General features: G+C 38.6%; 3 protein-coding genes and 1 non-coding gene across 4 annotated transcripts; 1 reads left to right on the top strand and 3 right to left on the bottom strand.

Moving 5' to 3' along the window:
- Positions 1 to 14,875: 14,875 nt before the first annotated feature.
- LOC112633302 (putative olfactory receptor 14L1) lies at positions 14,876 to 16,354 on the bottom strand. The gene is made up of 2 exons (XM_025399852.1): positions 16,327 to 16,354; positions 14,876 to 15,774 (listed from the first exon to the last, which is right to left on the bottom strand). The coding sequence occupies exons 1-2, from the start codon at positions 16,352 to 16,354 to the stop codon at positions 14,876 to 14,878; spliced, it is 927 nt and encodes a 308-aa protein (XP_025255637.1).
- Positions 16,355 to 24,928: 8,574 nt separating this feature from the next.
- On the top strand, positions 24,929 to 25,039 carry LOC112615692. The gene has a single exon (XR_003117444.1). It is a non-coding gene; the product is annotated as a U6 spliceosomal RNA (small nuclear RNA).
- A 548-nt stretch (positions 25,040 to 25,587) lies between these two features.
- On the bottom strand, positions 25,588 to 26,564 carry LOC112633310 (olfactory receptor 2G3). The gene has a single exon (XM_025399864.1). The coding sequence runs from the start codon at positions 26,536 to 26,538 to the stop codon at positions 25,612 to 25,614; it is 927 nt and encodes a 308-aa protein (XP_025255649.1). The 5' UTR covers positions 26,539 to 26,564; the 3' UTR covers positions 25,588 to 25,611.
- Positions 26,565 to 42,652: 16,088 nt separating this feature from the next.
- LOC112633297 (olfactory receptor 2G2) lies at positions 42,653 to 43,606 on the bottom strand. Its single transcript, XM_025399839.1, has one exon. The coding sequence runs from the start codon at positions 43,604 to 43,606 to the stop codon at positions 42,653 to 42,655; it is 954 nt and encodes a 317-aa protein (XP_025255624.1).
- Between the last annotated feature and the right edge of the window lie 28,483 nt (positions 43,607 to 72,089).

Below are 72,089 nucleotides of genomic sequence, written 5' to 3'. Positions count from 1 at the left end.
GTGTTACTGTGATCCACAGGAGCAGTGCAATCAAGTGCCTTTTTTGCAAACTATGGTCAATAAGCAAGACCAACCTGCTACCCATCAGGGTCCATTCCTGTGTGTTCCTATGGACTGACCTCTTAAGGGTTAACTGTCTACAGAACATGACTCAAAATCTCACCTGAAGGACCACCTTTCTAATCTACACTTCCTTGACAGGATGTAAAGGACATCCTTTACCATTCCAAAAATGCAGTATTTCCAACTACCACCCAACTCACACTAATCCCCTCCAAGGTTGGCTTCCCTTCCAATACTTATCTCTCATCTCTATTCTCTACCTTATTTAATAGTATCACCATCTACCTAGGCACTTCAGCTGGAAAGCATGGGGAAAATGTCTGTTTCTCTCTCTCTGTCAGCCACAAGTGCCATTAACTTCTAGGCCCCAGCATGTCCATCCTCCAATCTCCCTCAAATCTAACTTGCTCTTCTCCATTTCCAATCATACTAACTTTCAACATTTCCTGGCTTTATAACAATCTCCCGTCTGGCCTCCTTGCTTTCTCTACATCATCTTCATTCTAGCTTCACTTCTGAATCACACATCTGGGCACGCTGCTACAGTGCTACAGTTCTCACTTTTTCTTTTTTTTTTTTTTTTTTGAGACAGAGTCTTGCTCTATTGCCAGGCTGGAGTGCAGTGGCACAATCTTAGCTCACTGCAACCTCCGTCTCCCGGGTTCAAGCAATTCTCCTGCCTCAGCCTCCCGAGTAGCTGAGATTACAGGCATCTGCCACCACGCCCAGTTAATTTTCATATTTTTAGTAGAGACAGGGTTTCATCAGGATTGTCTCGATCTCCTGACCTCAGCAAACATGGATAAGAAGATTCATATGAGGACTGTTGCTCACAACAAAAATTTACAAACTACCCAAATTATGTGACATAATCAAGTGGAATAATAGGCAGCAAGGAAAAACAAACTAAACTGTACACACAGTTGGATATAAATAACATACTATTGAGTGAAATAAGCTAACTCCAAGTCGCTCCATACAGAATAATAAGATTCATTATTAAGTTCATAAATGAATACAAGTAAATAGAATATTGTTTAGGTGCTATATTTAGGCTACACATACATGTGAACATGTATACACAAACAACACATATACATACATACATAAACATATATAAATACATGCACACTGACAAAATTATGAAAACTACAAAAAAGGCAACAGAACAATCAGCACAAAGAGGTAAGAGAGACAGGCATACAGGTTGCAGAGAAAAAGTACAGAGATAAATACGGACAATGTTGTTATTCTCTGGTTGTTAATCATGATCATATATGATCATGCCATTGTTTAGCTATTTAATTATTAAAAGAAAGCCGTACATAAGCTAAGAATTATATGTCCAATTCAGTATAGCTAATGTATAGTGAAAGGAAGGGAGGCAGGAAGAGAGTGAGAAAAGACTGTGCAATGCAGGAAGAAGTTTCCATATTTAAAAGAGGACTTGAGGCCGGGGGCGGAGGCTCATGCCTGTAATCCCAGCACTTTGGGAGGCCAAGGCAGGTGGATCACCTGTGGTCAGGAGTTCAAGACCAGTCTGGCCAACATGGTGAAACCGCATCTGTACTAAAAATACAAAATTAGCCAGGCATGGTGGCAGGCGCCTGTAATCCCAGGTACTTGGGAGGCTGAGGCAGGAGAATCGCTTGAACCCTGGAGGCAGAGGTTGCAGTGAGCCAAGATCACGCCATTGCACTCCAGCCTGAGCAACAAGAGCGAAACTCCATCTCAAAAAAAACAAAAAATAAAATAAAACAAAAAAAGAAAAAACAAACGAACATACAAACAAAAAAAGAGGACTTGGAAGAAGACCCAGAGCAAAACCATGTTAGTGAAAACCAGCTACGTGGGTCTGACAGTCAATGCTTTTGGTAAACTGTAATCTGTGGCCTATCTACAGGGAAGAGATTCTCCAAAAGAGCATTCAAGCAGCACAGACCACCCCGGCAGTGCTATCTGCTCCCTCCTCCTGAGCTTGCCAAGATTTGGTGGTTTTAATTAGGCCTCCCCATTTCTGGATCCCAAAGCACTCCAAGCAAAGTAATATTGGTACTGTTTATCCCTACGTGCAATGTGCCATCTGAAATCTTCAGTTTCCCACGTCAGTCTGTTTTGTTTTTTAAAAAGGATGATTATAAAATAAAGTGAACATCTGGATCTCTGGCCAAGTAAACCTCAACCTCCCTTATAAACCTCAAGATGCTCATCTTCATTTACTAAGAAGCAATAACTCTCTTCAAATCCTTAAGCAAACAATACAATATTAATTGCAATCTGGATCTCCCAACATGTCTTCCTTTGATCAACTGTCAAGGACATTAAGGAGATGCTCAAGACTCCTCAAAAGTTGGGGGCATGTGTGTAAGGGGAGAGATTTGTGACCAATTAAAATGCAGAAAAGTTAAATAACATTTCCAACTTCCTGGTTTGAGGCGCAAACACATTTGATGTGGAAGGAAACAGATTAGGAAGGAACAAAGCTATAATTTATAGCTTCAGTACGGTCATGGGACGGGAGATAATGTGTGGCACTTACAAATTCCATGTCCAGGCCAGGAAAAGCAAAACAGAAACAAGGACCAAGAGGGTGGTAGTTAACCTAGAAAGACTGAGGACTAAGTAAGTCCCTACTGCTGAGCAAGTCCATGCAAAGCAAAACCAGCAAGTGACAAGCAGCTGTCAATAACTTTGGCTTCCTGCCTACCCTGAGATACTTTTTCCAATAATTCAAATCTAAAAGGTTTTGAGCAGCATGGGAATTAAAAAAGAAAAGAAAAACCCACCTCTGTGAAAGAGTGGCTTATACACAGGTGACCATTTTGGATGGCACATCTTAGCATTACTAACTTAATGCATCAGAAAGGTCACAAACCCATCCTCTGTAAATCGGGACAGAACCGTGCCCTCTACTTGCTTTCTGCCCGAGCTTCATCCTTGACTTCTGAAGTTAATTTTAATGGTTTAAGCCCTTCCTCTCCATTTCCAATAGTTTTGTTTAACTTTCATCGCCCATTCACATCCTGACAGATTATGGTATAAAATAACAAAAAGTCCATAGACTTTGAAATCAGATAGACCTGGGTTTAAATCAGATAGACCTGACGCTTCATCTCTGAATCTTAACTGTAAGCTTCTGCAAAATGGACTAGTAATAACTACTCCTGAAGTTCTTCTGAGTGTTAAATGAGACAATGTATGGAAACATATCATGTCTGTTGTAGTAGATATGCTACAGTGACACTGCACACCTACTCCAGGACAAATCATTCACGCCTTGGATAGTATTTGGAACAGTTAGGCCTCGGATAGTATCTGGAGCAGTTAGCTGCTCAACTGCAATCATCTTCTCAACACATTTACCAAAATACAGAAACGTGCTATGCATCAGTTGCTTGCAAAAATTCTATCTCCAGCCCTGATCTCTCTTCCTTGAGTTAGAGCCCTGGATTTGTAGCTACTTAGTGAATATGACTGTCTACTAGAGACGTTAGAATTGACTAGAATTCATTTTATGCCATTGCTATTAGAAATAGGAAAGCAGATCTCAACACATGAATTCATTTGGCCTCTGTTATACATACACAGACAGGATAGGAAGTAGGACTTAGGTCACCCACCTCTCTATTTCCTGTATTTTCCTAAGTGCTTCTTGATGTCTCTCCAGCAGCCCAACCGTATAGAAAAGCAAACTTATCACCACATTTCCTCCAAAATTAGTTCTCCCTCTGGACTTATTTCTGTTAATTGAACCTTAATTTTCCTGGTCTGATTCAGCACTTGCAGTGTCCTTGGCAATATTTTCTGCCTTCTTCTACATCCATCCACCAGTCCCTGCATCCATTTGTTACTAAACTACCATAATTTTGTCTTTTACAGTCTCCTGTCTATCCTTTCCTTTTAGTTTCACCTTGACAGCACATTCTAGAACCTCATTACCTCACACCAGGACAAAGGGGTCCTACCCAGACGCCCTTCCACTTGCCCATCTAATCCCAAACACTCTACACACACTATCACTTTCACCATCCCATATCCACGCTTCACAAAGACATCTGCAAAAACACTTCTAATGCAAGACTCAGCCACAACTGAGCCTCAGAGTGTGACATCTAGGGGACACGTTGACAAAGAATCACAGGAGAAACCAAAGAGGTGGGTAAAGAACCAGGAGAGGAGACTCCAGAAAAAGGTCAAGACCCGGGGGCAGACACCAAAGAAGAGATGAGAACGGCAAACATTGCTCTTTCGCAGCCTGAAGTCCTCCAAGTAAATGTCAGAAGCCAGCAAATGCCTTGGGGAGCTGATAGGGAGCCCTGACCCATCTCCAGAGATTAATCAAAAACCTGTGCAAGTAGAACAAGGGGCTGGAAGACTGATCTAGCTACACGGGAGGCCAAGGTGACGCTGAGGGACTCACTCACAGATGCTGAAGGCTCAGCAGGGTCTGCACCGGGTCTAAGGAACCCAGCACTGAAACGCCATTCCGCGTTGCTCAGGCACTCCGTGGACATGCGCTGGACTCCCACATCCTGAAGATGTTCGTTATCCCAGGAAGACGTTTATCAGAAGAGAATTTCAAAAAGAATAAGTAACTTTTCAGTAAATGTCTTCAATTAGACTCCTGCTTTAAGGCAACTGTTGAACTTTCCCCAGTGTTGGAGGATACAAGTTGACGACATGAAATGTTCCTATTTTTCAAAGTTTTCACTACCAAGTCGTTTCATGTGCGGTTTAGCACTGTTAAGTTCACTCCTCAAAGTAATAGGTCCTATATTATGGCAGAAGATTCTTCGTCCTAAATTTCTGATTCAAAACTGGGAAAAACTTCCAAGTCATAAAAGATAAAGATATTTACCAGTATTCCAGTTAAATGTATAACATAAATGGAAAAATACGAGTAATCATTGAGTCACCTTTTCCAGATGTCTCAGAGAAAACCTCTGACTATAATGCCCATGGAAAATCATCTTAATTCCAGAAAGCGGGGGCTGAGGGGACACAGTGTTGAGAGCGTGAGTCATGGAAAATCACGAGTGGTGGCCGGCGCCCCGCCTCAGTTCCCCTCAGGAGAGGGCGCCCGCCGGTGCGGACCGCGAAGCGGCGTCCAGAACAAGGGCGGTTGGGCTCCGCGGCCCCAGCGTCCGCCCAGCGCGTCCTCCCGCGCTGCCTCGTCCCAGTTCGGCCCAGGTTCCCCGTCTCCAGTCGCCGGCGTCGTGAGGCTCGCGTGAATCCCCAACGCCCGCGCCGCGGTATTGCCGCCAGGTCGCTCAGAGAGGTTTCAGGCAGCCCAAGGGCGGGATCCTCACGGCGCAGGCGCGCGCCTCTGCCACAGTCAGGAGAGGAGCGCGGCGGCAGCAGCTACAGGAAACCGTTAGTGGAGGAGACCCGCCCCCACGGCCGCCAGGCCCGCTCCTCCCACTCCGCCTCCTAAGCTGGAAGCTGAGAGAACCCAGGGTTCGGGCTCCATCTCCCAAGCCTGTCGCAGAGCGTGGCAAGTCCGCTTTCGGGAAGACTAGATCCTCACACCGACATGCCTGTGGCCCAGGTGGGATTTCCAGGACAGGCCACTCACCAAGAAGCCAGACGACCAACTTCCCTTCTCTTCGGGCTAAGGTAGACACAATTGCTTCACTTTTAGTTTTAGTGACATTAAACATGCTCTGGGAAAGGACGTCCCGTTTCTGAGTCAGCAGTCCCGCCTTTTCCACTTCTAAAGAGGGAATCGTGAATTCCCTAGAGTGCTGTAAAAGTTAGGCCTAAATAAGATGATAGAACTTCGCATCAGACTTTTGAATCTTTTGGTAACTTTAGTAAGGGTTTGCTGCTTGGTGGCGAGAATTCCTGGCTCATTCAAAGAAAGCTTTACCAAAGGAGAATTAACCTGGAGAAGGGTTAAACACCATCACACATCAAGTGACAAATCTGAGGGGACTTTGCATTAGTAAAGAAAAACGAGGCGCAGGCCCTTAGATGCTGTAAAGGTGACACACCGTCAGCTGTACTGGCCACTCCAGGAAATATCAAAAACACATGTGGTTTCTGATTTCTTCTTACATTTTTGACCACCTTTGATTAAACATCCTGGCTTGCAACATTTTATGTAATATCTGGAAATGGAGTGAGCTGGCTATAGCAGTATGTGCATTAAAATATATCTAATGCATGCTAATAGGGTATTTTTATGAAATGTCAGCCCTAGAGACAATAGTAGGAAACTTAAGATGTAAACTCATGAAGCATTCCATCATAAAACTGATTAAGTTGAAAAAGGGAAGTAGTATAAAAAGGAAATAGAGTAATAAGTGCCAAAATACACTCTGATGCACTTGTGCCTTTTTCGTGTGTCTTCCAACTGTTGTTATTTTTCCAGTCAGTTAATTTCTCCTCTGCTTTTCCTTCATTTTCCTAAGTTGTTCTTCACTTTCTACCCCTCTCCCTGCTCCACTTTTCCCCTGTGGCAGTGAATCAACTGTGTGATCCCAGCTCTCACAACTGCTGCTGGGAGGGTGTGGATAAGTTACAGCTCCTAGCTCACTTTCTCACCTGTACAGCGGGACTGACCACACCCTCCTCCCAGGGTTATTATGGGGTGGAGCAAGTCACCGATCTGAGAAGTGCTCATTTATTCTTATCAGAAGATGGGAAGCCCCTACTATGAACTGGACACTGGTATCAGGACCCAGGAGCACAGTTCCTGTGCTCAGGGATCGCATAACCTCATGGGAACAGCAACCAGAGAAGAATTTCATGAGGATGAGTTCCATGCACTATCCTCACTCCGGGCCTCTTCCTTTTCCTTCTCTTTTACTTTGCATCTTAATGCTCAAAGCTAATGCCAAAAAAAAAAAAAAAAGTGAAGTAGGGAAAGGGTTTCTAGAGCATCTCAGACTTCTTTATGTCAACTTTACCTCCCTCTCCTGATGGACTCTGCTCTTTTCTCCACCCCATCCTCAATTCTGTGGAGTTCAGCAAATGTTAACTGCACAGTCCTTGTGCAGGCACTCTACCGGGTGCTGAGAAATCAAATAACCTAATTTCAGTGTAAAAGTGAGAGTACTGAAATCAAGGGAACCTATCTAAGTCATCTGTTGCTGCCAAAAGCCCAGATACTGTTTTCCATCAACAGGACTTTCCTGGGCCTCCACCATGGCTTTATGCCCCAGCAGGACAGAGCTGCCCTCCTGGTTGATTTTACATTTCTAATGAAATCTGGTTTTTTTTCTTTTTCTTTTATGTCCCCATTATTTATATTCCCAAGCATACTGCAGAGCTCAGCTCCCAGCCAGATTGAGCTGCCATGTGACCTTGTTGGTTCTTCTTCCCGCCTGGGCCCTGCTCTAGTTCCTCAGCATCCTTCCTGCTCATGGAAAAGGTCTCACCCCAAAGTGGCCCTGGGATTCCCTCTTGCACATTTTCGTGTGTGTGTGTGTGTGTGTGTGTGTGTGTGTGTGTGTGTGTGTGTGTTTACAAACTGAACTGATTTACTCCCACCTCTTTAGATCTCCTTTAGAAAGGAGAACGCAGACTGGGTGGCTGTGAGTAGCAATCACCATTCTCCATGGCCTTGGTAGGGCCCCTTGAGCCTTGCTTGCTTCTTCACACAGGAAGGAAACTAAAGAACTTTCTTGACAACCAGTACCTCTCCCAAGCATATTTGTGTTTTCACACAGGATTTTAATTTCTACCACTGTGGGAGGCACTAGGTTCATAATTTGAAAAAGTTAGTCCCCATGCTGTCTCTGAAATTATATCCACAAAGACAGTTGTTCATTTTAAGTGGCAATTAAGATGGTGAGAAATTCAAAACCGTGCCTAACAATAAGAACAGTAATAATAGCAACACCATCTATTAACTGAGTTTTAGTAGGGATCAAACATTCTTATTTAATCTTCAGTGCTTTATAAACACTATCTTACTGAATCTTCACTGACATCCTATGAGACATTTGTATTCCTATTTCACAGGGGTCTGTTGGGTGCACAGGAATCATGTCTTTCAAAGACCACCAGATGAAGAGGCCATGGCGAGGCCCCTGGACTCAAGTGGAAAGAAGAGGAGCAAACGTGTTCCCAAGCCCATGTTGAGACATCACCATTCCAAGGACACCCAGAAATAGCTGGGGAGGAATTTAAGGAGACAAGAGAAACATGGGGTTGAGATCTTGTCAAGCAAGTGAAGATTTGAAGACATGGAGCTATGCATGTGAATATGCATTGACATTCATGAACTTACTTACACTCATGAACTCCTGAAACCTAGGAGGGGTTGAAAAATTGAAAATCCTCTTGCTCCTTCTCCACACCCAGGCTCCACTTCTAAGTTATTGCCAACTGCTCATGGCTGAAAGCCCGCATCCGCTTCCATCCTTCATCAGCCATGTCAGGCTCTAGTTTTCTTGGCATTCCAACTGCCCACCTACTCTTCCCTGCCTGGGTTGGTTTTCAGACACTTGGACTTCACTGATCTGCCTGTTCTTCTGAACACTGGACTCTGCTCTCCCATCTGAATTTTTGATACTCCCATTGTGTTATCATCAAAAACATATATTTGGGCCAGATGCAGTGGCTCGCACCTGTAATTGTAACAGTTTGGGAAGCTGATGCGGGAGGAATCCCTGATGCCAGGAATGTAAGACCAGCCTGGACAACAAAGGGAGACCCCATCTCTACAAAAAATGAAAAAAATTACCCAGGTATGAATGCATGCACCTTAGTCCCAGCTACTTGGGAGGCTGAAGCAGGAGGATCACTTGAGCTCTGGCATGACCCTGTCTCAAAAGTTAAGGTCAACATGTTTATCTATTTGGTCTTTGCCCTTGATTCCTGGTAAAAAGGCACCTGACATTCTTGGAATTTCCTGAGTGATAGGAGTTTCTTTCATTATTCATAAAGAGCCCCTTTTGACCTTACCTGAGTTAATGCTAAGAGGTGACTCTAGATGGCCCCTACATCGCTTCTAGATGGGAGCTGGTGGCCAGGGCAACCAACCACATGAATAGAGGACTGAACTCTCAGCCCTACCCCCTGATCTGCAGGGAGGGGGACAAGGGCTGAAGATTGAGTCCAATCACCAGTTGCCATCAATCGTGCCTATGTAATGAAGCTTCAGTAAAACCCCTGAAACAATGAGACTGAGCTTTCAGGATGGTGAACACATTGAGGTGCTGGTGTCCCCAGAGAAGGCAGGGAATCTCCATCCCCACCCCACCCCTTACCCTGTACATCTCTTGCATTTGACTGCTCTTAAACTGTATCCTTTAAGATGTATCCTTTAAGATAAACTGTGACTGTAAGTAAAGCGCTTTCCTGAGGAATGAGCCATTCTAGAAAATTCTCAAACCTGGGGACAGGAGTGGTGGAGTTATAGTTTGAAACAAACTACCAACCCTCACATTTTTAATGAGCTAAGCAGAAGTGTAAATACCCTGAGAGTGAGCTAGGCAGAGTGTAAATAGCCCATTTCTGGCCTGCATCTGAAGTGGAGGTGGTCTTGGGGAACTGAGCCCTTAACCCCTGGGATCAGCGCTAACTCCGGCTAGTGTCAGAACTGGACAGAATTGTTGGACACTGAGCTGGAATAAGAGAATTAGGGGACTGGTTATTGTTGGAATAATAACATAACACCTATAATCAGGCTGTTAATATTTATCTTAAATAGATCCAATATTCTGCTGCTGCCAGGTATTGAGGAAATGCATACACCCTCATGAGAGAGACATAAACCATCACAGAGCATGAGGTAAGCCCCTCCCAAACCCTTCCATCCTGGCTGGAGCCACCATTGTCTTTTGCCAGGATTGTTCCAACAGCCCACAGTGGTGCTTCCCAGTTCTTTCTTTGATCTCCTACAGGGCAACTAGAGGGGCACTGTAAAATAATCAGTTAGATCACGTCACTCCTCAAAGCCCTGCAGTGGGCCCCCATTTCCTCCATGGTGATCTGCTACTCAGCTGCCTCTTCACCTGCGTGTTCCACTTCCCTGACCCTCACTCACTCCCCTCCAGCCATGCCAATCTCTTCCTCATTCTTGGAATATGCCAGGCAGCTTTTACCTAGGGACTTTGCACATGTTTCTCTGTCTGGAACATTCTTCCCCTAAATAACTTAGGACCAATTCCCTTACCTCCTTTAATCTTTTGCCTAAATTTCACCTACTGCACAATGTCAACCCTGAAAATGCTATTTAAGACAGTGGCATTCTCTAGATTCCTCCTCTTTGGGCAGGGCATCTCTGAAAAAAAGGCAGTAGCCCAGTCAGGGACTTATAGATAAAACCCCCATCTCCTTGGGACAGACACTTGGGGGAAGGGGTGGCTGTGGGCACAGCTTCAGCAGACTTAAACATCCCTGCCTGACAGCACTGAAGAGAGCAGCGTATCTCCCAGCACAGCCAGCGCTCAAGCTCTGATAAGGGACAGACTGCCTCCTCAAGTGGGTCCCTGACCCCCATGCATTCTAACTGGGAGACACCTCCCTGTAGGGGCCGACAGACACCTCATACAGGAGAGCTCTGGCTGCCATCTGGCAGGTGCCCCTCTCGGACAAAGCTTCCAGAGGAAGGAACAGGCAGCAATCTTTGCTGTTCTTCAGCCTCCGCTGGTGATACCCAGGCAAACAGGGTCTGCAGTGGACCTCCAGCAAGCTCCAATAGACCTGCAGCCGAGGGGTCTGACTGTTAGAAGGAGAACTAACAAACAGAAAGGAATAGTATCAACATCAACAAAAAGGGCATCCACTCAGAGACCCCATCTGAAGGTTACCAACATCAAAGACCAAAGATAGATAAATCCACTATCTATTTAGATGGGGAGAAACTAGCACAAAAAGGCTGAAAATTCTGAAAACCATAAAACCTCTTCTCCTCCAAAGGATCACAACTCCTTGCCAGCAAGGAAACAAAACTGGATCGAGAATGAGTGATGAATTGACAGAAGTAGGCTTCAGAAGTGGGTAATAACAAACTCCTTTAAGCTAAAGGAGCATGTTCTAACCCAATTCAAGGAACCAAAGAATCTTGAAAAAAGGTTAAATTAATTGCTACCTGTAATAACCAGTTTAGAGAACATAAATGACCTGAAGGAGCTGAAAAACACAGCACAAGACCTTCGTGAAGCAAACACAAGTATCAATAGCCAAATCGATCAAGCAGAAGAAAGGATATCAGAGATTGAAGATGAACTCAATGAAATAAAGCAAGAAGACAAGATTAGAGAAAAAAGAGTGAAAAGAAATATATAAAGCCTCCAAGAAATATGGGACTATGTGAAAAGACCAAATCCATGTTTCACTGGTGTACCTGAAAGTGATGAGGAGCATGGAACCCAGTTGGAAAACACTCTTCAGGATATTATCCAGGAGAACTTCCCCAACTTAGCAAGACAGGCAAACATTCAAATTCAGGAAATACAGAGAACACCACAAAGATACTCCTCAAGTAGAGCAACCCCAAGACACATAATCATTAGATTCACCAAGTTGAAATGAAGGGAAACATGTTAAGAGCAGCCAGAGAGAAAGGTCAAGTTACCCACAAAGGGAAGCCCATCAGACTAACAACAGATCTCTCTGCAGAAACCCTACAAGCCAAAAGAGAGTAGGGGCCAATATTCAACATTCTTAAAGAAAAGAATTTTCAACCCAGAATTTCATACCCAGCCAAACTAGGCTTCATAAGCGAAGGAGAAGTAAAATCCTTTACAGACAAGCAAATGCTGAGAGATTTTGTCACCACCAGGCCTGCCTTACAAGAGATCCTGAAGGAAGCACTAAACATGGAAAGGAACAACTGGTACCAGCCACTGGAAAAATATACCAAATTGTAAAGACCATTGACACTATGAAAAAATTGCATCAACTAACAGGCAAAATAGCCAGCTAGCATCATAATGACAGGATCAAATTCACACATAACAATATTAACCTTAAATGTAAATGGGCTAAATACCACAATTCAAAGACACAGACTGGCATATTGGGTAAAGAGTCAATACCCATCAGTGTGCTGTATTCAGTAGATCCATCTCACATGCAAAGACACACATAGGCTCAAAATAAAGGGAGGAATATTTACCAAGCAAATGGAAAGCAAAAACAAACAAACAAGCAAACAAACAAACAAAAAACAGGAGTTGAAATCCTAATCTCTGATAAAACACACTTTAAACCAACAAAGAGCAAAAGAGACAAAGAAGAACATCACATAATGGTAAAAGGATCAATGCAACAAGAAGAGCTAACTATCCTAAATATATATGCACCCGATATAGGAGCACCCAGATTCATAAAGCAAGTTCTTAGAGACCTACAAAGAGACTTGGGACTCCCACACAATAATAGTGGGAGACTTTAATACCCCACTGTCAATATTAGACAGATCATTGAGACAGAAAATTAACAAGATATGGATCATTGTGTTCACTAACAACAGCAGTGTGAGTGTCCAAGTCGTTCCTAAGCCCACCAACACTTGATGTTATCAGACATTTTAGAAAGCTTGCCTGTGTTACTGGACAAATTATGTTTTCTCTGCTGTGAGATGACTTTTCCAGGATAATGTACTCTTCAAGTACAATGCACATTTTTACATGTTCTTGATCTGTTCCTGATTTAAAGGAGTCATTTTCATATTCAGAGTGCCAATCCTTTGGCAATTAGGTTCTACGGGTGTGTAGTTTGGGATTTTTTCCACTTTAAGATGACTGTGGGTGAACATAAAGCCTTACATTTAATAAAGTTGCAGTTATCAATGTTTTCCTTTAGATGTTGCATTTTTTCGTAATTTGAGTGACTGTACCTTCCTCCCTAAGCTTAATGATTTCTAGCTTTTGATTTAAAGTGAGAGACAGGCAACTCTTCCTTTCACATGAAAATTCAGAGGCCTTGTCGGATTACTGATCGACCTAATTTTCATATTGTTGTATGTAAGGAAATTGCAAGGCCTAAGGAGAGGAAAAAAGATGGGGACACAGCCAGTCAACAGAGAGTCAGAACACACACACTTATTAAGTTTATCTTATATGAGAACAGTTCATGGCTCCCCCAAACAAATATAATAGTAACATTGAACATCACTGATCACAGATCACCAAAACAAATATAACAATAATGAAAAAGTTTGAAATATTGTGAGAATCACTAAAATGTGACATACAGACGTGAAGTGAGCACATGCTGTCAGGAAAATGGTGCCAATAGACTTGCCCAGTGCAAAGTTACCAAAAACCTTTGATTTGTAAAAAATGCAGTATTTGTGAAATTCAGTAAATGAAGTGCAATGCAATGAGGTACGCTTGCATCTATCCAAAGGAACTGGAATCAGTAGGTCAAAGACATGTCTGTATTTCCATATGCATCACAGCATTGCAATAGCCAAAATATGGAATCAATCTAAGTGTCCATCATGGACAAATGGATTTTTAAAATGTAGTATACACACACAATGGAATACTATTTAGCTTTGAAAAAAAAAAAAAAACAAAACAAAAACATGAAATTCTGTCATTTGTGACAATATGGATGAAACTAGAGAGGATATCATGTTAAGTGAAATAAGCCAGTCACAGAGAGACAAATACCACAGGATCTCACTTACATGTGCAATCTAAAAAAGTCAAACTCATAAAAATACAGGGTAGAACGGTGGTGACCAGAAGATGCGGGCAAGGGTCATGATAGATTGGTAACGGGGAAATGTTGGTCAAGGAGTACAGAGTTCCAGTTAGACAGGAAGAATAAGTTCTGGTGATCTATTGCACAGCAAGATTACTCTAATTCATACCAGTGTATTGTATGTTTCAAAATAGTTTAAAGAGAGGATTTTAAACATTGTCACCACAAATAAATGATAAATGTTTCAGATATATTACATTGCCTGATTTAATCATTCCACATTGCAAACATGTATTAAAATATCACTTTTACCCCATAAACATATATAATTATTTTTATTTGTCAATTAAAAATACAATTTAAAGGACTTTAAAAAGGATAACTAAGGTAGGATGCTATTTATATTATAGTTTAAGTATTAATTTATAAAATGATGCTATGCATTGTATAGATGAATATTTACATAGAATACACATAAAAACATTCTGGGAATAATGCATAATAACTTTCAGTTCATGCTTTCCTATGCAGAGGAAAAATGGAAGAAGATTTTAGTTAGCTTAACACAATATTGTGTTTAATTAAAATACAATGAAAATGACATTTCTCCTCTATGAACCTTCCTATACACAGAACCATAAATGTATGTGAACCTTAATTGTTTGTGATATTATTGCATATATTTCATCTCACCCAATAGATGTACCCCCAAAGCACTGATCTCTAGCCTATTTGATCATACTTTATAATGCTGAAGAAATTTTGAGCACACAGTATTACCTTTTGTTTATTTTCCATTTGGTTGTTTTTAATCCATATGATCTTGTTCTACTATAATTAATATACACATACTGTAGTAATTCATTTTATATTAGTAATTCACTTTTATATTAATATATTGCATTACTGAGTACAATATAATTTATAAAATTTTGAGACAGACAACACATAAAAATGAATAAACACACAAGTTCTAATATTTTGAATACCCCAAAGTACCTTTTAGTGCATTCTAGGGTTGAATTCACCCAAATATGGAGAGTATGGTAAACTATAGCTGAATTTAATTTAAAAACCAAGAAAGAACTCAGCAACCAATTGAAAATATAAGCCCAGAAAGTTTACAAATTGCCTGATTAGAAAAACGTTCAAGAGTCTGGTCCCTAATCGAATTCTTCATCTAGCATACCACACTGCCTTCTCAGGGACCACACTGCCTTCTCAGGGCCGCCTTCATGTCTCTATTCCTCAGACTATAGATGACGGGGTTCAGGGTCGGGGGCACGACTGTGTAGAACACAGACAGTAAAACATCCAGAACCAGGGGAGAATTTGAAATTGGCTTCACATAGGCAATGCTGCCAGATACCATAAAGAGTGTTACAACCACAAGATGTGGAATGCAGGTAGAAAATGTTTTTGATCTACCCTCCTTAGAAGGAATCCTCATGATGACAGAAAAAATGTACATGTAGGAGAGAGTAATTACAACAAAGGAGATTATCACAAGACTTGTACCAAAAACCATGACTCCAATCTCAATGGTAATTACTTCGGGGTCTAAGAGGCTTAGGAGCTGTGGAATATTACAGAAAAATTGATGTATTCTATTGCGCCCACAGAATGGTAATGAGAATGTTGCTATCACATGCATGAATCCACAGATCACCCCACTGAGCCATGACATGGCCATCATCCTCAGACAGACACCTTGGTTTATGATGACCTCATAATATAAGGGCCAGCAGATGGCCACATAGCGGTCATAGGACATCACTGTAAGGATGGCTACCTCTGTAGTCGCCAAGTCCATGAAAAAGAAGGCTTGCAGAGCACACCCAAAGAAAGAAATGGAAGTATCATGAGTCAAGGAACTGACAATAGATTTTGGAATTGTGACAGAGATGTAACAAAAATCTAAGAAAGACAAGTTTCTCAAAAAGAAATACATTGGGGTTTGGAGGTGAACATCCAGAGTGGTAAGCATGATGATTAGGAGATTTCCTATGACAGCTGCCAGGTAAACTAGGAAGAATACAGCAGCATGTACAATCTGAATATCCCAGGAATTCGAAAATCCCATGAGGAAAAATTCAGCAACTTCAGTTTGGTTAAAATCATTTGTGGTCGTTCCATTTCTTCCTAAAGAGAGGAAAAAAACGGATTACAGAAATATCAAATATGGCTACCCCAAGTGACATTTAAATTTGTGATAATTAAATATAAGGTTACTCATATGCAGCATGGATACTATCGTTCTAAACCTAAATCTCAATTACACAGAATAGTGCTTTATACAAAGCATATTCTCAATAAGTACATCCTAGTATGTGAGGTGTATAAAGAGGACAACCAAAATGCAAACTAAAAAGGGAGAATGAATAACCACACCGACATAATCAACAAAGAAAATATATAGTAATAATAAAAGAATGAAGTATGCATACTTGGACAAAAAATGAGTATTATTCCATTGATTGAATATACACATTTATTTTGAAGCATTTTGTTTGCTCCTTATGTGTTAAAGTACAGCATTGCAAGTGGTTTTCATAGTTCTTTTCAGTTTTTATGAAAATAAAATCAAAGTGGTATTAGTAATCTGGAAAAAAGGCTCCTTATGTCATAACTATTTAGTGAGGTTATAGTCACAGCCTTTCAAAAAAGTATCAGGAGACATTTGTTAAACACCTCACATAAAAAGCACAATGGTTGGCTCTTAGAGTAAAAGATTTCATAAGAAACAGTTCTTGAATTCAAAACTTAAACAATCAAATACAGGACACAGGGAGGTAAAATACTAAGTGGAGTCTGGTATTATAAACAATAACAGACGTGATGAGAAAGGGTGATAGAGGATGTATCGAGAAAAGAGATCGGTCTTATTTTGTGTTGTTATGGAAGAGTTGCCAAGAACAGTATCTGAGCTAGGTCTTGAGAACTATTTTACTGAATGATTTTTAAACTGATATTTTTGAAGAAAGCCACATAGGAAAAGGCAGAGGTACAAAAGTATTTATAGTATGATTAGGATATGGTTGTGGATTTGCTAGAAAATGTGCATTTACATCAGTCTAGTCTTTTTGCTGGTCTTCAGAATCCATCTTCAATGTTGAGATTCAAAGAAAAAGAATATCAAATATGTATTCAAGACCCCTAAAAATATTGAACAATTTCTATAATGATCTTTCCTAGCATCTGTGACTCATTTTATTTTTATTTTTTTAATTTTGCTTTGGATTAGTCCAGTCCAGTAAAATGGTGTCCTCATTCCCAGACTTCTATAGTGTTTAAGCCAAACTCTGAAATAGATTTTCACCCATATCAAATAATGTAGCTGGAATTTATGTACAGTAAATTGTATCAATTTAAAGTATGCAATTCTAGGAGTTTTGGCAGTTGTATATTCCTATGAAACCACCACCACAATCAGGGCAGACTATTTTCATATATCCAAAAGATTCCTTATCCTTCTTTGTATATAATCTCTTCTTCTGCCAGTTCTCACTCTAGGCAGTCACTGATTTCCTGGTCTTTCTAGGGCAAATCAAAAGTTAAACAGGGAAAGAAAACCAAAATGGAGTCAACTGAGTGTCTCTCTACTGGAAAATGTGTTTCTATTTGTTCTAGTTTTCTGACATTGATTGCCTAAATAGCTGGTTGTTTAATGGACAGATACAACCAATTGGAAAGAAAAATGCTTCTTATGACCAAGCAAAAGAACCGACTTCATCTTGGGAATCTATTCTGATTACAATTTACCAGGGCACCATTAATTAACATCTCTTTTATTAAAATGTTTAAAGGAATGATATGGTGACACTAATCAGGAAGAGAAATATCAAGGATTCTAAAATGAGAACTATTATACAGCATTGACAGGCATTGGAATTGACTCATTTATTATGAATTTTTAAAAATTCAGTAAATGCAAACATGTTTAAATGTACACAGAACATCCTTTTCATTGAACACACACACACACACAAACTTTCACCACTGAAAAGAAATATGGACTCATCCAATCCCACCATACATCGAGACAACACACACACAGGCACACACACAACTTTCACCACTGAAAGGAAATATGGACTCATCCAATTTCACCACACATCAAGACTCGTATTATACTACTCCCTTTTTTCTTTTACCTGCTTTCACGGATGTGCATTGCTCATGCCCAGATCCAGAACTGCTATCACCCCAAAAAAAGAAATGAGTGTGTATTCTAAAATGTATTGTGCTTAATCTATAAATCAGATAAGAAGATGGTATGGAAACATATCAGTGCAATCTATTAATTGAAAAATAATATAACATTATTATGGTTTTATTTTCCACTTATGGTATTGAACTTACTGCATGCTGTGAGCTGATTTTTGTTGAACTGGGCCATTGAGGAACTTCAGTCATTCAAAATTTCAAATTTCTGTTTCTTTGAGAAGGAGCCTTGGTTTACCTGAACATATCAGATAAAATTGAAAAATGCCTTAATCTAACAATGTGGCTGTAGCCTCCAAGTTGCGACGGCAAATATCTTTATCTTCTCCCTGATTCAAAAATACAAACTTGATGAGTGCCACATCTGGTTTCCGTTTAGCTGTGATTCAATATTTGTAATGAAATGGTGGTTAATAAGTGAGATCCTAATGAGAGAAACTCTCTATAATTCAGAAGTCTCTGGAGACAAGATTTCCTGTAAATATGTCCTTGGGGAGCAAGAAGCAAAGCAAAGCTTTGATTAGTTCAGTGACTAGCAATAATAAGAAATATTCTTTTCTGTGATGTGGGATAAAAGAATGGGAATTAATTGAATAATATAACCTTCCACACACCCAGAGACTCGATTAGATAGAGCACTTGTGCTGAGAGTGAAAGAAGAAATGACCAATAATTACGCTTTGACAATAGGTATAAACCCAACCAGAGATTCTGGAACTAGACTTTCATTCTTAATATTTTTATCCTAATATTCTTCCCTGATAGGTATATTTGTGCCTTTTCACTGCCCTTTCTATCCCAAGGCAATTTTGTATATGAATGGCAAATTTTAAACGCAAAGCTAATCTAGCTGGATGTCCTCGCTCATGCTTGTAATCCTAGCACTTTGTGGGACTGAGGCGGACGGATAGCTTGAGCCCAGGAGTTTGAGACCATCTCACTGGGCATGGTGGCATGTGCCTGTAGTCCCAGCTACTAGGGAGGCTGAGGTGGGAGGATCTATTGAGCCAGGGAGATGGAGGTGAGCCATAGTCACACCACTGCACTCCAACCTCAACAACAGAGCAAGATCCTGTCTCAAAAAAAAAGAAGAAATAACAACAACAGAAAAACAAAACTAATCTGACACCCTTGTCTTAAAACCTTTCTCTGCACTTCTTTGATATTAAAGGTAAAATTTGTTGACCTGGCCTGTATGCTTGAATGCTCTGACTCTTATCTAATCCTCTGTCTCATTTGATGCCATTCCTCACCCCTACATGGATTGAGTGGTCACCAGATTGCTTCTTTTGTGGAATGCTGTTCAAATGTTTCCTCATTTAAAATTGGGTTTATTTTTATTAGTATGTCAAAATTATTTTTCATTAGTATACTAAGTCTTTATTGATGAAATTAGTTGTAGATATTTTTTCAAGTTTGTAGTTTTATATGTCTCTTTATAGTGTTTTGGTACATAGAACTTATTAATTTCAATGTTGTTTTTCTATTAATTCTCCACTTTTTTTTTTTTTTTTGGAAACGGAGTCTCGCTCTGTCGCCCAGGCTGAAATACAATGGTGCGATCTCAGCTCACTGCAAGCTCCGCCTCCCGGGTTCATGCCATTCTCCTGCCTCAGCCTCCTGAGTAGCTGGGACTACAGGCATGCATCACCAGGCCCAGAAATTTTGTATTTTTAGTAGAGACGGGATTTCTCCATGTTGATAAGGCTGGTATCGAACTCCCGAACTCAGGTAATCCACTCACCTTGAACTCCCAAAGTTCTGGGATTACAGAATTCTCCATTTTTAAAATTTGTTTGTTTTGGTTTTTTCTTTTGTTGTTGAAGAAATTATTTCTACAAATGACATCGGCAGGTTGGTGGAATAGGACTTTCCAACTCTCATCCCCCCACGGAAACATCAATTCAAACAACTATTCATGCCCAAAAGGACCTTCACACGAGCTAAGAAAACCAGATGAGATATTGCAGCACAGAAATGTTAAAACATGCAATGAAGAGGGTGGGAAAGACAGTGTCATCTTACGCACATCACCTCATTCCCAATACCAAGCTGACTTGCAAACACAGTCCCCAAGTTTGCTCTACTGCCAGGTCAGCCTCAGAAGCTCCGGGCTCCAGAGATCCCCCTGCGTCAGGCTGGCTCCCACAGCCACAGTCTTTAGGCCTGCCTCAGAAACAGACTAGCCCAACAGGTCAAATCACCATGTCAGTACCCACGCACCCAGCCTCCAGGCCCATTCCTGTGCCAAGGAAGCCCCCGTAGACAGAGGCTCCAGACCTGCCTGAGGTTCTCCACCACTTGCTCCACCACTAGGCCAGCCCCAGTGACCACAGGACCCAGACTGTTTCAGTGCCAGACCCAACCCTATAACCCCAGGCTTCAGGCCTACCCCAGTTCCAGACTGGCACCTGAAGACCACAGCACCCGGCTGTCCACCCGGGCCTTGGGCACCATTCCAACACCAGCAGACCCAGTATCCAGGCTGGCCCTACAGATACAGGCTCTAAGTCCACCAACCACAGACCAGTTTCCCCTGTGGCCACAAGCACCAGGCTGGTACCCATGGACCCAACCTGCAGGGTGTTCCCTGTGGACACAGGCCACAGGCCCACTCAGTGCCAGGATGGCCCTTGTGATCTGGCACTGTGAGAACTCCAGGGCCTTCAGTCATATCAATTAGCATGAGCCACCTGTGTTCTACAGGAGCACTAAGAAGTCACGAATAACCCAGCTCCTCTTCCAAAGTGTCCTTCTGAACTGCTATGCCAACAAAATGGAGAAGTACTGTTTGGGGAATCATATACCTTTCAAGATCTTGCTTGCTGTTAATAATACTCCTGCACATCCTCTTATTGCTCACCCCAATATCTTATCTTCACCCCAAAATAAAATTGGTGTTACTCCCTCCAAACACCACCTCTTTGGCTCCTACATGAAGAGAAAGGACTCCTCATTGCTGTTGGCAGGGTGGGATTTCCAGCTCTGTGCTGGATATCACTGTGGATGTAATGGGCAAATGTGCTTTGTTACTGCTTCCACGTAATTCCACTGACACCATAGTGGATGGGCTTGTTATCGTTGGGCTGTGGCGAAAGTTCAGACTCTCCAGCAGGCCTCTGCTGACACCAGCCCATCAAGGGGTGGGAGAGGCAAAATCAGGTTTGGATGTCCAGGTTCCCCGTTTGAATGTTTCTGGTGGGACTAGAGGTAGGACTCTGTTTTTTCTGTGGTGTTTGGCTGGAGTGGAGAAGGTATGGTCTAGAAGTTTCTGTCTTGCTTGCCTTCTCTTTTCCTTGTCCTTTGACTGGAGAGACTTGGGTTTTATATGGACTTTTTCTTTAGGTCTGTGCCCTTCAGCATTTCTGGACAGTGAGATTTTCCAAGACCTAGGCTGGCACATACAGGAGGAAGAAAACAACAACAAACCAGTACCCAGCTGGTCTGTCTTATTCCCTTCACCTTCCAGAATCCTCCTATGCTTGTTTTATATACAGTGTCCAAAGATTGTAATTGAACTTGGCAGAAGGAAAAAGAAACAGTACTTCAACTCCATCTTTCTAAATGCTAAAGTCCTTATATAAACTTCTCATTTTAGATTAATTTTGGATTTACATAAGATGCTCTTCCATGACTGGGCCTACATCATAGGTTAAGCCACCTGAAGACAAGAGGAAAAAAAATAGTAAACTTACCACAGTTTGATAGTATTTCAGATTTTGGACTTTGATCTACCTGCTGATGTGTATTTCCTAGAATTCTCAGGAACTGCTTTATCTTTTCCCACCAGGTGAAATGTGTTTGCCCCACCCTACTTAGAACTATAAACTCTCACTTGAACTCCTCGTTCTCCCTTCCTAGGGCCCCCGTGTCACATTGCTTTCCTCTACTCTTTATCAAGATCTGTAATTTTGGCATGCAATCTTACATCATGAAAATCCAATAGTAATAGCTTTTGTATCAGTGAGAAGTATATTATTTCTTCACCAGAGTGCCTACAACTTGCTTCATAGGAATGGAGTAAGCTCAATAAGACCTGTGTATTTTTCTTACTAAGTTGGAAAACTCTTACCTAAATGCATTGATTGCTGGACATGGGAAAAAATATTAATGACTTTTCCAGAGAGTTCTGTCCTTCTGATTGATCAGAAACCTAGAAATATGAAGATGCTTCACAATGAAGACTCTTATTTCCAGTTCATTAGTTGCAAAATGAATTAAAATTTTAAAATCATAAACCTGAAGTTTGAAATAGTCTATTTAGAGATCCTGGAAAACGAATTTGGAGGTTATTCATGTCCTATAGTGTATTAAAGATTATATCTGTATTAAAGATTTATACAGTGGTCAAATATTTTATAATTCTTCACTGCAATTCATAAAAAATATGGTCAAAATATTGCAGATAATTTTTAATCACTGGAAGCAAGCCATTTATTCCACAATTTCATTATCTTAATAAATATGTAAGTTCTCCATCTACATAGAGATCATGGCCCTAAGTTTTCAGTTTTCTTCTCCTAAATGGAAAGCTGGTATAATTTGTTTAAGTGCCTCGTACACATAGCTTGTGTCTTCACTCTGAATTCTCAAAAGACAGATTTCTAAGACTCTGATTTAGGCAAATCCACAAGTTTTACTATTTTCTTTATTTTGGAAGCAGTTTCATGATCATAGTTTTGAAAATTATGTCTTTACAATTGTCTGCTCATCAACTAAAATGAAAACGGTGCTGTTTCCAGTTATTTTATTCATATTATGTTTCACTTTGCAGAAATACACAAAATTTATGTGAGTTATTTTATCCTTTACTTCTTATCCCAAGGCAACTTTTTCGGTCTTTACCATGTTCACCCAATAAATCTGGATATTCCATGATAAGGAAAATACAAGTTAATTCAACTTGTATCTCATGAAAACCACACATCACTGCTTTTTAATAATGTGAAAACATGACTTTGCAACATTCAATTATATAATTATATTTTTCATGTTTTAAGCTATTGTTATAGTGCAAAGTTTAACACTATCCTTGCATCCCTTGGATAAACCCCACTTGGTCATGATTAATAATCTTTCTAATATATTGTTGAATTTAGTTTGCTAGACTTTTGTTAGGACTTTTGCATCCATAACATAAGAGATATTTACCTGTGGTGTTCCTTTTCTGATGTGTCTTTGTCAGGTTTTGGTATCAGGGTAATACTGGTCTCATGGAATAAGTTTGGAAGTATTCCCTCCTCCTCTATTTTTTGGAATAGTTTGAGTAGGATTCTGTTAGTTCTTCTTTAAATGTTTGGTAGAATTCAGCAATGAAGCCACTGGGTCCTGGAGCTTTTCTACACTGGGAGACTGTTTATTACGGCTTTGACCTCGCTACTGGTTACTGGCCTGTTCAGATTTTGAATTTCTTTATGGTTCAATCTTGGTAGGTTGTTTATGTGTCTAGAAATTTGTTCATTTCTTCTAGATTTTCCAATTTAATAGCATATAGTTGCTCATTGTAGCCACTGATGAACCTTTGAATTTCTGCAGTATCAGTTATAATGTCCTTTTTTATTCTGAATTTATTTATTCAGATATTTTCCCTTTTTTCTCAGTCTGGCTAAAGTTTCATAAATTTTGTCTAACTTCTCAAAAAATCAACTTTTTGTTTCGTTGACCTTTTTCTCAATTTTGATTTCATTTATTTCTGCTCTGATCTTCTTATTTCTTTTCTTCTACAAATTTTGGGTTTGGTTTGCTCTTGCTTTTCTAGTTGCTCAAAATGCATCATTAGATTGTTTATTTGAAATTTTTCCTCTTTTTTGATGTAGGCACTTATAGCTATAAACTTTCCTCTTAGTACTGGTTTTGCTGTATCCCATAGGCTTTGGTATGTTGTGTTTTTATTATCATTTATTTCAAGAAACTTTTCAATTTCCTTCTTAATTTCTTCATTGACCACTGGTCATTCAGGAGCATATTACTTAATTTCCATGTGTTTTTATAGTTTCCAAAATTCCTCTTGTTATTAATGTCTAGTTTTATTCCATTGTGGTCAGAGAAGATGCTTGATATTATTTCAATTTTTTGGATGTTTTAAGACTTGTTTTTGACCTAACATATGGTCTATACTTGAGAATGATCCATGTGCTGAGAAAAAAGCATGTGTATTCTGCAGCTCTGGGATGAAATGTTCTGTAAATGTGTATTAGGTACATTTGGTCTATAGTGCAGATTAAGTCCAATGTTTCCTTGTTGATTTTCTGTCTGGAAGATCTGTCCAATGCTGAAAGTTGGTTGTTGAAGTCTCCAACTATTATTGCATTGGAGCCTATCTCTCTCTTTAGCTCTAATAATAGTTGCTTTATATAATCTGTGTCTTCAGTGTCAGGTGCATATATGTTTACAACTGTTATATCCTCTTGCTGAATTGACTCCTTTGCAACAATATGAATGAAACTGGAGGACATTATGTAAATTAAAAAGCTAGTCACAGAAGGGCAAGTAGTGTGTGGTTTCACTTATATTCAATATTTAAAATAGTCACCGTCTTAGAAGTAGAGAATAGAATAATGGTTACTAGGGGATGAGAGACAAGAAAATGGGGAGTTTTTGTTCAATGAGTACAAAGTTTCATTTATGCAAGATGAATAAGTTCTAGAGATCTGTTGTAAAGCATAGTGCTTATAGTTTACAGTGCTGTATTGTGGACTGAAAAATTTGTTAAAAGTGTTGATCATATGTTGTGTTATAACAAGCACAAATAAGAGGCACAAGGAAACTTCTAGATGTAATGGTTGTGTGTGTTACTTTGTGGTGATATTTTCAAGGGTATATGTATATATCATACTCATCAAATTTTATACATTAAATATGTATATCAATTATATATCAATGAAGCTGTATTTTTCAAAAAAGAAAATAATAATGTCTTTTAAGTCCAATTATTCTCATTGATCAAATGTATGAAAAGGTTTAGAACAAAATTATTTGATTATTTTATTCTTTCAAAAGTCTTGTACCTACCATGCATAAAGTGACCTCAGTGCTTACTTCCGCAACTCATATGCTAACATTGAAATAATACAGAGAAGATGAGCATGGCTCTGTACAAGGACAAAGTGGCCTCAGAACACAAAAAGAGATGCACTCTCTAAGTTATGAAAAATAATGTGTTTAGCATATTTTGTTCTTGTTGCCCCTTATTAAATTCTTAAAATGTATTTGGAATGGTTGTTTAATAATAGCTAATACAATATCCTACTGACCAATAAATTTGAACTATGAGCACATGCAGGAATTGCTTATTTTCAACATAAAACTATAATGAAGGACATTACTATGTAAATGTGAAGTGTTTGGCAGGAAACTGAACATTTTATTAAAAATGAAGAAAATCCTCATAACCTGGATAAATAAGTGGTAAATATTTAATAATTTATCTTTCTGAATCCCTGGGAATAAGTGTCAGACACAAAATAGAGACTTTGTGGTAAGGATCACAATTTACAACCATCCACAGCTCTCTTTTCAATAGTGTATGCTCCCAAATAAACATATAAACATTTTACTTAGTTACACATAGAAAAGGAAAAAGTCCCTTATGAAAAGAAAATAAGTGAATAGTAATATAGCTCATGTGAAATTTAGAACTATGGGTTTGACTAAGTAGAAGTTGAATAGCTACATGTCTTATAATGAATTCCTTGCATATCATGTCCATAGGAATCACAATTTTCCCGAGAGAAGTTTCCTCAGAGCCTCTTTCACATCCTTGTTCCTTAAAGTATAGATGATAGGACTTAAAGTGGGGGTCACCATGGTGTAGAAGAGGGAGATAAACTTCCCTTGGTCCTGGGCATAGCTTTCACTGGGTTGCAGGTACATGTAGATTATGGTGCCATAGAAAACAATCATCACTGTAAGGTGGGAGGAGCAGGTGCTGAAAGCTTTGTGCCTTGCCTCTACTGATTTGATCCTCAGCACGGCTTGAGTTATGAAGCCATAGGAGATAAGGATGAGTGCTGGTGGAATGACAAGAAACAGAACACTAACAACAAAAAGCACCAATTCATTGACAGTGGCGTCCACACAAGCCAACTTGAGGAGAGCTGGTACTTCGCAAATAAAATGATCCAGCCTATGGTTGCCACAGAGAGGCAATTGCAAGGTAAAAGTTGCATGGATCAGAGAATTGGCCAAACCACTGAGCCAGGAGATAGATGCCAGCTGTTGGCATAGCCATGGGTTCATGATGACTACATAGTGGAGGGGTTTGCAGACAGCAACGTACCGATCCAAGGCCATGACAGCCAAGAGGATACATTCAGTGGAGCCCAGTGCCAGAGAAATATAAAGCTGTGCCACACAACCACCATAAGTGATGGTCTTTGGTCCTCGCAGGTTAACTAAGATCTGAGGAGCAAGGCTAGTAGTGAAGCAGATGTCCAGTAAAGAGAGGTTGCTGAGAAGGAAGTACATCGGGGTGTGAAGAAGGGGATCCAGACATGAGATGATAATTATGGTGAAGTTTCCCACAAGGGTCAGGAGGTAGAAGAAAAGGACAAATACAAAGAAAACAGCCTCCAGACGAGGGTGGTCTGAGAAGCCTAAAAGGATGAAATCCATTAGGGAACTCTCATTGGCCAATCCCATCCCTCCAGGGGGATCTGCACCTAAGACAGGAATGGAACGGGTACATCCAAAACAATTAAATTTAGAATCACAGAATACACGAGCTGAGAGGATCATGGAGACTAACTTTCCCAAACTATTCATTTTTCATCCCTAATGTGCTGCTGACTTGGAACATCAATCCATGTTTCTTCATTTCAGTTCAAGGCTCATCTTTAAAAATTATGAATGGTTTCAACTTTGGAGTTGTCTGGGGACTGATTATTAAAGCCGATCAAAGTGCATATTTACATGCATATCAAAAAATCCACAATGACCTACCACTAAAAATAAACTTCTCTCAAAACAGAGTGAACAATATCTCCATGATTTTCAACTGTCAACAAGTAATCTGCATATGAAATACCTTACTGAGATTTGGTTGTAAGCACAATCAGATGAGGAAGCCTTTTTAGATAAAACTAATTAAAACAAAGACTTTAAAACTTTTAAAATGGGTATGGTTGGTATGAAAGAGGTAGAAAATCATTTCTGACATGTGTCACATTGGTACTAACTGGAGGACAATGAAAAGACATATTTAAGGAACCAAAATACATGATATAAATTCAAATCATCTCATACAAGTTTATTCAATGACTGAACTGCCAAAAACTAAAAATTATTTTTAAAATTTTTTATTTATTTAGGCATTATTTAACCAAGTTGGCTAACAGTCCTTACTAGTGAAGAAAAATAGATATACTCAAAAGAATATATATAATTAATAAGAGTTAAAGATGCATTGCGGTATTCTTATAAATATAAAATTTGTTTGAAGGAACCCTTAGATAAATCTATTAAAACTCCTTAACATTTCGGCTGGGTGCTGTGGCTCATGTCTTTAATCCCAGCACTTTGGGAGGCTGAGGCAGGTGGATCACTTGAGGTCAGGAGCTCAAGACCAGCCTGGCCAACATGGTGAAACCCCATCTCTAATAAAAATACAAAGATTAGCCAAGTGTGGTTGTGCACACTTGTAGTCACAGATACTCAGGAGGCTGAGACAGGAGAATTGCTTGAACCTAGGAGGTGGACGGTTGCAGTGAGTCAAGATCACACTGCTGCACTCCAGCCCGGGAGACAAAGTGAGCGAGATTCCATCTCAAAAAATAAAAATGAAAATAAATAAAATTCCTTAACTTTCAAAATGTCAAAAACACAAAACAAATTATAAACAAAAATGAAAATAACTTATAAGACTGTTTAAGAAAACTCAAAGTCATCTGGAGAACATTGGAAGAGGATGTGTGAATGATTCACTTGTCTTTGTAAGAAGATTCAAAAAGAAATATTTTGCAAATTATGTATCTGACAAGGGACTAATATCCAGAATCTACAAGGAACTCAAGCAAATCAGCAAGAAAAAACAAATAATCCTATCAAAAAGTGGGCAAATGACATGAATAGACATTTCTCAAAATAAGATATACAAATGACCAACAAACAAATTTGTTTTAAATGTTCAACATCACCAATAATCAGGGAAATGCAAATTAAAACCACAGTGAGATTCTACCCTACCCCAGCCAGCATGACCTTTATTACAAAGTCAAAAAAAAAATAGATGTTGGCATGGATGTGGTGAAAAGGGAATGCTTATCCACAGCTGGTGGGAATGTAAATTAGTATAACCACTATAGAAAACAGTATGGAGATTTTTCAAAAAACTAAAAGTAGATCTAAAATTCAATCCAGCAATCCCACTACTGGGTATCTACCCAAAGGAAAAGAGATCATTATATCAAAAAGACACAAATATATGTATGTTTATCACAGCTCAATGCACGACTGCAAGGATCTGTAACCAACCTAAGTGCCCTTCAACCGATGAGTGGATAAAGTAAATGGGGTATACGTCATGGAATACGACTAAACCACGAAAAAGAATGAAATAATGCCTCTCACAGCAACTTGGATGGAGCTGGAGGTCACTATTCTAAGTGAAGTAACTCAGAAATGGCAAATACCGTATGTGCTCACTTACAAGTGGGAGCTAAGCTATGGGTATGCACAGGCACACACAGTGGTATAATGGACGCTGGAAACTGAAAAGGTGAGAGAGTGGGAGGGGAGTAGGGGATTTAAAAAGCTGCATATTAAGTACAGTGTACCCTACTCAGGTGATAGGTGCACTAAAATCTCAGAATTCACCACTAGGCAGTTCATCCAGGTAACCAAAAACTACTTGTACCCTCAAAGCTATTGAAATTTTAAAATATAGGTTTTTGTTTGTTTTGTTTTTATTTCTTATTCATTTATTTTTAATTGACAAATTAAAATTGTATATAATTATCATGTACAGCAAGATAAACACTGTTTTATAAAAACATAGCTTTTTTTCCTGGGCATTTTTCATTTAAAGTGCTCCAAAATGTGAGGTAGGTAGTAGTGTTCTAATTCCACAGATGAAAAATGTTTAAAATGCATGCCCCAAATTACTCAATTTGTAAACTTATGGGGCTGGATTAAGCCCAGTCCAGAGTTAGGCTTAATATTTCCCTAAAGGCAGCTCATATACTTGATTCCATAAACACCTTTGGCACCTAGGACATGTGTATTTAATTTTCTTGTGCAAAAGAGTAAATGGAGTTACCTGTGGCCACTCCAACTGTCTTTCCACTACTTCAGCCAACTAAAGTTACTGCTGTGTCCCCAGGACCTAGCAAAGGGCCTGACCCACAGTTGGGCTCAGTAAATACTATGGAATGAATGAGTCAGTATTTAATCAGAAAGCTGATCACATGATACCACTATTATCATGGATTTTTAAATTATACTTTAAGTTCTAAGATACGTGCACAAAGTACAGCTTTATTACATAGGTATACATGTGCCATGTTGGTTTGCTGCACCCATCAACTCGTCATTTACATTAGGTATTTCTCCTAATGCTATCCCTCCTCCAGTCCTCCACCCCCCAACAAGCCCCTGAGTGTGATGTTCCCCTCCCCGTGTCCATGTGTTCTCATTGTTCAACTCCCACTTATAAGAGAGAACATGCGGTGCTTGGTTTTCTATCCTTGTGATAGTTTGCTAAGAATGATGGGTTCCAGCTTTATCCATGTCCCTGCAAAGGACATGAACTCATCCTTTTTATGGCTGCACAGTATTCCATGGTGTATATGTGCCACATTTTCTTTATCCAGTCTATTAATGATAGACATTTGGGTTGGTTTGAAGTCTTTGCTATTGTGAATAGTGCTGCAATAAACATACATGTGCATGTGTCTTTATAGTCGCATGATTTACAATCCTCAAAACTTGTGCCCTCAAAGCTATTGAAATTTTAAAATATAGTTTTTTGTTTGTTTTGTTTTTATTTCTTTACTTACTTTGTTTTTATTTCTTTACTTATTCATTTATTTGTAATTGACAAATTAAAATTGTATTTATCATGTACAACAAGATAAATACTGTTTTTTTAAGTGTAGTTTAAAAAAAAAAAAGATTCAAAATGGTGAGTGCTGAAGGTATGCTTAGAAAATAAAATGCTTGGAGTCAAACCGTAGAAATCACTGGGTGAAATAAAGTTCTTAGCTTTGCTGTGCAGGCAGTGAGATGTTGTTAAAGGCTCTGAGCACACAAGAGTCATATTTTCTGTTTTCATTTTGGAAATATTGGTTCATTGATAGGAAGATGGGTAGGGAGGATATTGATGTGAGGGAGTTCAGGTAGGGATAGGTCCATAGTTCTCATGATACTAACTAGGTTCATGTCGTGTGAATAGCCTGAGAATTACCAAAAATGACAACACGAACTGAATGAAAGTCAATGGGAAAAAAATTAATGGAATGAAAATGACAAAATTCACCTAATACTGACTTTTCAATGGAAAGGGAGGTAAACTGAGGATATAAGATGATTTCATGCTTTTCTTTCAAACGAGTAAAGTAGGGATATGTGAAATAACAGAACAATTCCTATTCTGACAAATTGTTGTATGACTAACCAAGACTCCCAATTCAAAATGTGTTTCAGAATCTCATCAGCCAAGGTTATTCTTCCTGCTTGTTGTAAAATGATAGCATAAAATTTGAATAAGGTGATTGTGTCTAATGTGCATATTTACATTCCCTTCAGAGCCAGCTGTGGGTTCCTTCCTCCCACCGGAGGCAGAGGGAACGTTTGCAGAATGTCTGTAGAAATGCTAGTTTGTGCTAAACTCAGACACTTTTTTTTTTTTTTTACAATTTTAGACATTTCTAATTTATATTTCTCCCTATAATGGAAAATCTTTGCATTAAACATGGCAAAATAAATAATAAATAGGAAAAGATAGATATTAGTACAAGTTCAGAGAAGAGAATGATCACAAACACATTTAGAGAAGAGGGCAGAAAGCAAGCTGAGCCCTTACATCCAACTATGCCGTGTGTGTGTGTGTGTGTGTGTGTGTACTTTTTAAGTTCAGGCATACATGTGCAGGTGTGTTACACAGGTGAACTTGTGTCACAGGGCTTTGCTGTAAGATTATTTTGTCACCCAGGTATCAAGCCTAGTACTAATTAGTTATTTTTCCTATTCCTTTCCCCCTTTCACCCTCCACTCTCTGGGAGGCCCCAATGTGTGTTGCTCCCCTCTATGTGTCCATGTGTTCCCATCATTTACCTCCCACTTACAAGTGATGACGTGGTATTTGGTTTTCTGCTTCTGCATTAGTTTGCTAAGCATAATGGAGCTATGACTTTTCTTATGCTGCTTCCCATGACAGTGATAATCTTCTCCAACTCCCTTCACCAGGCAGTTATCTACACACTTTTAAGGCTCAGTACTTCTCATGAACATACAAAGTCCTCTTTGACTCTGATTAGCACCCTCTCTCATACATCCCTCCACCCAGCCTTCTGAGGCTTATTTTGTGTTTGTTCCTACCCTAAACTTACCTCCATAATAAAAAACTCCAATACCATACTGACCTAATGTTTTATGACTGTATATATCTACTAAACCATAACCTACTTCTTAAAGTGAGGGGTCACGTTCTACTGATATTTTATGGAATTTATATGATATCAAATGCATACTAATGTGTCAATAAATGCTTGATGAAGAAATGAATGCATTTTTTATGTGTCCTATTTCCTAGTCAGACTATGTTGAATCTTTCTGGACGGAAGATACTGGGAAAAGAAGTGGTTAATACTGGTGGATCCGCTGACCTAGAGAGAGAGCTGAGCTATAAGGCGTCAGAGGAGCCTAAAGCAGCAAGGAACCAAAATGAAAGTTACAGTGAAGCCTCTAATCACTGACTATGATAATGTATTTCAGTGTATAAAACTGGAAGAAGCATCAACTCCCGCTAATCCCTTCCCATCCCACTGCCCCACTTCTCATGCGGTGGTGCTTGGTGAAGGTAAATCAGCCCAGATGCGAAGGTCCTGTCACTGTCAAGGGTTCCACGAACGAAAGCCCCTGCAATTTTATGGACCCCAAAACCAGGGAGAGTGAGAAAGGGAAAGGGCTACATGTGGTAAAGTACTGAACACTGAGTCAAAGATGGGAAAGTTGTCTTTAAGGTTTTCCCCTTCTCCTGCCTTATAAGAAGGCTTTGGAAGAAGACCTCTGCCCACAGCACCAAACAAAGTGCAAGGAATAAAGATGAGCAAGGAATAAAGACGCTTAAGATATAAACATCATTATGCAAAAGAACATGACAAACCAGAGAGGTCAGAGCAAGCCCTTGACTGCAACTGCCTCCAGAGTCTTCAACGTGCTGGCTGTTCAGGAACACTGAGGTGGGGAGGCAGCTTTCGCCTATCGGTACTTTTCCACATCTAGCCCTTTCCCTTTCTCATGGTCCCTGGATCCATAAAATTGCAGGAGCCTTTTGTTCATGGAACCCTCAACAGCGATATGACCGTCACATCTGTGCTGATTTACCTCAGCTTTCACCAAGCACCATTGCATGCCAAGTCCTTGCAATTCCCTGCAAAACAGGTTTTTAACCACAAACCAACCCCTTAAATACCTGTGTTGTCGTGCCACTCAGCCCTTGTTCATTACTCTAACCATCTGCCTGAATAAAGCTTTAAGACAGAGACTGAAAAATCATAATCGTGTCCTCTCTCAATCTGGAGAATCCAACTTAAGACCAATGCGTTTCTGGTCTAGTCCATTTTCCAGATGCTCTGGTCTTCCATGGTTACTTGACCAGTTGGTGAAAATATGAAACCAATGGCTATAGATTTCCTAGTGTCTGTTCAAGTGTTTTAAGACCAGATTGGAAGTTGCCCACCTGATCGGTAAAGTACTTGGTCTGATGTTTAAGTAAGTGTCCTCTACCCATACATATTCTTGCCAACCATCAAATTTTACTAAATACAATTACTTCACGAGAAAGAAACACAGAAATTAGAGCAGCATTAATATTGTCAAGAAAGAGTGGTCCTCTGGAAAACATTTTATTTCTACTCAATGAAATCCAACCCAATAATTTAAACCCTCATTCATTTTGGTTAAATTGTACTTCAACTATCCCTCTGTTTCAGCTGGCAGAGAGCTTACAATTTCAAAGGTTAGAAATGGTGTACTTGAGGAAACTTCCTCTGCAGTACTTCTCTTGAGTGATTTTTTACAGAAGGCTGAAATTACCTTGAATTGAGTTTTCCACTTGAGTTATAGTTGTGTTTTTGTGGAATTGAGTGTGTGCTATATCTATCAACTAAGTTGTTTGTATAAGTAAAATTTATCCCCAAAATGCTAATTATACTAATTAATTATATGACACTAACTTACACTTATGAAGACTAACAAGAAATTGCCCTATCTTTTTATCTGATAAATGAAAGCAGAAGTCCAGATAGTTTACCTGTGTCACACAACATTATTACTTTAATAATAAAGCAAATCCAACAGTAATGAAAGCAATAAACTTTCTACCTATTAACTTTTATAAACTTCTTTAAGATAAGATTGCATTCAATTTAGACTACACCAGATTGAATTTTTACTTACTCTCAGGAATATTTAAAGGTGTCAGTGTTTTCCACATCTTCAGGATGCAAGTCATAAAACCTTTTCTTAGCTTTGTTATTTTGTGTCTAGCCTGCTGTTGACCCACAAGATGTTTTTTGATTGGCTTCAAAAAACAATCTGTTCAAGATTTATTTTTCTCACTTGAGTTTATCCTGAGGAAATTATATTAGTGGCAATGAAAACTTGGAGAAAAAGGGAAGCAGAAACTGTGAATTTTGCAAATTTACAAAATTGCCATGATTTGCTTTTACCACGTCTTCTGGGAAAAACCTGCATCCCCAGTAGGCAATTAGTGGAGGAACTGACTAACTTCTTGGGATCATCAAGGAACAATAATACACATATTTCCCCAGTGTGAAGTATTCCTTTCTTTCTTCAGTATTATTCTGGGACCTCTTACTTCACATAGGAAATAGAAGCCATCAAACTTGTCCAACATGAAAGAGAGAAAAGAAAACCCACTTAAGTCTTCTGGGTCCCTCCTCCTTCACTCTAGTTACCATAGAGAAGATCTTCATCATCCCCTTTAAAGAGAATCTCTTTGCCCGTACTTTGGATTTCTAGCCTTGAGCATCATTCTCTTAGAACTGAGATACTTTGTATTAAAGCTATCATAACAAATGTCTAGAATAACTGTCTCTTTTGCAATCTCTTCTTACTCTATTAAGCCCTTAATGGTTGGATTCATCAGTCCCAGTCCAGTGTCCTCATCTTCTAACAAATTAAATTTTCCCCTATGGGAAACCATATGCTTATTGCTATGTTAATTACGTGTAGATTTCTCTACTGAGGACTAGATTCATGTATCCTATTTTGAAACTACCATGTCCACTTGGAGAGACACCTCAAATGCACTGTGTTCAGATCTAAACCCTTGCTCTCTCCATTTTGTTTGCTGTAAAAGTAAATAATGTCACTATTAATCCAATTATGCAAGCTAGAAATTTAGGCCCATCTTTGATGTAACTGTCAATAACTTTTTCTACTAGGTATAAAAGAGTTAGGGCTGAAATTCAAAACTATTCAAGTCTGGTGATCTTTGTACTACATCAACAGTGTCACTTGGGAGGTTATTTGACATAATGAAATCTGTTAGTTTTTCATATGTTCAAGCTCTTGTATAATCACTGTATTTTTTAGACTTCCTTCCTGAATTCTTTCCCCTCTGAATTCATAGCCTGTTTTTAATTTCTAAAAAGTATACATAGTGGTAAAATATTTATTATATGTATATAAGCATATATATAAAATAAATATAAAGTGATAAAATATACACAACAAAAAACTCACCGTTTTAATAATTTTTAATCATTTTGACTTTTATTATAGATTAAAGGGAACAAGTACAGGTTTGCTACATGGGTAAAATGCATGACATGTAAAATGCATGACACTAAGGCTTGGGGTCCCAGTGACTCATCCCAGGAAGTAAGTATAGTATACAACAGGTGGTTCTTCAACCAACAGCCCCCTCCCTCCCCCCATGTCTGTTGGTCCCCAGTGTCCATTGTTCCTAACTTTACAATCATGTGTATTCACTGTTTAGCTCCCACTTATAAGTGAGAACAGGCAATCTTTGGTTTTCTGTTCTTGCATTAGCTCACTTAGGATAATGGCCTCTAGCTCCATCCATGTTGCTGTAAAGTACACATTTTTATTATTTTTTATAACTCCGTAGTATTTCATTGTGTATCACATGTCTACCACATTTTCTTTATCCAATCCACTGCTTATGAGCACCTAGGTTGATTCCATGTCTTTGCTAGTATAAATAGTGCTCCAACATACAGGTGCATGTGCCTTTTTGATAGAATGAATTATCTTCCTTTGGGTGTATACCCAGGAGTGGAATTGCTGAGTCAAATAGTGGCTCTATTTTAAGTTCTTTGAGAAATCTCCAAACTGCTTTCAAAGTGGCTGAACTAGTTTGCATTCCCACTAACAGTGTATAAGTGTTCCATTTTCTCCCCAGCCTCACCAGCATCTGCTGTTTTTTGACTTTTTAATAACCGGTATTCTGACTGGTATAAGATGGTATCTCCCTGTGGTTTTGATTTACATTTCTCTGATGATTAGTAATGTTGACCATATTTTCATATGTTTATTGGCTGCTCATATGTCTTCTTTTGAGATATGTCTGTTCATGTCCTTTACCCATTTTTAATTGGATTTTTGGGGGGGTTATTTGCTTGTCGATTTAAGTTCCTTGTAGATTCTGGATGTAAGACCTTTGTGAACATTTTCTCTCATTCTGTAGGTTGTCTGCTCATCCTGTTGGTAATTTTTTTTCTTTTTTCTTTTTTCTTTTTTTTGTTTTTTTCGCTGTGCAGAAGCTATTTAGTATAATTATATTCAGCTTGTGAATTTTTTGTTTTGTTGCAATTGCTTTTGAGAACTTAGCGATAAATTCTTTGCCAAGACTGATGTACTGAATGGTGTTTTTTAGGTTTTTTTTTCTAGGATTTCTATAGTTTTAACTTACTTTTAAGTCTTTAATCTATCTTGATTTAATTTTTGTATATGGTGAGAGGCAGGAGTACAGTTTTATGCTTCTTCACATGGTTAGCCAGTTATACCAGCACCATTTATTGACTAAGGAGTCCTTTTCCCACTGCTTATTTTTATAGATTTTGTTGAAGATCAGATAGTTGCAGGTTCATGAGTTATTTCTGGGTTCTCTATTCTGTCCCACTGGCCTGTGTGTCTGTTTTTGTACCAGTACCATGCCATTTTGTTACTGTAGCCTTATAGTATAGTTTAAAGTTAGGTAATATGACTTAATAAAAATGATAACGGGGATATCACCTCTGATCCCACAGAAATACAAACTACCATCAGAGAATGCTATAAACACCTCTATGCAAATAAAGTAGAAAATTTTTAAAAAAAGGAAAAATTCCTGGACACATACACCTTCCCGAGACTAAACCAGGAAGAAGTCGAATCCCTGAATAGACCAATAATGAGTTCTGAAATTGAGGCAGTAATTAATAGCCTACCAACCAAAAAAAGTCCAGGACCAGATGGATTCACAGCCGAATTCTACCAGAGGTGCAAAGAGGAGCCGGTACCATTCCTGCTGAAAGTATTCCAGACAATAGAAAAAGAGGGACTCCTCCTTAATTCATTTCGTGAGGCCAGCATCATCTTGATACCAAAATCTGACACAGACTCAACAAAAAAAGAAAATTTCAGGCCAATATCCCTGATGAACATTGATGCAAAAATCCTCAATAAAATACAGGCAAATCAAATCCAGCAGCACATCAAAAAGCTAATCCACCTCGACCAAGTTGACTTCATCCCTGGGATACAAGACTGGTTCAACATATGCAAATCAGTCAATGTAATTTATCACGTAAACAGAACCAAGGACAAAAACCACATGACTGTCTCAACAGATGCAGAAAAGGCCTTTGATAAAATTCAACACCCCTTCATGCTAAAAACGCTCGATAAACTAGGTATTGATGGCACATATCTCAAACTAAGAAGAGCTATTTATGACAAACCTATAGCCAATATCATACTGAATGGACAAAAGCTGAAAGCATTCCCCTTGAAGACTGACACAAGACAAGGATGCCCCCTCTCACCACTCCTATTCAGCATGGTATTGGAAGTTCTGGTCAGGGTTATCAGGCAAGATAAGAAAATAAGGGGTATTCAAATAGGAAGAGAGGAAGTTAAACTGTCTCTGTTTGCAGATGACATGATCGTATATTTAGAAAACCCCGTCATCTCAGCCCAAAAACTCCTTAAGCTGATAAGCAACTTCAGCAAAGTCTCAGGATACAAAATCCATGTGCAAAATTCACAAGCATTCCTACACACCAACAATAGACAAGCAGACAACCACATCAGAAGTGAACTCCCATTCACAATTGATACAAATAGAATGAAATACCTAGGAATACCATTTACAAGGCACATGAAGGACCTCTTCAAGGAGAACTTCAAACCACTGATCAAGGAAATAAGAGAGGAAACAAATAAATGGAAAAAAAAAATTCATGCTCATGTATAGAAACAATCAATATTGTGAAAATGGCCATACTGCCCAAAGTAATTTACAGATTCAATGCTATTTCCATCAGGCTACCATTGACTTTCTTGATAGAATTAGAAAAAACTACTTTAAATTTCGTATGGAACCAAACAAGAGCCCGTATAGCCAGGCAATCCTAAGCAAAAAGAACAAAGCTGGAGGCATCACGCTACTTGACTTCAAACTATACTACAAGACTACAGTAACCAAAACAGCATGGTACTGGTACCAAAACAGATATATAGACCAATGAAAAAGAACAGAGGCTTCATAATTAACACCACACATCTACAACCATCTGATCTTTGACAAACCTGGCAAAAACAAGCAATGGGGAAAGGATTCCCTATTTAATAAATGGTGCTGGGAAAATTGGCTTAGTCATAAGCAGAAAACAGAAACTGGACCCCTTCCTTACATCTTATACAAAGATTAACTCAAGGTGGATTAAAGACTTAAACCTAAAACCATAAAACCCCTAGAAGAAAACCCAGGCAATACCATTCAGGACATAAGCATGAGCAAAGACTTCATAACTAAAACACCAAAAGCAATGGCAACAAAAGCCAAAATTGACAAATGGAATCTAATTAAACTAAAGCGCTTCTGTACAGCAAAGGAAACTATCATCAGAGTGAACAGGCAACCCAGAGAATCGGAGAAAATTTTTGCAATCTATCCATCTGACAAAAGTCTAATATCCAGAATCTACAAAGAACTTAAACAAATTTGCAAGAAAAAACAACCCCATCAAAAGAAGACATTTATGTGGCCAACAAACATATGAAAAAAAGTTCATCATCACTGGTCATTAGAGAAATGCAAATCAAACCCACAATGAGATACCTTCTCAAGCCAGTTAGAATGGGGATCATTAAAAAGTCAGGAAACAGACTGGGCGCGGTGGCTCACGCCTGTAATCCCAGCACTTTGGGAGGCCGAGGCAGGCAGATCACGAGGTCAGGAGATGGAGACCATCCTGGCTAACACGGTGAAACCCTGTCTCTACTAAAAAAATACAGAAAACTAGCCGGGCGAGGTGGCGGGTGCCTGTAGTCCCAGCTACTGGGGAGGCTGAGGCCGGAGAATGGCGGGAACCCGGGAGGCGGAGCTTGCAGTGAGCTGAGATCCGGCCACTGCACTCCAGCCTGGGCCACAGAGCGAGACTCCATCTCAAAAAAATAAAATAAAATAAAATAAATAAACTCACTCAGCCACTCATTGTTTTTAATTGAATTGTTACTTACATTTAAAATAATCCCTGGCCAGGCATGGTGGTTCAGGCCTGTAATCCCAGCACTTTGGGAGGCCAAGGTGGGTGGATCATGAACTCAGGAGTTTAAGACCAGCCTGGCCAAGATGGTGAAACCCCATCTCCACTAAAAATACAAAAACAAAATTAGCTAGGCGTAATGATGAGCACCTGTAATCCCAGCTACTTGGGAGGCTGAGGCAGAGAATTGCTTGAACCCGGGAGGCAGAGCTTGCAGTGAGCCGAGATCATGCCACTGCACTCCATCCTGGGCAAAAAAGCGAGACTCCGTCTCAAAAAAAAAGTCAGGAAACAACACACAGATGCTGGAGAGGATGTGGAGAAATGGGAACGCTTTTACACTGTGAGTGGGAGTGTAAATTAGTTCAACCATTGTGGAAGACAGTGTGGCAGTTCCTCAAGGATCTAGAACCAGAAATACCATTTGACCCAGCAATCCCATTACTGGGTATATACCCAAATGATTATAAATCATTTTACTATAAAGACACATGCACACGTATGTTTATTGCAGCACTATTTACAGTAGCAAAGACTTGGAGCCAACTCAAATACCCATCAATGAAACACTGGATAAAGACAATGTGGCACCATTGCAATACCATAGTATTCCATATACATCATGGAATACTATGCAGTAATAAAAAGGGATGAGTGAATGTCCTTTGCAGGAACATGGATGAAGCTGGAAACCATCATCTTCAGCAAACTAACACAGGAACAGAAAACAAAACACCACATGTTCTCACTCATAAAGTAGGAGTTGAACAATGAGAACAAATGGACACAGGGAGGGGAACATCACACACTGGGGCCTGTCAGGGCATTGTGGGGAACGGGAGGGAGAGCATTAGGACAAATACCTAATGTACATGGAGCTTAAAACCTAGCTGATGGGTTGATAGGTGCAGCAAACCACCATGGCACATGTATACTTATGTAACAAACCTGCACGTTCTGACATGTATCCCAGAACATAAAGTAAAATTTTTTAAAAAAGAAAAAATACTTTCATCTCTAAAAATAGGGTATATCTTATACTGTATGTACTTCACCATTACAGTTCTTTTCCTAACCCAAGTCTTAACTCATTTTATTGTTAGTGCCGGTTTAATTGCATCCTTGTTGCACTATAATCTCTATGATTCCAATTATTCAGACCCCAGTTCCCAGAACAAGCTTAATTTACATTTGATAAGCAAACTTGTTAATGGATGAAATATGTGTCTCCATGAATGGTGACAAAATAAACATAAATAGATATCCCACTTTATGCAAGTCTTCTTCTGAAAAAATATCATTGATTAGAAAGTGAAGGTCCAATATAAAATTTTGAGGGCTATAGATCCTACTTGCTCTACAAATATTTTATCCAATATAGTTTAAAGCATTTGGCATAACTTACTAAAAATCCACAGCAAACAATGATAGAGCATTATTTTTATTTTGGTAACATAAGGAGGAACTTTGTCACTTGACAAAGTACCATGATATCGTGGTACCACTTGGTAGTACTCAAGAGAAATCTGTCTATGTTTATAAGCGTATTTTTAAACCTTGTCAGCTTATAAATTGGATCTTTCAAAGTCAGGGTATTTGTTGGTGTCAAAATATTGCAGGAAGAGAGATTGTTGCTTCTAATATTGGAGAAGAATGTGGTATTCCTGGAAAGGGATGGAAGGGCCAGCATAAGGAAAAAAGAATAAGGAAGATTCAAATGCTTTCAGTGCATGCTCTGTCATATCTGCGTTATCTCTGCTTAAAACATAATTTTGTTTAAAGTGTTCTAAACTCATGAGAGTTTTATAAACAGCAAAAGATCATAGTTACTCTAAAAATAAAAGCCCTCGGAAAATTTGGGGAAGTTTGGGAGAGTTTGGAAACAGCAGGCACTATAATTGGTTGGGTACACACCCATATTAACCAGATTTGGAAGGTCAAGATAAAGCTCCAGCTGACAACTTGACAGCATTGCCTTAGGCAAAGTCTTCTACAGGAAACGCTTTCCTTTCCTTACCCATCCTTTCCCCTTTAGTCCTCCAGGGTTGCTTCTTAGCTTTACTGAGGCGGCAAATTAAATGCCACTTTCCCAGGAAGCCTTCAGTTAGCTCCTTGATAATCAATTGCATAACACACTATTTTTTTCACAGGCCTTATTCCAGTTTCATTTTCATGGTCATCTTGTAGTTTTTGTTTTGTTTTGTTTTGTTTTTTGGGGGTTTGTTTGTTTGTTTTGTTTTTGAGATGGAGTCTCACTCTGTTGCCAGGCTGGAGTGCAGTGGTACGATCTCAGCTCACTGCAACCTCCACCTCCTGAGTTCAAGCGATTCTCCTGCCTCAGACTCCCGAGTAGCTAGCATTACAGGCACACATCACCATGCTCAGCTAATTTTTGTATTTTTCGTTTTTAGGTTCATCTTTTCTAATAGCAATGAGTTCAGTGTGGGTATATACCTTTTATTTCTAGTTTTCCACCTATTCTTAAGCAACTAGCACTGCATGTAATAGTCAGTACTTGCACATCAAAAATGTAACAAACGGGTAAATAAACAACTGAGAGACACTGAAAGGATAGAAGCCGTACAGTGCATTATCTTACTAATTATGCCTCTGCTTCTGAGCAGTTAAAAATGACAGCTCATTCTCTAACGTTTAATACTGTATTTAAAATGATTACCACTTTTGGACTTACAAGACCCTTCTACAATATCCTTCCTCATCTCACTGAATTCATTTATTTATTTTGATGTAAGTTTGAACAGAGGACATAGTTTCCTACTACAGACTATACAATCCAATGCCTGCTATAATGCAGTGAAATAGGAAGTATCATACCATGAGTTCACATGACGTTTTCTAGACTTAAAATGCAAAAATTCCTTATTTCCAGAAAAAGAATGGTATAGGCAAAGACCACTTAGAGTGAAGCCATGGTAAATGAAGATCAGTATTTTAGTACAAATAATTTAAACAATTTGGTTAAGGTTTTATCTGGAAGATATATCTCAAAATTATGAAAATGTTTCCTATACAGATATGCAGTTATAATAATGATAAGTGTTATTTATATATCTATGTGAGCCATAGAAAATTTTACAGCTGTGTTTTTTTCTATGGACCGAGACTCCAGTGTTAGGCAATTCAAACTATTTCTTTGATGTAACTACACAACCAGAGAACTAGGCTGCTTTCGTCTACTTTATACATCACCTTTAAAGTGTGCCCTTTGTCTTTGTGTTGTATTTGCGTGTCTACACATCTCTTCCACATGTTAAGAGGATGGCATATAGGGTACAATTTAAAAATTGCCTCATTACAGCTTGCTCAATATGCATGCATCTCTGCTACATTCTTGGAAAAGAATGAACTATGTGTTCATCTACAGGAAGGCTCAGAGATTCATGTGTTATTGGCAACCAAAAAAAAAAAAAAAAAGTTGGCTGACATAAGCATTTCTTGAATATTTTCATGCCTATCTTATTTAAAAGTAGTTTCAAATGTACTACACAAATGTTATATTCTACAGCAAAGGCACTGAAGCATACATTGACTAAAGGATTCACTTTATACTGCTACTGAGTAATGGCCAAGTTACGACTTTGTAGACATATGTTTCATGTATGTATGTAGACATATTCCATTGTATTTTACATAATGCAAAATATTGTACAAGTATTTAATCAAAAGAAAATGGGAGAAGAGCCCATTAAAAAAAGCCTCTTATTAAAAGACGTTATTTTTTACCAAAAAAAAAAAAAAGAAATTCATCACAGTGTTACTTGCGATTTTTTTTATAATCATAAAATACTTACTCCCAGAGCCTTTGCTAGAACTTTCTTTAATGCCCCTTTCACTTCCTTGTTCCTCAAGGTATAAATAAGAGGGTTAAGCATGGGGGTCACCACAGTGTAGAAGAGAGAAACAAACTTTCCCTGGTCCCTGGATGTACTCTTGGCTGGCTGCAGATACATGAATATGATGGTTCCATAAAAGATGACTACCACCGTCAAGTGGGAGGAGCAGGTCCCAAATGCTTTCTGTCTCCCCGTAGCTGACTTAATCCTCAACACTGCGTGGGCAATGAAGCCATAGGAGACCAGGATGAAAGAGACAGGCACTATAAGGAAAAGGATACTAGCCACGAAAAGCTCAGCCTGGTTAAACGTGGTGTCCACACAAGCCAGCTTGATGAGCACAGGGACCTCACAGATGAAATGATCCACTTGGCGATGCCCACAGAAGGGCAGCTGCAGGGTGAGGGTGGACTGTACCAGGGTGGTGGCTATTCCACTGAGCCATGCCACAGATGCCAAGGCCATGCAGAGACAGGGATGCATTAAGACGGTGTAACGGAGAGGACGGCAGACAGCCACATAGCGGTCATAGGACATCACAGCCAGGAGGACACACTCGGTGGATCCCAGGGCATGGGAGACGTAGAGCTGAACGGCACAGCCGCCATAGGTGATAGTTTTCATGGGTTCCCACAGGTTTACCAGGAGCTGGGGAATAACACTGCTGGTGAAGCAGAGGTCCAGGAAAGAGAGATGAGAAAGGAAGAAATACATCGGCATATGAAGCTTGGGTTCCAGACGAGAAACCAGAATGATGGTGGTATTCCCCAAAATAGTTAGTAAATACAGAATCGATATAAGCACAAATAGAACCTTCTGTAACTGAGGATAATCAGAAAACCCCAAAAGGATGAAACCTGCTAGGTTGCTCTCACTGGTATTTCTCACCATCCCCATATGTAAAGTGTGTTCCTGAAGGCTGAGGAATAGCTGAGAAAGATAACACATCACATAGGGTTAAATGAGTGACAATGTTACCTGCCCACCCAAAAAAGTATTGTATGTTAAATGCTTAAAAGCTATGTCTTTACATCCAGTGACTTAGATCTATTTATTTTCCAAATATGTACATTATAAATAAACGCAATATACATCCTTCTAATATCTTAGCTGTCCTTCAATCCTTTCCAAAGCAGAGAAGAGCAAGAGCAGACATCATCTTTTGCAGGAAATAAATTTGACCCTCCCTTTAAAATAAATTTCCCCTTTTATATTAATGTCTTTCAAATTACAGAAAAAGAGAGGCTCAGATAATTCTAACTAGAGACAGAAACCTGAGGTTTTATTTCAGCAATTTTTAATTACAGGAGAAAAATGATTTTTTTATCCTAAAAGTGTGAAAATTTGGGCTGAGGGCAGTGGCCTGCACTTGTAATTCCAGCACTTTGGGAGGCTGACACAGAAGAATTGTTTGAAGCCAGGAGTTTGAGATCAGAAGTGTGGCAATTATTTGTAAGGGTAGATGGTTGAAATGTACTACATGTGATTGGCATTAATTAAAAATCAACTCCTGGCCGGGCGCGGTGGCTCAAGCCTGTAATCCCAGCACTTTGGGAGGCCGAGACGGGTGGATCACAAGGTCAGGAGATCGAAACCATCCTGGCTAACACGGTGAAACCCTGTCTCTACTAAAAAATACAAAAAAATTAGCCGGGCGAGGTGGCAGCGCCTGTAGCCCCAGCTACTCGGGAGGCTGAGGCAGGAGAATGGCATGAACCAGGAGGTGGAGCTTGCAGTGAGCTGAGATCCGGCCACTGCACTCCAGCCTGGGTGACAGAGCGAGACTCCGTCTCAAAAAAAAAAAAAAAATCAACTCCTGAGAGCTTATGTGACCTGACCAAAGGCACATACTAAGTCATAAAGGCGATGCTTGAATCTGTCTCTTCTGAGTTCATTTCTCTGTACATTCTATACTCTGTGTGTGTTCCCTCTTCCTTCCTTGAGTTCCTATTTGTTTGTTTGCTTTTATTTATTGCTTGCTTCCTTTCATAGGGACCCAGGATGCTCCTGACTCCCAAAGTAGTTTTTCATAAAGAAATGTTATCCCTATTATTTTAGACCTTTTCTTCCTGGAATCATTTGCACTTTGCATAATAGCTTAAAGTTTAGAAGCAAAATGTGGTTCCCATTACTGGGAGCAAGTAATTAAGGATGATTTATTTATTTATTTATTTATTTATTTTAAATGGAGTCTCACTCTGTTGCCAGGCTAGAGTGCAGTGCTGAGTAGCTGAGATTAAAGGCACATGCCACCATGCCCTGCTAATTTTTGTATTTTTAATAGAGATGAGATTTCACCGTGTTAGCCAGGATGGTCTCGATCTCCTGACCTCACGATCCGTCTGCCTCGGCCTCCCAAAGTGCTGGGATTATAGGTGTGAGCCACCGCGCCCGGCCGAGGATATTTTATTGGCAAATAAGCATTACATCTGATTTATGAGACAATTCTACTCAGGAACATGCAAATTAATCCTTCATTATAGAAAGGCCAGTCCTTCCTTTCTGTCTGCAGTGACCAAGGTGACCACTCCCATAACCTTTGTTCTTAACCACATAAAAGCTTTGCCAAGAGATTAAGTTTTTAAAACTTTTTCTGTTTTGTGTGTATTTGACTAAGTTGTATGTGTGTCTATTCACAATAGTTTGTGAGATTCATGAAGCCAGGGACCACATGTGACAAGCGCTCACAGCCCCAGCCCCTCAAGTGCTCAGCACAGAGTAACCTCTCAAAGATCATTCATCTATGTAATACCTACGATTTTTTACCTCTTTTATTCTCCCAAGAGAAATTAATACAGGTAGAGTCAACTAGAAGATAGTTGATATCATTATCAAATGAACAGACCTAAAAATCTGGCAGAAAAAACTTACCAATTTTCCTCCAAATTGGAGCTGCCTCAAACGTGTGTGATCCTACCATCTATTTGAATCTGGCTTTATTAACAGCATTAATGTGAGTAAGAGGGACTTGTAATGTGGCTATTAGAAATCATAGCCACACACTCTTCCTTCTTGATTTTGATGAACACTAAACTCTTGTTAACTACAAAATGGAAACACTGTGCAGTAAGCTCATTATTATCTTGTCCTTTTCACTTCACTCTTTCCAAGTAGGAAGGTTCAGACATTTTGTCTATTATTAACTAAGTGTCTTTCTATTACTGAAGAAAGTGTTTCCTTTTCAAATTCATTTTCTTTAAGTAAATATTGGGCAACATTAACTATTATTAGTCCTCTCTTTGTCGCTGCACATCAGTGTCCTGCAAAATGTTCTCCTGGTTTTTCATTTGTGAGCTCCTAAGTCACTGGCTTTTAAATTTTCACAGTGAAGAATTACTGCCTTGGATCAGTTTTCCTCTCATTCTGAACCTTTCATGCCTTCCCAGTAAACGCCTATGAGTAGACTCTGGGAGGAGAGCAGCAATGTCCAGGACCTTCCAAAAGTGCATCACAAGGTGCATGGAAAGTAATTAATTTCATTTGCAGATAACACTGAACTTCAACCTACTGAACAACAGCAACTCTTCTGAGCAAGAAAACCATTCTCATTGGTCACTAAGAACATCATACATTACTAAACATGAAAAGTTTGACATTAGTTCTAAGAAACAATTTTTAAAATGTAAATATTGGCCGGGCGCGGTGGCTCAAGCCTGTAATCCCAGCACTTTGGGAGGCCGAGACAGGCGAATCACGAGGTCAGGAGATCGAGACCATCCTGGCTAACACGGTGAAACCCCGTCTCTACTAAAAAATACAAGAAAACTAGCCGGGCGAGGTGGCGGGCGCCTGTAGTCCCAGCTACTCGGGAGGCTGAGGCAGGAGAATGGCGTAAACCCGGGAGGCGGAGCTTGCAGTGAGCTGAGATCCGGCCACTGCACTCCAGCCTGGGCGACAGAGCCAGACTCCGTCTCAAAAAAAAAAAAAAAAAATGTAAATATTGCTAGATTGAATGTAGTATTTCTGTAACTTCTTTCTTTAACCTAATAACCTTCACAAAAGTTGATAAAATAGAAAAAAAAAATCAACATGAACAAGAACAACCCTAAAATTAGGAATGCCTATAAGCCTATATCACATACTCCACAAATCATGTTCCTGATACACTGAAACTTAACAAAATCACATGGACACAGAGCACAAAATCCTCTTCTCTGAGCACCATTCTACACATCACTAGCTTTGGAGAAATGAGGTGTAGAATATAGCAGGTCGTGGAAAATAAAATATCCCACTGGAATTATTGTTTCATATAGTAGATTGCTCATTGCTGGGAAGATTAGCTAGACCCATAAGTGAGTGACAGAGCTAAATGCCAAGATGAGCTGGGTATGATTCCTAGTAGAGATTTCATTTATTTGGGGGGAAAGTGATTGAAAAACTGTATCTGAGTGAAACTTCCAGATGTCCACCCACACTTTCTCACCAAGTTGCTGAAGGACTGAACATAATTTTTAAAGTATCAATATTTAATCCTCCAGTAGAAGTTTTACATTCCAAGTACAAGAGCACTGAGGAATAAAAAAAGAAGAAGAAGAAGTAAAGGCAAACCATCCCAGTGTATCTGGGAAAACAGCAAGCTTGTTGACTGTCTATATTCAGAAATGATGGATAGTAAAGAAACATCCCAGTGGGCCTAGGCTTTGCACACTAAAATAATATTCTGTAAGAATGAGATAAAGAAAAAACAAAAGAAAAAAGGCCCCTACAAAACAAAAGTTAGGTAGAGAATGTGCATTTTTAAAAGAATTGCTCCAAGAAGTTGTATATATTCCAGAAGATAAAAGTAATTGTCCACATTCTCAATACATTTATCATAACCTCCAGTGAGTCAAACAAGTGGTTTGAAATGAGAATTGAACTAAAAAGAGGGATTGTCCCAGGTACGTTTTTAAAAATACAGAAATATATAATGCTTAGATCATATAGTATAGTTAGGAGGAAAAAATGGAACAGAATTAAGATGTGCTTGAGTAATGTGCACAGAATGCAATGGAAACAAGAAAAATGAAGTTCTTAGAAAAGGAGACATGAAAAAGTCAAGCAGCAAAAACATGGTATGTCCTAAAGTTCTTACAGTAAGTTTCTTGACATAAGTAGCTTACTTTTTAACACCATGAAAACTAATATCCAAGCTAAAACATTGAATCTTGTAGTTACTTTGTAAATACACTTTGAGGAAATATTACTGACAAGCTTTCATGCACCAAATAACACAACATTATTATACTAAAAACAAAAATGCTAGTAATATAAGGTCTGTGTCATTGACCAGGTATTAAGCCTTAATAAAAATTTTGATTATGAATAAAGCAGAAATTTTGCTCCTGTATTCTCTCATTGCTGTAAAACTGAAATCAATAACAAAAAGTTCAGTAAGAGGTAATGTCAACATTTCAAGGGAGATTATTAAAAAATGTGTCATTAAAAAGAAAGCTGAATATCAAAACATAATCATACTCACAATTTTAACATATTTATTAAACAAGATAAAATAAACAATTAAGTTAAATAAGTTATAAAACTACCAGAAAATAAAACTTAGTGAAAACAAAAACAACATCTCAAAATAAAAATTTAACAAAATAATAAATATTTAATAAATAACATTGAAAAAAGCCCTAAACAAAGCCTTAGGAAAAAAGAGAATCTAATAGCACATTTAAAATAATAATACAAAATCCACACGTATGCATGGTAAGTTGTGGTCATGTTTCAGAAATATTTTGATACAATGTACTTCATACAGAGATAGCCACATATGACAGCCAGTTAATGTGGATATTGTGAACAATTTGTAATTTGGTTTTAAAACTAAAATATCTATATCACAAAACATCATTAATTTGTTAAAGTAGAAAAATTTAATGAAATAAAGTTTTTTAATTCAAGTAGAAAAATATTTGTACTCCAAGATCAGTTTCCCTAAATATACAAATGTATCTTAGAAAGAATCAGGTTATGTAATTGAGATAAAATAAATCATACTAATACATTGCCCCTTCCACAATACCTAAGGAGTCTCTTCCAAGGGCCAACCAGTTTCCTTTTCAGCCCTCCCCAGATGCTGACTCTCTTCCCTGAACTTCTGTTTATTCTTCTGTGCAATCTCATCTTCCTTCAGCCCCACATACACCATCACATGGGCCCTAAACCACACGTGAAGCAGACTTTTGGATTTATCAGGTGAAAGCTCTCCCAATATGGGCACATTTGGCCTCCTTGCCCAGAATGAATCCACATGGCTCTGGGGCATCCCATGGGATACATTTCCCGAATGACCTATTTATAAAAATACTGTTTTCTGTGTCCCCACAACACCTACCACTTTTAAACACCACGGATTGCCACCCTTAGAAGACGAAATACTCATAATACATCTTGTGATGGGTCTACCTCTGGCCCAATCATCCATCTTAAACTATTGCAAACTTCTAAGTGTTTTCATACCACACAGTATCCTGCCTGACTGTAACACAAGCATTGATAAAATGCTTCTCTTTGCCTTGTGTTGGACATTTCCCGCAGCTCCTCACACTCATAAGTGCTCATCTCTCTCTCACCAACCTGCTCAGACGATGCCCATTCACGAGACGCAGGCCTTACCATCACTTCCTCCATTTGTTCCTCTTAGTTGTTCACCATCAGAAACACCACATGAATCAACAAAGGATGCAAGCCCCCATAACACGCCTTGTTCCCTAACACAGATTTGTTCTTCCAGATGAGCATCTATTATTTTGCAATGTAGTTGCAGGGTAGAGTGCAAAGTGCTGTCATAGATCTGAACCCATAAACTATTATTCCTTATAAAATACTTTCAAGTATACAAATATTGTTATGAATCATCTATCCTTCACTCTATTCTGGTAAATATTTTTATTTTAAAAAAATTTTTTAGGAATAGGGTCTCCATCTGTCACCCAGGTGTGAGTAAAGTGGCACAATAATTGCTGACTGCTGCCTCCAACTCCTGGGCTCAAACAGCCCTCCCACATCAGCCTCCTGAGTAGCTAGGACTACAGGCATTTGCCACCACACCCAGCTAACCCAGCTAAATTTTTTTTTTTTGAGAGATAAGGTCTTGCTATGTTGCCCAGGCTGACCTCAAACTCCTGGCTTCAAGCAATCCTGTCTCAGCCTCTCAAAGTGCTGGGATGATGAGCGTAAGCCACTGCACCTGGCCAGATTTTTTTTTCTAATTTCCCAAATCCAACAACAAAACATAAATATAAAAACATATTTTTTAAAAAATTCTAAACACAGCTTTTTGATCCAAACAGAATAGACATAATTCTAGGCCAAACACAGTAAATATTCCTAGCTAACTAATTTTTCCTTTTAGAAACAACAAAAAAGTTGCATCAAAAATAATACTCAAATTGATCCCAATGTCCTTTCAATAGGATGCAGAGATTATGGGATGTAGCATGAGAGGAAGTAGGATATTTATATGAAAGGTGGGTGACAAGCACTTTAATTGTTTTTAAAAGTAATTATAGCACTAAGCAGATCAGAAAAATAAATAAAGGAGCAGAAAGTGTGATAAGTAACGATGTGTGCCATATCTTAATCTCCTTTTGGAACTGAACTTCTGGGAATTTATTTATAGTCATAAATAAAATTAATTGTCTGAGCAGCTAACATATCCTGACTTAATTCTCTTTTAACTAAATGACATTAAACCCTGATAAGATGTTTCACAAGTGTGTATCCCACAGAGAAAGCTTTGAATTGAAAAGTTTTTTTTATTCTGAAGAATATAGAAAGCTCAGAGCTGATTAAATTAAACCTATTCTTTGCTGGCTTTGAGCAGACATAATATTGTGCATCAAAAAAAAAAAAACAAAAACAAAACAGAAATCATGACAATTTATGAGAAAAAAAGATTCTGAAATAGAAACAGGAAAAACACGAAATCATTCATTTGAAATACACAGACTTCACAATTCTGTTGCTTTAATGTCATAGTTACATGCAATAAACCATACAACCTGACCATCATCACTGGACCGGTTCCCTCCCATCTACATACCTATTTCTGGCCAGGAACGTGTTTTCTGGCCTCAGAAGTTACTTCTTTGCCCATGGTATCTCCGGCTACCTGTGTCTCAAGAGGAAATAAATAGGTTTGTTCAAGTCAAGGTCCCAGAGCCATAGGAGCCGTTCAAGAAAAGCTCAAGCTAAGAAACAAATGTGAGGTCCCACAGAAACCAGTCAGTCAGTGTTCAAGATTCCTGCCACTGACTACTGCGTGAATTGAGTGTCAGTATGCACAGAATATGTAGAATATCTACTCTTTATCCCCCACCTGGAGGAATCATGAGATGTTAAAAAACATCCTGGAGAGTTTGGTGCACAGGTGAAATTTGATCCTCAGTTATGAGTAGGAAGTATCACATGGCTAGATGCCACTTCTCTGGGAACTGAATCTCTCTGCAATGGCTCAAAAAGGTATCACTCCTGGTTCATGTAGTCTGTGATACAACATGAAAATGTCCATTGCAAATACTAGAAAGAATTAGATGGCTTCTGAACCAGAATTTGGAGCCTGCTTGGAAATGTGTCAGAAGAAAGTGAGCTATTCCCAGTGCCTTGCCCCTAAGAAAAAGAACTTGAAGGTGAGAAACCCCAGTAATTACCTTTTTGATAAGGAGGTAATTTATTCTGGGAAGGAAAAAGCATGTTTGTTAATATGGCATCATCATGTCCCCAGAAGGGTTAGAGAATTATCATCTTTCCTCCATGGAAAATGTGTGACTCATTAAAATGTCCATAATGGAGGATCCTGGGATATGGCCATGGAGAAATACTCTACAGTCATCATCTCTCCCTGTTACTTAAGGATTCACACAGTAAGATATCAGGAAACTCGGCATTTTCCCAAACTTTACCAATTAAATTCATCCTGATTACTCCATTATAAGGTATGATTATGGCATTTAAAAAAATACTATCATTCAAAAGTAACAGAAAGAGTCTCATGAGCAAATCCCTGGAGTAACTGGCTGACCACACCAAGGTGGCTATGACTGGCTTCCAAGTGGACAGCAAACAGGCATGACTGCACTGTACAGTTGTCACTGCAGTCAAATCTCCCGTTTTCACATTTTGTGAGGCAAGTAGATAATTCTACTCTTATTCCTCTTTTCTACTATTACAGTATTTCAAACGACTTACAGAAGTAAAAATTAATCATTGCTTTACTGTTGCTCAAAATAGGAAAGTCTCCATTTTCCCTTGATTACCTAATTACATAATTATGCTTGTTAACGATTTCCAAATTATATATGCTGCCTAAAATGTCTATTTTTCTTTCCTTAATATTTTGTCCAGATCATTAAGCTGCATTTCACTTGAAGTTCAGAGATGTTTGTACCCTCCTCAGCACAAGAGAGAACATTCTGTTTCCAACCATATCCTAGTATATTGTGTGGATACATCCTCTGACTCTAGTAACTTTAAAAGAAATATCTTCTTTGTCATCTAAAATTCGATTTCCATGATAAGATGTTAGACTCTTTAAAACCCATCTATGGGTTATCTCCTTTCTTATACAAATATGAACAGAATCATAATTTAGAAAATAATATAAACTTTGTTTTTCATCAAGATGAAGTATCTCTGCTTTGATAATATTGCTTTGCAGCCATATCAAGTTAATACTAAACATCCAAATAAAATAAAAACATATACCATTAACCTTGTAGCTTCATTAATATAGATTTGGTTTTACAAACAATTTGCTAAAAATGAGGATCTTTTTTCTAACATTGACTTCTATGTTTTGATAATAGATATCATTACATAGTGAAAATCTACCAAAAATCAAGTTGGCCCATTAGCATATAAACTCTATGAAACATATGTTCTATTTTGTTCACATCTGTGTTCTCAATACTTTAATAATTAAATTAATCCTTTTTTTTTTTTTTTTTTTTTTTTTGAGACGGAGTCTCGCTCTGTCGCCCAGGCTGGAGTGCAGTGGCGCGATCTCGGTTCACTGCAAGCTCCGCCTCCCGGGTTCCCGCCATTCTCCGGCCTCAGCCTCCCGAGTAGCTGGGACTACAGGCGCCCGCCACCACGCCCGGCTAATTTTTTGTATTTTTTAGTAGAGACGGAGTTTCACCGTGTTAGCCAGGATGGTCTCGATCTCCTGACCTCGTGATCCGCCCGCCTCGGCCTCCCAAAGTGCTGGGATTACAGGCGTGAGCCACCGCGCCCGGCCTAATCCATTTCTTAAAAGAGGGAAGACAAACATAAGTTCCATGACGCATTAAAAATTGCATGAATTCGGCAATGTATGAAAGAGATGTAAGGGAGGAAATGATTAAGTCTCTACATAAATATCCCTTGCCCATTAGAGAGGCCATTTCTGCAGTCCGAATGACAGGTAGCAGAAGGTTAAAAGAAAGTCAGCGCCTCAGGTGAGAGTGGACTGCGCAGGTGGTGGCTCCTCCCCCGAACCACTCCACAGACGCCGGGATGTGACAGAGCCGAGGATGCATGATGAAGGCGTTAACGTAGAGGACAGCAGACAGCCACATAGCGGTCACAGGACATCACAGCCAGGAGGACACACTCAGGGCAAGGGAGATGTAAAGCCGAACCACACAGCCGCCGTCGGTGATGGACTTATCTGAACCGCCCAGGTTGACTTGAAGCTGAAGGGTGATGTTACTGGTGAAGTAGAGGTCAGGGAAGGAGAGATAGGAGGGAAAAGTACATGGGAGTGTGGAGTTTGGAGTCCAAAAGGGATACTAGGATGATGGCAGTGTTGCTGAGAAGGGTCATGAGGTGAAGAATTAAGATTACCCCAAAGAGAGCCAGCTCTAACAGGCCAATCTGAAAACCCTAAGAGAATGAAGCCAGGGAGGCGCTGTCATTGGTCCCCTACATTACACTTGCTTTGATTATTCACCCTCTAAAGATGAAATAACATTAAACAGAAACCCAAAGTGTTTTATATCAAGACCTTAACAATTAAAAACTAGGTTTTGGGAAAACAAAATTTGGAAACAGGTGAAAAGAAAAAGCCAAAGTAGAGAATACTAATGTCTGATATATTTGATTATCCCATGAAGTGTCCTACCCAGTCTGTCGGCCATAGGTTTTTCATCTACCTTGGAGGATAAAACAAAGTTAGAATACATCAACACTGAGATTTTGCCTGATTTTTATCAACAGTTTGTTTCATGTAAAGGTGGTGGGATTTTATAGGACTGTGGGAACCACAAACACCATGGAAATATAATATATTCCCAGGATCTACCAATTGTACATATAAATTTGGTGAACACATGATGAAGCATGTCTGAATACACATGACATCATCTGTGCACTATGAGAATGCAGAGAAGGGTAAGTGACTTATAGAGAGGAAGGTTCAGGAGTTCAGGTGTGTGGTTATTGCTCTTAACGAGGTAAAAAAAAAAAGCAATCCAGGCCTACAAAAATACCTTGAGTACAGAAACGGAGAAGGTACATTAAAAGACACAATAGGAAAAACGATTCCAAATTTAGAGAGTGATCTTGCATATATAGGGAATGCTATATAATAAAACGTGGCACTTACAAAGTAAATTTGTGTTAGTTTTTCAAGGACCATAATATCAGTAGACATTGTTTGGGTAGCATAGGTTGTAGTTTGTTTTAAATTTTCCTTTTTAAGATAACTATGTCTGTACAGCATAAGAGAATTTGAAACAGAAAACGCCCCTGTCCAGAGACTGTGTAGGCAGCTAAAGCCTCAGTGAGCAATGTTACGCATTTGGAAGAGACAGAGTGTAATATAAATAGAAAGCAAGAAACACTGTAGAGGGCTAATAAAGTGAAATTCATTAAAATTTGGGTGTCAATAGGACATTGGGCCACAGAATGGGAAAAAAATGAAAATGATTGAAGCTTTATACATGATGAAATAAGGAGACTGAATAATTAAAGCCAGTCTCTGTCCATTCAATCCTAAGCCAGTTGATGCTGAGATGAGTCAGAGTGACCATGTCTAAAAACTCCAAGAACAAAATTGAGATCAATTTAGTGTTCTCCCTGCAATAAGGACTTTGCCCATTATACTCTCCCCATCTGTAACACATTAACACCACCTACTGACATGACATCCTCCACAATTAAGACATATATAAACATATAAATCATGTATATAATTTACAATAATGAGAATTATTTAATCACAAGATTAGGGAAGCCAAATGAATATAAGCACCATCCTCAGGCAAATGCCTAACCCTGCAGGTCTAATAAGCAATATGACACATCAATCATGGCCATCCCTCAGCTCTTTGTAAAAATCAAATGCAGCTGACACAGCCAACACTTCAAGACCCTACGTACTTACTCTGAAGCTGGTTTGTTTTTTTTTTTAACCAATCCTGTTCAGTTTTGAAATACTTGTTAACTGCATGTCCATATACAACAAAATTTCTTGTGTCAGCTCAAGTTGTCAAAATTTCAATTTTATATCATTAAAATGAACTTGTAACTAGTGTCCTACCACTAGGACACCACTGAAGCTACACTTAATGTCCTTACACACACATGCTATTGCTGCTACGTGTGTTAATGAAAGTCTGTAGAGTATGATGGAAAAGCAAGGACCATCATAACAGAAAAGGCTTGAGTTTAATTCCTGGTCTTTCACATTTTATTTGTGTACTGGATACCATGGAGCTTTAGTTTGCTACTTGTGTTTATGAAAGTCTGTAGAGTATGATGAAAAAGCAAGGACTGTCACAACAGAAAAGGCTTGAGTTTAATTCCTGGTCTTTCACATGTTATTTGTGTGCTGGATACCACGGAGCTTTAGTTTGCTCATCTGCAACATCAAGAGGATGACTAGCTCTCATGTTTTAGGGATGGTGTAAGTACTATATGAAATAGCAGATCTAGAGTGCCTGCCCTTTGGTGCAGATGAATGCATGTGAGTAAACAGTGTGTTAGGTCTATTAAAAGATAGGTCAAAAGTCCCTCATACAGTTTACAATCACCCCAAAATCATGCCTAAGCCTCATTTGCAAGATTTGCTGTCTGCATTTTAGCCACTGTAAGCCCCAACCATACAGAACCACTTCTATTTCTCCAAACTTAGCATATAGTTTTCCATTGCCAAGTCTTGTCATTTGCTGTACTTTTCACGGTATCCACTCACTACATCTGCTTAGACGTTGTTACACACTACTCTATTCAATATAAATACATCAAAGACAAGTTTTCCCATTCTTTAATAACACATTCTAAAGCCCTTTATATTAGATGAAAAACTGTTATTTAACATTTCTTATTGGACATTGTTTTAATCTATTCATTAATATGTACTGGATGCATAATGTGTTTCAGGCCCTATGCTAGATATCAGGAATGTGAAATAAAAATACATGAGTTTTGCTACCAGGAACCTTGTTAGCTATTAGAAAACCACAAGCAAACCCCAAAATAACTACAAGAATCAGTTCTAGGTGTAACTGGGTAGCAAATCTAACTCTATTCTACCATGGAAAGTGCAGGGAAGAAAGAGGGAGATGAAAGACAAATTTTAGAAAGTAGATTTGCATTGAGTTTTGAAGATTACAAGGCACTCAAGTTAAACAAAGTTCAGGAAGAAGCAACAGTCTTATGCGTAATACAAAGTCTTGAAATAACCTGGCATCTTCATAACTGCTAGAAGTAGGGTGTTACTGGGGTTCAGACAGCAAGGGATGGAGAGTAAAAAGGGCTTTAGAGGCTGCAACCAGCTGTAGATTTGTGTTAGGCCATGTTGTACAGATGCTGGACGTCTAGACAAGCACTTTTATGTACAATGACAACCACGTGGACAATTTCACAAAAGTGAATGTCAGGAAACTATTTTGAAGACTACAGCAGTCGCTGGGTAAGCAAAAAAGGGATCTGGAATGTCAGGATGGAAAGGAGAAAATGGTTCCCTACTTTCACCTTCCAGTCTTTCTGACCCAATTTATACTTTTATCTGAAAATAAATGCACCTCATTCATAATTTTAAACAGCATGGTCTGATAAGAGAATTCCCAATGAATTATCCGTTTATTTTAAGTGTGTTTATTTTACAGTACAAGGACCTGGAAGTCCACCTCTCTCCTCCACACTTAAACAGAGGACCTAACTCTGCAGGATTTCTAGTAGGAGGGTCAGTGGATGTGAAATGACCCCAGGTCATTTCTATGAGTCCTTCCTTCAGAGTAACCATTCATAGACAATAAAGATGCATGCAGGAAGGAGAAGAAAACTGGGACAAAGTGATAGAGGTAAGGCCAGCAATAAAAGTCTTCCAAGGGTTTGATAGAATTCGATAGAGAGCAGCGTGGGTAATGGAAGACATATGCATTTAGGAGAGATTTAAAGCATAATTTACATGGCTTTTGAAAATGAACATAAGTCCTTAATTTCAGAGAAATGACTCTTAAAATTCTTTGGGTCGTTTAGGAGATGACAAAAATAAAGCCATGATTTCCAGTTTCAGCAGCATTGTAGATTAAATTTTGTCTGCACCCACTAAATCAAATAGCTTGATATATTTCCCTCCTCAAAAGAAGCCCAAGTGAATTTTTCCAGGAGAGTGTTACCAACTGGATAGAGTCAGCATCCTCTTGAAAAGTAACCTGGAAGTGAAGGGACAACCGCAAGGGAGTGATAATCAGTTTGTTCCTCTGAAGACTGGGGTGCTGAAAGAACCACCAGGGCAAACATCATGTCTGACAGTAAACCAAGTGCTTAGTAAATAAGTCCAGTGGTCCCCCCTGGCATTGTCAACTGTGGGAGCCACTTCTCTCTCTTCAACGGAATACACAGCCTAGTCCAAATGCTTTGCTAATGAAACCTTCTGCCTGCTGTTACCTGTTTTGCAACACAGGACAGATGTTCTGAGCTGTATATGTGGTATTTATCCTGAGAGAATGTCAGGACTGCAATCTGTGTGCAGCTATCCAGGAATTTGAGAAAGAACAGTAAGAGATCATGGGATGATCACTGACATCCTCATTAACCTTAGGAAATGATTTCATGTCCTTGGGACTAAGTATCTCCATAGATAAAGTGAGGAGATTAGCATCAGTTTCTCTGTGCATCTAAGACGTGTTGCTGTGGTTAATTCAGATCACATTTGGGGTAGACAGATGAGCCCTGGGTCAACAATAGAGTCAGGAGCTCCTGGTGATTCTGATGATATAAGAGGAGACACTTACAGAGCACTCACTGGCACCAAGCTCTGTTCTAAGGACATGACTTATATGAACCTATTATATTCTCTTGACAATGATACTAATGATATCCCCATTCCTATCATCACAGACAAGGAAACTAAGGCTGAGAGCGGAGAAGTAACATACCCAAGGACACTTGCATAGCAGAACCACAATTTTGAGCATAGGTGCTGGCATTCCAAATCCCCACATATTATGCTGCTGTCATGGGTTCCTGCTGAAATGGAAAAAGGACATACATGTACCTACCGGGCAACCACTACTCACCATTCTAAGTCATCTCTTTAGTGAGTCATTTTTAGTGTTCTGCTTTCCTTTAAACTATATGCTTTGGGGAAAATTTCTCTGTTTTGAGTTACAGCTTTGAGCTCCCCAGACTGCTCTATTCTCTTGAAGAATCCTCAGATATTTAACGCTTAAATAACTGATGTTCATACTGCATACGTGTAGACAGGAAACAGTGTCACCTTGGTATACATCAATTCCTATTTCACACAAATATATCTGAATGCTCTGCTTTGGAGTAAGAAGAGTAAGGGAGGTTAAATAAGAATATATAGGCAGGGCCAGTGACAAGTGGGGTTCTGATAAATATTAATGACTGACAGTGACCCTGAGAAGGGATGAAGGGTAGGAATATAATTATGAAAAAACTAGCAGATAAGATACAGCTTTGTAGCTTCTGAGTTTGGGGATATTTGCTTTGTCAAACCTGTTGAGAAAACCTGGCATGGATGAAACCAACATCTAGAGTTTAATCCTAGGATGGTGTTTTCAGGTTCAGAAGTGGACACCAGAGGACAATTGGAATATGGGAAGCAATTCAGAATATGCTTGTCTCATTCAACAGGATGGCCCCTCAGCACTAGATCCAAGTATGTTTACTCTAATCAATGTGCAGTGGGGGGACCTGGTGAGACACTGTAAAACACAGGAAGTGTTACTTGTGGGAGAAGGAGGACTGAGAAATCTTACAAAAATCACCTTTAAAAATCTGTTGATAGATAGATAGATAGATAGATAGATAGATAGATAGATAGATAGCTTTACATGTAATTACAGATCTGAGCTACCCACTGTGAAGACTATAATCATTCCTGCAAGAGACATTTGGTCTCATCTCAGCATTTAGTTTTTGCTTGCATTGACTAATTCTCCCTTTTTCCTGAAGTGGAATGAGAATGACAGAGAAGAAAATTGAACTGTACAAGGGCCGGGTTACAAAAATTTAATTTTCATTATTATTATTCAAGTTTAAGCATCGAGGAAGAAAGGGGAGGCAAAGGTGTCTTTGCTACTATGTGACCTGAATACTGTATGCATCACTACTAATGTGGTACTATTTAAAATACAAGTTTGAGCCCACAAAACTGAAGAGGAGAACCCTATATTTTCATTAATTCACTGAGGCAGTTGGTACTGTTAGAAGCATCTCAGTAGCCAATTTCTCACAAATCCACTAACGTTTCTTCTTCTGAAATGCATTACCCAGTTACCTTTCGTTTGCTAAATGGTGACACTGATCCAAAATGATTGATCACTAATCACTGTAGATCCTCAAACTTGTAGTTTCTTTTCTATGTTTCTGTTTCCATCTTTGAAAAAAGGAAATGAAAATTCAAATACCTTTTGGTATGCTCTAAAGAAAAACTAGATTTTTTTATTTTTTTAATTTTTAAATTTTAAAATGATTTTTAAGTCAACAAACTATGTCTTATGACTGTTGTCAATTTCCCTGAAGAATGGATGCTTGCACACTCTGCAGAGAGCTCATGAGTTGGTCCTCTGGGGTATCAGGCTGTACTAGAAAATACTTATTAAACACAAGATGACCAAAGGAAAAAGTGAGTTGTAATCCCTAAGGTCATAATTTTCACCATATGAAGCACTCTTTTCTAATCTAGGAAATGTAAATGTAAATGCAATTCTGGAAATACTCTCAATACTTCATTGAACACATGTGCACAGTCTCTCATGCACTCACCCATCCAGCCAGTCATCTAGCGATCCTTCTGTATCAGCCTTTTACTTGAATCCCCTTCATGGTTTTTCATTTGATGCTGACAAATCCCAAAGTTCTGAGCACTGATTACAGGGCCCGGCATGCTTTGCCTCGGCTTACTTCCTCAGCTCTGTTTGTTCCAGTCTTGGAGTTATGTTTTGCTTTGTTTAAATTCCTTACATTTTAATTTGTCTCCCATATTAGGGCATTCTTACTTGCTATTTGCTTACATGGAAATATTCTTCTCACAGTATATTTCTTCATATTTTATTCCTCAGAAACATTTACTCATAAATGAGTAAAACTTAGCCAGAGTAGATTAGCTATCCATTATTAAGAAGGTTTTCATGTCATAATCATTTCTTGAATACTTACCTCTTTCTAGCTATTGAACAAGAAAACAGAGATTAGCAAAGAACTTGTTCTCAAGTAGATTACATGCTAGTAGAAGATAGATTAAAGCTAAAGCTATTGTGTAAACCCAGTGCAGTGTCATGATGCCATGTTACCATGTAAGGGAAAACAACAAGCATTTAATCTAGACTTTGAAAGGACAAAAGAGCTATCTGAAGAAGGAATGCTTGATCAAAGTTTCAAAAAAAAAAAAAAAAAAAAAAAGCCGAAACTAGTCAGAAATGTGAGGAAAAGACTACCAGACAAAACTACCAGAAGGAAAAAGCATGTTAGGTGTCTGAAAATAGTTTTTCAAGGCTGACACATATAAAGGGTATGACAGAGTGGTGGGAAGTCAATGTGGACAGTTTTCAGAACAGTCAGGTATCACAGAATTCTACATCATACCACGCCATTTGAAGTAATCTCATAGGAAGCAATCTCAACAGAAACTTGAACTCAAATGGAAATGAGATTGCAGTTTTTGCTTCTTTTAATGGGAAATTTATACTTCACTTTTTGAGAAAGAAAGAGAGATGCTATTTCGTATCTTAGGATAGGTGGTGGGGACATAAATATTAAATTATCATCATTGATTTTAAAAAGGTAAATGTATGTAGAACTGTACAGGTAGATAAACACAACAGATGGAAAGCATGAATTTATCTCATCCATCTTCCATCGTTGACAATTAAGACATCCTAGGGTATTAACCAATGAGGATGAGACAAAGAAAAAACAAATTTGGGGAAATGAGTTGTAAGTTTAATATAATAACCTAATGAGGTAGTACCATTCAGGACATAGGCATGGGCAAAGACTTCATGTCTAAAACACCAAAAGCAACGGCAGCAAAAGCTAAAATTGACAAATGGGATCTAATTAAACTAAAGAGCTTCTGCACAGCAAAATAAACTACCATCAGAGTGAACAGGCAACCTACAGAATGGGAGAAAATTTTTGCAATCTACTCATCTGACAAAGGGCTAATATCCAGAACCTACAAAGAACTCAAACAAATTTACAAGAAAAAAACAAACAACCCCATCAAAAAGTGGGCAAAGGATATGAACAGACATTTCTCCAAAGAAGACATTCATACAGCCAACAGACATATGAAAAAATGCTCATCATCACTGGCCATCAGAGAAATGCAAATCAAAACCACAATGAGATACCATCTCACACCAGTTAGAATGGCGATCATTAAAAAGTCAGGAAACAACAGGTGCTGGAGAGGATGTGGAGAAATAGGAACACTTTTACACTGTTGGTGGGATTGTAAACTAGTTCAACCATTATGGAAAACAGTATGGCGATTCCTCAAGGATCTAGAACTAGATGTACCATATGACCCAGCCATCCCATTACTGGGGATATACCCAAAGGATTATAAATTATGCTGCTATAAAGACACATGCACACGTATGTTTATTGCAGCACTATTCACAATAGCAAAGACTTGGAATCAACCCAAATGTCCATCAGTGACAGATTGGATTAAGAAAATGTGGCACATATACACCATGGAATACTATGCAGCCATAAAAAAGGATGAGTTTGCGTCCTTTGTAGGGACATGGATGCAGCTGGAAAACATCATTCTTAGCAAACTATCACAAGAACAGAAAACCAAACACCGCATGTTCTCACTCATAGGTGGGAACTGAACAATGAGATCACTTGGACTCAGGAAGGGGAACATCACACACCGGGGCCTATCATGGGGAGGGGGGAGGGGGGAGGGATTGCATTGGGAGTTATACCTGATGTAAATGACGAGTTGATGGGTGCAGCAGACCAACATGGCACAAGTATACATATGTAACAAACCTGCACGTTATGCACATGTACCCTACAACTTAAAGTATAATAATAATAAATTAATTTAAAAAAAAAAAATAACCTAATGAAAATACAAAAAAGCAACTGGGCGTGGTGGCTCACACCTGTAATCCCAGCACTTTGGGAGGCCGAGGCGGGCAGATCACAAGGTCAGGAGTTCGAGACCAGCCTGGCCAACATGGTGAAATCCCATCTCTACCAAAAATACAAAAACTAGTTGGGAATGGTGGTGGGCGCCTGTAGACCCAGCTACTCAGGAGGCTGAGGCAGGAGGATCGCTTGAACCCAAGAGGCAGAGGTTGCAGTGAGCCGAGATCATGCCATTGCACTCCAGCCTAGGTGACAGAGCGAGACTCTGTCTCAAAAAAAAGAAGGAAGGAGAGAAAGAGAGAGAGAGAGAGAGAAAGGAAGGAAGGATGGAAGGAAGGAAGGAAGGAAGGAAGGAAGGAAGGAAGGAAGGAAGGAAGGAAGGAAGGAAGGAAGGAAGGAAGGAAAGGGAGGGAGGGAGAAAGAGAGAGAGAAAGAAAGAAAGAAAAAGAAAGAAAGAAGGAAGGAAGGAAGGAAGGAAAGAAGGAAAGAAAGAGAAAAAGAAAAAAGAAAGAAAAAAGAAAATACAAACAAGCTTTGGTGACCCATGAAAAGCTAATTCTAAAACTGTATATGAAAATTAAATTACATTGAAAAAGTAAAAAATAACTTTGGAAAAAGAAAAAAATGTGAGAAAATTATTCTATTATTGAGATCTCCTAAAATAGTAATTAAGAGTGTGTGATATCTGGGCATAGATAGGCAAATGGATCAATAGAAACAAGAACCCAGAAACACCAACAAACGTCCGTGATATACAACAAGCTTGTCACTGCACATCAGTGAAGTTAAATAGTTGTGCAAAAATTAGATAACCAGATAAAAATGAAATTGCTAAAGAATTTCTTTTGGGGATGATGAAAAAGTCTAAAAACAGGCAGCGCTGATGGCTGCACACGTTTTGATTATACATAATGCCCCTAAATTGTACACCTAACAGTGGTTCAAATGGTAAACTTTATGTATTTTCACCATAGTGAAAGAAATGAAATTTCATGTCTAAATGTTGAAAATTATGTCCATGCAAAAAACCTACACACAGACGTTTATAGCAGCTTCATTCATAATTACCAAAAACTAGAAGAAACCCAGATGTCCTATAATATTAAGTAAATAGGTAAAATACACTTTTGCCTATTTAAAATAGATTTAAAAATAAATTTTTACAGTTTTTATTATACATAAAATTTTAGTTTTACTATTTAATGTTTTACTATTCCAATTTTACCATGTGCAATTTATTCGTGAAAGTTTCAAGTGGATTATAGGTATAGAAAGCTATAGAAACATTTTTTCTTTCACATTTACCTTGGAGAATCTAATGACTATGTATCTTGAGAATGGTTATCTCACATAGTATCTCACAGGGGTTCTCTGAATTTCTTGAATTTTCATGTTGACCTCTATAGAGAGATTGGGAAATTGTTCATGAGCTACATCCTCAAATATGTTTTCTAAATTGTTTTCTCTCTCTCTTTCTCTTTCTGGAATGCAAATCAAAACCACAATAAGATACCATCTCACACCAGTCAGAATGGCTATTATTAAAAAAATAAAAATAAAAACAGATACTGGCAAGTTGTAGAGAAAGGGGAATGCTTACACACTGCTGTTGGGAATGTAAATTAGTTCAGCGATTGTGCAAAGCAGTGGGGAGATTTCTCAAAGAAGTTAAAACAAAACTATCATTCAACCTGGAATTCCCACTATCTGGTATATAGCCAAAGGAAAATGAACCATACTACTAAAAAGACACATCCATGTATGTGTTCATTGCAGCACTAATCATAATAGCAAAGACATAGAATCAACCAATATGCTCATCAGTGGTGGACTGGATAGGCTGGGCGCAGTGGCTCACACCTGTAATACCAGCATTTTGGGAGGACTGGGCGGGAGGATCACTTGAGGCCAGGAGTTTGAGACAAGCCTGGCCAACATGACGAAACCTCATCTCTACTAAAAGTACAAAAAGATATGAGCCAGGATGATGGCACACACCCGTAATCCCAGCTACTCAGGAGGCTGAGGCAAGAGAATCACTTGAACCCAGGAGGTGGAGGTTGCAGTGAGCCGAGATTGCACCATTGCGCTCCAGCATAGATGACAGAGCAAGACTCTGTCTCACAAAAAAAAAAAAAAAAAAAAAAGGTGGGCTGCATAAAGATAAAGAAAATGTGGTACATTAACACCATGGAATACTTCACAGCCATAAGAAAAAGAATGAAATTATGTCTTTTGCAGCAACATCGATGTAGCTGGAGGCTATTATCCTAAATGAATTAACAGAGGAAGAGAAAACCAAATACCACAGGTTCTCACTCATAAGTGGGAGCTAAACATTGAACACATATGGACACAAAGATGGAAACAATAGACACTGGGGACTTACTGGGGAGGGAGGGGTGGGAAAGGAGGAACAGGTTGAAAGGCTACCTATCGGACACTGTGCTCAGTACCTCAGTGACAGGATAATTGTTACACCAACCCTCAGTGAAATGCAATTGACCCATGTAACAAACCTGCACTGTACCCCCTGAACCTAAAAGTAGAAAAAATACATAATCCGATAGGAAAAATGGGCCAAATAATTGAATAAGTATTACATAATATAAATCAATAAATTTTAAAAGGTGCTCAGGAAAAAATATAAATTAAAACTACTCCCTGATACCATTACACACCCCCATACAAGATTTACCACAATTCAAAAGGCTGATAACATGAAGTGCAGACAAGAATGCAGAGCAACACAAATGCTGATACACTGACGTTTGGACTTCATAATGACTATTTTTAAATTATTGTGACTTTTTCTTTTTTTTTTTTTTTTTTGAGACGGAGTCTTGCTCTGTCGCCCAGGCTGGAGTGCAGTGGCCGGATCTCAGCTCACTGCAAGCTCCGCCTCCCAGGTTCACGCCATTCTCCCGCCTCAGCCTCCCGAGTAGCTGGGACTACAGGCGCCCGCCACTTCGCCCGGCTAGTTTTTTGTATTTTTTAGTGGAGACGGGGTTTCACCGTGTTAGCCAGGATGGTCTCGATCTCCTGACCTCGTGATCCACCCGTCTCGGCCTCCCAAAGTGCTGGGATTACAGGCTTGAGCCACCGCGCCCGGCCTATTGTGACTTTTTCTAGTGCAGTCAAAAGTTTGTACACACTAATGCTCAGCAATTCTACCTTTAACATTTCTAGAAAAAAACCTTAGACAAGTGCACAAGAATATATACAAGAAAATACTTGTATTGTCTAAAAGCACCAAAAACTGGAAACAATCAGCTGTCTATCAAGAGTCAAAGGAATAACACAGCAGTATCTTCATTCAATGGAGAACTCTGCAAAAATGAATACAAATGAATTAGAATCATCTACACCATGGATTAATAATCTGCTTTTAAAATATGTTTTTATTTACCATGGATGAATTGTATACATATGATGTTAAGCAAAAATGAATATAAAGACACCATTTATATAAAATTCCAAACAGACAAAACTACACAATATTGTACAAGTGCATGCAAAGGTGGTCAATACAAGTGGGAAAGCTATTTTGATAATGTCAGGATAATGGTCATTTCTGGAAGAAAGAAAGCATTGTCCCTTGGAGTATTTTTTTAATCAGCAAAATTTCATAGTTTACAGTATCTTCTTTGTGTCATATATTTGATGGATTTTGAAAAATGCATGACATAGATTCACCATTACACTATCATACAGAATAGGTTTGGTGCCCTAAAATCCCCTGTGCTCGCCCTACTCATGTCCCCTCTTCCGGAATGCCTGGCAACTATTCATCTTTTTACCATCTCCATGGTTTTGTCATTTCCAGAAAGTCATGTAGTTGTAATCACACAGTATGTAGCATTTACAGATTGACTTTTGACATAGTAATATGCTTTTAAGATTCTTCCATCTGTTAGTGGCCTGATAGCTCATTTCTTTTTACCACTGAATAATATTGCATTGTCTGAATATACCACAGTATATTCACCTATTTACCTTTTACTGGACATCTGGGTTTCTTCCGATTTTTGGTAATTAGGAATAAAGTTTGATAATTGTGAAAAAACCCTACATTTATAGTTTTTTTGTGTTCAACTCATTTGAGTAAATGCCAAGGAACATGATTCCTGGATCTTATGATAAAACTGTGTATAAATTTTCAAGAAACTGCCCAACTGTTTTCTAAATTGACTGTAGCATTTTGCCTTCCTACGGTCAATGAATGCGTGTTCCTGTTGCTCGCATCTTATCATCACTTGGTATTGCCAGTGTTTTGGATTTTAGCCATTCTGATAGGCATTACTGTATCCCATTTTTGCTTAAATTTGCAATCTTAGAATGATGTACAGTATTGAGCATCTTCTTACATGCTTACTTGCCATCCGTTTATCTTCTTTGGTGAGGTGTCTATTTAGATCTTTTGTCCATTTTTAATTGGGTTGTTCATTTTCGTATCATTTAGTATTAACATTTCTTGTATATTTTGGATCAAAGTTCTTTACAAGGTATGTCTTTTGCATACCATTTTATCCCAGTCTGTGACCGTTTCTTCTCAGTCCCTTGACAGTCTCTTTAGGAGTCTAGAAGTTTCTAACTTAAAAAAAATTTTTTTTGTTTACTTGTTTATTGTGGTAAAATATATACTATATGAAATTTATTATTTTATTCATTTTTACTGTAGGCTTCAGCGACTTTAAGTACATTACACTGTTATGCAAAAACCTATTGATAGGTTAGGAAACATCATCAATCTCCCAGGACTTTTTCCAATCTTCTCAAACTGAAACTTTGTACCCATTAAACAATAATTTCCCACTCATCCCTTTTCCCAATCCCTGGTAACCACTAACTTATTTTCTGTCTCTATTAATTTGCTTATTCTAGGTATATCATGTAAGTAAAATCATGTAATATATATCCTTTTTGTTTATGGCTTATTTCACGCAGCGTTAACATCTTTAAGGTTCATCTATGTTGTAGCATGTGTCAGAATTTCCTTCCTTTTAAAGACTGAAAGAAATTCATTTTATGCATAGACAGCTCCACATCTTGTTTATCTATTTATTATCTATGCACCTATTGAAGGACACTTGTTTCCTGGAAGTTCTTAATTTTAATGACATTCAACTTTTTTTTTTTCTATAATGAAGAGTGTCTTTTGTCTTATATTTAAAATGTCATTGGTTCCAAGTGATGTGTGCCTATAGTCCCAGCTACTTGGGAGGCTGAGGTGGGAGGATCGCTTGAGCCTAGTAGTTTGAAACCAACCTGCAAGACTATCTCAAAAAACAATTATTGAGAAGTGGTCACTTATATTTTCCCTTCTGCTATCGTCTAGAAATTTATAACTTTGTGTTTACATTTAGCTCTATGGTCCATCCTGAGCTGATTTTTTTGAAGGGCATAAAGTGTGTCTACCTTCATTTTTTTCCACATGGATCCAATTGGTCCAGCATTATATATTGAAAAAACTATTATTTCTCCATTGAATTGCCTTTGCACCATTGTTAAAAATCAGGTGACTGTATTTATGCAGGTCTATTTCTGAGTTCTCTATTCCATTCCATCAACTTATTGCATATTCTCTTGCCAACACCACATTGTCTTCATTACTGTTGTTTTCTACTAAGCCTTGAATTCTGGGGCTGTTAGTATTCTGACTTTGTTCTTCTTTAACACTGTGTTGGCTATCCCGGATATTTTGCCTCTCCAAATGAACTTTAGAATCTGTTTGTCAATATCTACAAAATAATGTCCGTGAATTTTGATTGGGATTGTGCTGTATCTATAGATCAACTTGATAAGAACTGATTCTTTTTTTGAGACAGGGTCTTTCTCTGTCACCCAGGCTGGAATGCAGTGGCACAAACACAGCGTTCACTGCAGCCTTGACTTCCAGCGATTAACTGATTCTTGCACCTTAGCCTCCTGAGTAGCTGAGACTACAAGCACATGCCACCACACCTGTCTAATTTTCAAAAATTTTTGTAGAGATGGGGTCTCACTCTGTTGCCCAGGCTGGTCTTAAGCTCCTGGGCTCAAGCAATCCTCCCACTTTTGCCTCCCAATATGTTGGGATTACAGGCATGAGCCACAGTGCTTGGACTGACATTTTAACATGAAATCCTCCTATCCATGAACATGCAATATATCTTCACTTATTTAGTTCTATTTTAATTTCTTTTTACCAGAATTTTATAGTCTTTCTCATATAGATCTTCTACACATTTTGTTGATTTATACCAAGTATTTAATTTATGGTACTTGTGTAAATGACATTGTTTTCATTTCAAATTTCAATTGCTCATTGCTAGTCTATAGGTAATCAATGACTTTTTATATTAATCTCATACCCTGCCACCTCATTATAATGACTTGTTAGTTCCAAGAATATCTTTTTGTTTGGGTTTTGCTCAATTATTTGGGAGTTTCTACATAGCCAATCACATCATATGTTAAATGGTAGTCTTATTTCTTCTTGCCAAATCTGTAATTTTTTACGTCCTCTTCAGGTCCTGGGTAGACTAGGACCTGGAAAGTGCAATGTTGAATGAGAGTGGTGGGAGGGTGCATCCTTGCCTGGTCCCTGATCTTAGTGGGGAAGCATCTAGTTTCTTATCATTAAGTATAATTTTAGCTACAGTTTTTTTGTAGATGTTCGTTGTTAAGTTGAGGAAGTTACGCCACTATTCCTAGTTTGATGAGAGTTTTTATAATGAATGAGTATTGGATCTTGCCAAATGCTTTAAATGCATCTATTAATATAATCATACCATTTTTTAATTTAGTCTGTGATTTGATTAATTACATTAACTAATTTTTCAATATTGAACTGGCTTTGCATACTGGGAATAAATCCACTTGATCATGGTTTATAATTTTTTATACATTGTTAGATTTGATTTGCAAATCTTTATTAAAATTTTTGCATCTGTGTTCATGAGAAATATTGTACTTTTGCAGTTTTCCTTTCTTGTAATGTCTTTGTTTGGTTTGGGTATTAGGATAATGATGGCTTCAAAGAGTGAGTTAGGAAGTATGCTCTCTGCTTCTTCCTTCTGGAAGAAACTATATAAAATTAGTGTAATTTCTTTCTCAAAAGTCTGGTAGAATTTATCAGAAAATTCATCTGACTCTGTTGTTTGCTGCTTTGGAAGGTTAATAAATTACTGATTTAATGTATTTATAGGTTAGGAAACATATATAGGTATGCTGTGATGACCCCAATAATCTATTCTTTCTTGTCTCAGTTTTAGCTGACTGTGTCTTTTCGAGAAATTGATCCATTTCATCCAGGTTATTAAATTTGGGGACATAGGGTTATATATAATATTCTTTTATTTTTTTAATGGCCATGGGATCAGTTGTGATGACTCTTTTTAAATTTCTGATATTAGTAATTTGTGTCCTTTCTTCCTTTCTCTTTTTTTGGTCAGCCTGCCTAGAGAAGTATCAATCTCATTGATCTATTCAAAAAAAAGCAGCTTTTGGTTTCATTGATTTTTCTCTATTCATTTCTTGCTTTTAATTTTATTAATTTCTGCTTGTAGGGTTGTTTTGAGATGTTGGCATATTCTATTTCTTAACTTGGTGATATGTAAATTTTTATGTATAGTCATTATTAAACTGACCATTTCATGTAATTTTATATATAATACATAAATGTATATATAAAATATATAAATATAACATGTATTTTATATATAACATATATATGTTACATTTCCAAGAAAAATTGTTTAAAATAATGTGGCTGGAGAATTGATGATTGACTTACCAGAGCCACAGAGATTAACAGTTAAATGTCATCAGATGGATATTCAAGTCAGAAGCAAACCCATTTACCCTGGCAGACCTCTTGAGAAACTGAGCACTTGAAGGTCTACATACCATTGAAGAGAGGGGCAGAACACATGACTGAAAACAGAAGGATTCATTTAAAGTCTGGATTCAAAGTGGTCGGATGCTAGCGTTCTCTCTACTAGTCTGGGACTCCTGACATTCCCCATTCCTCTGTCCCTTCAGAAGACTAGAAAGAGTTTTCTACACCTTCTCCTTCTGCTTGCTCTGATCAGACTTTTCCCTTCTCCTACACAGCTTTTGTCAAAATCATTACTGACCTTCACATCATTACCTCCAACAGTCAATTCTCAATTGCAGTTTGAAGGTCTGTCATTCCCCATGATGAGCTACTTGGTCCATCGGCTGTTCTGTATGAGCTTTTGTCAAAGTCACTACTGACTGTCACATGATTACATCAATCATCATCTGGGTCCATCATTCTGTATCATTAGCTACTTGGTCCGTCAGCCCATTCTGTATGAGTAGCTCTTCGTGTGCTTCTTAACTTGGCTTCCAGCACATCATACTGTCTGGTTCTCTCTTGCCATGCTTGCTGCTCTTTCCACTCTGTTTTGCTAGTGCTTACTCATTGCCTTCTCCTTTTAACTTTACAATATACTAGAGTTCAATTCTGCATTCCTTTATTTTAATAATGTCATGATGTTGCATTCATTCCTTTTCCTTTTGCATAATTCACTTCGCCATTTATCAATCTTTTTGGCTCTTTAAGAGATCAACAACATACAGGAAAATAGCAGATGAACACTACAGATGGAAGACTCTTAATGAGGCTGTTTTTCATCTCTTACTAGGTATATGTAAACAAACAAATGAAGACCTGGTTCATTCAAACACAGAAAGCAGTTTATATGCATCAAGTACTAAAATATCTGAGTAAAAAATGGTGTGACGTGTAAATAAAGAATATACTTTTGCCTGAAACCGTATCAAGCTTCCCTCTGTGATACATTTATATAGTGTACTTCAGGTGGAAAAATCATTATATCAAAAATAAATTGTGATCTGAAAAGTGATATAACTTTTCAAGAGCCCATGTGGCATTATATAAAGTAGATATATGGGTCCTACCAACTTAATGGTACCATTTTTCTTTCCTGAGCACTATCATCTCTCACTGATTTCTGCCTCAGATTTTCTACTTCCAACCTTGTCTTCTATACTCTCTTCCCAACACAGTAGCCAAAAGGATCATTTTTAAAAGTCAGACCTCCAGTTTTCTTTCTTGTGTGTATCTTAGAAGTCACCACTCCATCCTCACAATATGTTTAACCTCTGACCTTTGGGGGAGAAGAGAGTTGCTGGAGATTGAGTTCAATCACCAATGGTCAATAATTTAATCAACCATACCTACATAATGAGGGTTCCATAAAAACTCTTGAACAACCATGTTCAGATGTTCAGAAAGCTTCCAGGTTAGGACACATATGGGCTCTGGGAAGGTGGTGTTCCCTGAGACAGCACGCAAACCTTGAATTTTAATAATCCTAGAACATATAAAACAATCTTTTTAAAAGATGTGTTCAAAGACTTACACTGCCTGACTTTAAGGTTTACCATAAAACTACTGTAATTAAGACAGTGTGGTATTGATATGAACATTGTGCAATCAATTTTTAATTTAAGGATCAAGGAAAAATTTTCCTTTTACTCTCTGAAGGTTCACTGAAAAATCAACTCAAAAAGACAGATTAATTGGAGAATATCCTTAATTTATTAACTCATGCATGGGGCAGAATCACGCAATAATTACCCCACCACACAATGGACTACAGAGAGTTAGTACCCTTCTTCTTAGGGGAAAGGGAAATGGAGAAGTATGAATGAATTTAGTGGGGGTAGTAAAGGGTAGTAAAGGGGGTAGTAAAGAGGAATTCCATGGGCTCGAAGAACATACAATAGCCTGGGACAAAGTCTGTGGGGCCGACAGAGAAGACAATGATCTGTGACAAAAATCTGT

Source organism: Theropithecus gelada, chromosome 1 (assembly GCF_003255815.1).
Source record: "Theropithecus gelada isolate Dixy chromosome 1, Tgel_1.0, whole genome shotgun sequence".
In the NCBI taxonomy this organism is placed as follows: Eukaryota; Metazoa; Chordata; class Mammalia; order Primates; family Cercopithecidae; genus Theropithecus; species Theropithecus gelada.
This window is presented reverse-complemented; position numbering and strand designations above follow the sequence as displayed.

Excerpts from the sequence above, each read along its gene's own strand:
- LOC112633302 (XM_025399852.1), bottom strand. The coding sequence starts at position 16,354 with ATGTCTCCTGATACTTTTTTGAAAGGCT. Across the intron at positions 15,775-16,326 it reads TGATACTTTTTTGAAAGGCT|TTGCTGAATTTTTCCTCATG; the intron begins GTGACTATAACC and ends ACCAAACTGAAG.
- LOC112633310 (XM_025399864.1), bottom strand. The coding sequence starts at position 26,538 with ATGGGATTGGCCAATGAGAGTTCCCTAATGGATTTCATCCTTTTAGGC.
- LOC112633297 (XM_025399839.1), bottom strand. The coding sequence starts at position 43,606 with ATGGGGATGGTGAGAAATACCAGTGAGAGCAACCTAGCAGGTTTCATC.